This window comes from Pollicipes pollicipes, unplaced genomic scaffold, assembly GCF_011947565.3.
Source record: "Pollicipes pollicipes isolate AB1234 unplaced genomic scaffold, Ppol_2.1 Scaffold_4219;HRSCAF=4965_pilon_pilon_pilon, whole genome shotgun sequence".
Lineage (NCBI taxonomy): Eukaryota > Metazoa > Arthropoda > Thecostraca > Pollicipedomorpha > Pollicipedidae > Pollicipes > Pollicipes pollicipes.
In genome coordinates, this window is record NW_023596448.1 from 3,753,680 (window position 1) to 3,808,968 (window position 55,289).

Genomic DNA, 55,289 nt, shown 5'->3' on the forward strand with positions numbered 1-55,289 from the left:
GCCAGTGTTGACACTAACCGTATTTAACCAGCCTAGAAAACCATCATTAAGCTAGCTCCCTGCCGCCTTTCTTATATGAAAGTTGGGGACCACCTTCATATATGATGCGCTTGCTTGTATGCTGATATTATGCAACGCTCATGGCAGCATTGGCCTAAATTTCAAGCGTCTAGGGCATGCCAGTTACTGACGTAGATAGTTTTTATCGACGGAATGTCCGACCAAAACGTGGTTGAACATGGCATTTGTTCAACGCTGCTCTTTTTAAGAGCCTTCTGACATGTGATTTTCTTATTTCTTTGCTCACCGTTTCAGGGACTTCCGCCCTGGCACACACGTGGCGTTTTGATTTGACCGTGGTCACTCTTTTATACTGGTCTTTCGTTTGAAGTGTTCGTAGCCCATGATCAAGCGGGTTGCATAACTGGGTGGCTTTGTCAGCCCACTTGGACGACACGTCCTCGTGTTTCACATGCAGTGGTACTACTACACCAAACAGTCTTCATAGCCACTGACCTCAATTGGCAGTAGTCCTCACCTTTAAACACATTCACACCAGGCGTTAAATTCGTGTTTTATGCCCGCCTTAGAGAACCGGGTGCTGTGACAACCAGCGATCCAGTGCCAGCGCTCCCACCCAGATCTTGGTTTCGTGGCAAGCCAGCAGCAACGCGAGTTACGAGTGATCGCTGACCCGATAGGAGCGCGGATCTTGTCCAAAGTGGTCCCCGTGAATGCCGCCTTCAATCGCATAGGATATCGGATGGTGGATTTTTACGTCTGTCTGACAATCTATAGTCCATATAATACTGAGTTTTTCGAGGGGTTGCGTGAAATCACATGCATCCACGTGATATGGAAGTTGTAGGATGGTGACGAAGCCATTCCGTGCTGTGATGAACAATTGAATTATCAGCGCACGCTCATCCTGGTACATTTGGAGCAGGTGAGAGTACGATAAATACACGACTAAAGCTTGGCTTTTATGGTACGTTGAATTTGCAATCAGGAAATTAAGGTCCATCAGGGGTGTTAGCCTTCTAAAATGTATTTCATTCACAATTCTACCAATGTAGTCTATACATTCCCTACATTAATATTCTATACATTCTATACATTAATAAGATATATTCTTACACTCCAGGCTACGCAAATCGAATATTAACTATGGAAAATGTTTAATGCAGAATCCAATGCAGAAAAACTGCATCATTGTTTGCGCCTTTAACCATCGTCTAATGCCTTGCTTTTACGTAATACACATACAAGAAGGGATGACATTGAGCAGCTCTCACATGAGACCTATACAACAATACAAGCTGCGTAAGTCTTTTCCGTTCGCGCTAGAAAGGAGTCGCGTGCCCAGCAACATTTGGGCCATGTGCAATCCCATCCATTGAATATTTGTCTTCGGGAGCAAAGTGTTTTCAACAGACTGCGCTTCACTGCTTCATAGGACTAACTGAGAATTTCATTTCGCTTCCGACAGGTATCAGGTCAACTCCCCCCCCAGCGCGGACCATCGCCAGGTCACAGCTGACCTCCCTGCAGCCCATCGGTCCAATCACTGATACCAGAGCCCGGGTCGGCCGGACGCGCGTGACGAAGGCCACGGCGCCGAGCCGCAGGCTACAGACGAGAGCGATATAAGCCGACAGGTGGCCACCACAGACCACACTCTTCGACGCACAACCATGCAGATGGTAAGTACGCTGGCTCGACAGGCGGGCGCTCCTGCAGGGAGCGCTATGGCGAGGACCTTAGCGATGTTCGATGCTATTAGGTCCATACAGTGTGTACATGCACCTTTCTTGTGACTTGCTCCACATAGCTACTGCTTCGTGGAAAATGTGTGGAGTGCGTATTGCGCAGAATGTGCTTTATGTATTGTTTGTAACGCAATCTGAGTGGACTGTTGTCGCTGCAGCTGGTGTGAATTTACATGGAAGTTGAGGCTTATGTTTTTGTATAAGGCGTCAGTGACAGGTTTTAGGCAGTTCGTGAGTTCCTAGGGTTGAAAACACGTGCTTTGAAATGTCAGTTCGCTGTTTGTGTTCGGAAGAGGAAAAGAATACCATTTTTGTCTTGCTCACTCGGCCAATGTTTTCAGTTTGTTGTCAGCAAACTCTTCCTTAATGCATTATCTCACCTTTCCAGTTCGTAGTCGCCCTTTGGTGACCGCTGCTGCGGCCGCTCCGCAGTTCAATGATTTCAACCAGGACTTCAACAACCAACAGTTTGTCAGCAGTGGCCAGCCGGAAGTGCGGATCCTTAGTCAGAAGTCCGATCAAGATCAAGTGGGGAACTACGAGTACAGCTACGAACAGGACAACGGACAGCGGGTGAGAAAGATGTGTGATGATAACATTAGCACACAATTTATTCAACAGTTGAAAATGGACATCTTGCATGGATCAGTGCTACCAGCAACCATGCTTTATCGTGCGTCTTTAACCGCCTATCCTTCTGTGGACCAATTGCAGACGAAGGTATCAGTTTGGGCTCTTCGCAAAAACTGGTAACCAAGCTGCCAACTATAAACTGCCATAGTTACTGCCAAACTAGGATGGCCCCTCTCTGCCATCCTGGTGTTCAAGTGTAAAACACGTCATGAACTGGGCTACGATGATGCTAGACCCGAACATCCTTCGACAATTGCTTCTCGCACCCTAACGCTCGTGGTCCTGCATTTGCAAAATTAAGGATTGTGACCGAATGGTACAATGAAGAGTATCAAGGCATTGACGTGTGGTCACGGTGTCAGCAGAGTTTCCTGTACAGTGTGGTGTAACGCATTGATCGCTTCTTCCAGATGCAAGAGGTGGGACGAGTGCAGCCAGGACCCGAGCCAGAGACCGGCAGTATCTCCATGGAGGGCAGCTACGAGTTTGTCGGCAACGACGGCAACACGTACCAGGTCAGCTACGTGGCCAACGAGAACGGCTTCCAGCCTCAGGGCGCCCACCTGCCGCAGGCTCCAGCTCAGATCCCCGAGTACGAGCAGCTGAGGCGGGACTACCCGCAGCTGTTCTGGGCCGAGAACGGAGGAGCCGGCATCATTCTCAATGACCAGCAGTTCAACCAGCAACAGTTCGACCAGCAGCAGGGGCAACAGTTCTTCTTTAATTGATTTACCTGGCAAGTTCAGCTGAAGACCAGAAGAATGTCAAGCAAGCGTACTGTTGACTTGAACAGAATGTGGCCCGGCGCGCGGCTTGTGGCGATGAAGCAGAAACATCATGCGTGCGTCGCGTTAGCGTGTGCCCAGACGTCATGAGAAGCCGCATTTTAGTCGCGTTCGCTGGTGTAGCAATATGTGATGCGTTGAATCGCATTGGTTACCTGTACATATAGTGTTCCGATCAGTCCAATGGACGTGATGCCCTCACTCAAATGTGATGCGTCTCGTTGAAATACAAGCTATGTCATGCAGGTCTGCATATTGTGCAGCGATGAAATCTGTAAAAACGAGAGTATCTTCCTAGATACGACTCTCACGTCATGCAGTCTCCTGAAAACTCTACACATGCGTTGAAATGCTAACGTCATACGCACGTCCCTTACAGATACATTATGTATATATATATATATATATAATATATATATATATATATATATATATATATATATATATATATATATATATGCCGTATAGAAGGAAATGAAAAAGGCTATGAGTTGAGTTGCTGGACAAGAAAACATGTAAATCTTAAATAGCATTAATTACACAAACCATGCATATATACAGAGGTTGTCATCCACAAATAAAAATGGCCTGAGTGCTCCATAAAGAGCTGAGCTTCACCATATTTGTAGCCAGGGAAAGGAAAGTTAGATCTTAAATGTGCAGCTTGTTGATTGTTATACTTAAGTGGACTTTACCTACCATAAGCTTTGGGGGACTTGTAGTGTACCTCCTTCCTGTCAGTCGATAGGCTTATGCCAACACCAACACAGGAATGGTTCAATAATTTATTTTTACTGATGCCACTGAAAAGGTGGGTGTGGCACATAAACCTTGCCGCATATTGTGAAAACTTCATATTGATACTACATGTTTCCGGTATCCATACTGTACAAAAGGGTTTCCCAAATCATGCATTACTTGGGTGCATCAACACACCATGTAAGCACACCCGATGTTTTCATGGGGCACCAATTCAATCTATCTAGTGGGAATTGTCTTTTGAATCAACCAACCAGCCCACCTGTCCCTTGAAACCCCCCCCCCCCCCCCCCCCTCCCCTTGCGTAAGATTATATTTGACTCAGGTGCTACCGCAACGAAATATTGTCAAATCTTGCCGATTTTTAGTGTCTTTCAAACATAAAATAACGAAATGCCACGGCAATGCTGTCGTCATACTGCGGGCTGACGTTGATATTCCACTGTAGGCGCGAGTTGCAATAACGGAACAACTTCACACGATGAAATTGCAAGAGTATAGGATCTTAGCATCTTCGGTCACATGCCCCATTTACAACCATACACAGTACAAATATCGTTGGACATACACCTGTTAAAATTGACAGATGACAGATGACTGACAATGCCGCATGTCGTAATGGCGCATGTGACGGCAAACCGCGCACCTCTGATAAGAACGAAAGCAAGTACAACGATGATAATGACTTAATTAGTTTTTAGATAGCGATGTCTGCCACGTTCTGATCCTTCTCGACGGCAAAATTATTCAAAGTTATAATAATGAACTGAATTACTTGTTATTCATTTCATACGCAGACCTGATGCGGAACTCAGCTTGATGGTAGAATGACGTCATATCAAGTTTATATATTGAGTTAACACCTTCATTGAACGTTCAGCTTCTTTTACGCTGCGTAGGCAGCGCAGAAAGGACAAGAAGCATCTAAAACTGAACTCAAATGACCATTTAAAGATGGGAGACAATGTAGTGTACCCACAAATCGCCCAGATACTGTCTACCCACACGGCAGTTCCGAAAAGATCCAGGCCTCCAAAACACCTTCTTGTCTTGCAGTCTTGTCATGCGGTGTGATCTCACAGCACCAACATTTTATGAAAAAGGACAATAGAATCTCCAAACGAGAGTGTTTCAGCCTCTTCTCATGATGGGCAAGTTTATTACGACTCCGTTCGGGACCCCTCACGTTATCAACATTAACATCTCCTTTCAAAAGCTGTGTGAACGCAGCCAATACTGGGTTGTAGATATAGCTGAGCTGAGGTTGAAGGTTGTGCACTTTGTGAGATGGTGTTCAACTGACGATAAAGTAATCCGCCCCTCCTGCCTCACCCACCGTTTCATCCTGGCCTCTCGTAACGCCTCGTCTCGCCAGGAGGTCAACAAACGGTCGCCAGCCATGAGTCGGATCAGTGCCGTTCTTCGGGAGCCCCCCGGACCCGTTAAAAAAGCCTTAATCAAGGAACCCTTTGCAAGGTAAGCCTGTATTCTGGAGCTTTCCCAAATAGACGCATCATTGCCCCCTTACTCATCCCTCCCCCTGATCACGCAGCTTTGACAATGGTCATTGCTAGCCAATACCGCTATAGTTAAATGAAACAGAAGTGATAGTGAAGTTATGAAATAGCACTCTAAAAAACGCAGCCGGTAGATATGCAAACACAACGCCATTGTTCTGTTCACACGCATTCGAATTCTGCTTCGTTGAAAGCAAATTTATTCACAGAGATTGCTTCACTGAATATGGATTATTGACATTTTAAACGCCTATCAAAACATAAAAGTGCAGCGTGTTATTCCAAAAACAGAATTAGTTTTGATATCAGTCTTGCAATTTTGCTCAGTCCCGTTCACATAAAGACACAAAGACATGGAGATATCTGGCGAGCAAAGAGCCACAAGGACCCATCAAGGTTGGCCTACATCAGTTCCGCACACATCCTCGAAACAAGTTTACAACCTACCTGCATAAATCTAGCTATAAATGAGATACTTAGACCAATAGATCTTGTCCGAATAGTTTTTAATGTTGCGGGAGAGCAACTTTACACAACTTCGTGTGACGGCCTGTTTTCAATGAATTATCTCTTTTTCACTAAGCGACATCTGCGTCCTTTATAATTCTACTTCTACCTTTTGCCAAATGAAACTGGTTTCCTCTATGTCTCGGTCTAATTTTCATTGTTCCATGAACATCTACCTTTCTATACCTTTCATAATTTGAGCAAGTCTATTAGATCCCCTCTAACTCTAAGATATTTCAGCAAATACTGCTCCTAGTTTCTGAGCCTCTCCTTATCTTCTAGTCGCCAACAACATTTACCATCCCCATTCCTTTTGCTGTACTACTCCCAGTCTTCTGACATATTTTTGGGGCATGGGGACCAAGCCGGTACACAACACTCTGGGTGCGGTCTGACATAACTAAGTGCAATATTTTGAAAACATTGCTACCTTGTAATGGATATTCCTGTCAATACGGTCCGTGCACCTGAGGTGCCTTGCTCCTAGCAGCCCCGCGTTGCGATTCAGACTTCAAAATCCGTAGAAATAACGACCCCTAAGCCGCTTTCTGGTAATTGGTGGTTATGAGAAAAATGACTAACTCCATGGAAGGTGCGATAACTCAAGCATGTATGGAACTTGTTCCTACGTACTAAGACTGTCAGACACAGTAATAACTCGCAGTGAAAACATGATCACGGTCCTTGAGGCCAGCACCCTCCTTTCAGCCCCTGCCCCCTCCCCTCCCCCCCTCCCCCCCCCCCCCCCCCACTGGCCTGTGTTGACACTAACCGTATTTAACCAGCCTAGAAAACCATCAGTAAGCTAGCTCCCCTGCCGCCTTCCTTATATGAAAGTTGGGGACCACCTTCGTATATGATGCGCTTGCTTGTATGCTGATATTATGCAACGCTCATGGCAGCATTGGCATAAATTTCAAAGCGTCTGGGGCATGCCAGTCACTGACGTAGATAGTTTTTATCGACGGAATGTCCGACCAAAACGTGGTTGAACCATGGCATTTGTTCAACGCTGCTCTTTTAAGAGCCTTCTGACATGTGATTTTCTTATTTCTTTGCTCACCGTTTCAGGGACTTTCGCCCTGGCACACACGTGGCGTTTTGATTTGACCGTGGCCACTCTTTATACTGGTCTTTCAGTTTGAAGTGTTCGTAGCCCATGATCAGCGGGTTGCATAACTGGGTGGCTTTGGTCAGCCACTTGGACGACACGTCCTCGTGTTTTCGACATGCAGGTGGTACTACTACAACCAAACAGTCTTCATAGGCCACTGACCTCAATTGGGCAGTAGATCCTCACCTTTAAACACATTCACACCAGACGTTAAATTCGTGGTTTTATGCCCGCCTTAGGGAACCGGGTGCTGTGACAACCAGCGATCCAGTGCCAGCGCTCCCACCCAGATCTTGGTTTCGTGGCAAGCCAGACAGCAACAGCGAGTTACGAGTGATCGCTGACCCGATAGGAGCGCGGATCTTGTCCAAAGTGGTCCCCGTGAATGCCGCCTTCAATCGCATAGGATATCGGATGGTGATTTTTACGTCTGTCTGGCAATCCTATAGTCCATATAATACTGAGTTTTCGAGGGGTTGCGTGAAATCACAGCATGCCACGTGATATGGAAGTTGTAGGATGGTGACGAAGCCATTCCGTGCTGGGATGAACAATTGATTATCAGCGCAACGCTCATGTTGGTACATTTGGAGCAGGTGAGAGTACGATAAATACACGACTAAAGCTTGGCTTTATGGTACGTTGAATTTGCAATCAGGAAATTAAGGTCTATCAGGGGTGTTAGCCTTCTAAAATGTATTTTCAACAATTCTACCAATGTAGTCTATACATTCCCTACATTAATATTCTATACATTCTATACATTAATAAGCTATATTCCTATACACTCCAGGCTACGCAAATCGAATATTAACATGGAAAATGTTTAATGCAGAATCCTAATGCAGAGAAAACTGCATCACTGTTTGCGCCTTTTTACCATCGTCTAATGCCTTGCTTTTACGTAATACACATGTAAGAAGGGGATGGACATTGAGCAGCTCTCACATGAGACCTATACAACAATACAAGCTGCGTAATAGTCTTTTCGTCGCGCTAGAAAGGAGTCGCGTGCCCAGCAACAATTTGGGCCATGTGCAATCCCATCCATTGAATATTTGTCTTCGGGAGCAAAGTGTATTTCAACAGACTGGCGTTCACTGCTTCATAGAACTAACTAGAATTTCATTTCGCTTCCGACAGGTCAGGTCAACTTCCCTCCCCAGTGCGGACCATCGCCAGGTCACAGCTGACCTCCCTGCAGCCCATCGGTCCAATCACTGATACCAGAGCCCGGGTCGGCCGGACGGCGCGTGGATGGAGGCCACGCCGCCGAGCCGCAGGCTACAGACGAGAGCGATATAAGCCGACAGGTGGCCACCGCAGACCAGCACTCCTCGACGCACAACCATGCAGATGGTAAGTACGCTCCTCGCCTCGGACAGGGGGCCCTCTTGGAGGGAGCGCTATGGCGAGGACCTTAGCGATGGTCGGATGCTGTTAGGTCCATGAAGTGTGTACATGCACCATTTTTTGCGACTTGCTCCACATAGCTGCTGCTTCGCGGGAATGTGTGGAGGGCGTACTGCGCAGAATGTGCTATATGTATTGTTGGCAACGCAATATGTGTGGACTGTTTGTCGCCCACAGCTGGTGTGAACTTACATAGAAGTTGACGCTTATGTTTTGTATAGGGCGTCAGTGACAGATTTTAGGCAGTTCGCGAGTTTCCTAGGGTTGAAAACACGTGTTTTGAAATGTCATTTCGCTGTTCGTGTTCGGAAGAAGAAAAAAATATCGTTTTGTCTTGCTCAGCTTGGCCAATGTTTTCAGTTTGCTGTCAGCAAACTTTTGCTTAATGCATTATATCACCTTTCCAGTTCGTATTCGCCCTTCTGGTGGCCGCTGCTGCGGCCGCTCCGCAGTTCAGTGATTTCAACCAGGACTTCAACAGCCAACAGTTTGTCAGCAGTGGCCAGCCGGAAGTGCGGATCCTTAGTCAGAAGTCCGATCAAGATCAAGTGGGGAACTACGAGTACAGCTACGAACAGGACAACGGACAGCGGGTGAGGAGGATATGTGATGACAACATAAGCACACAATGTATTCATTAATTGAAAAAAAGATATATTGCATGGATCAGTGCTACCGGTAAACATACTTTATCTTGCATCTTTAACACCCCGTCCCTCTGTGGACCAATGGCAGACGAAGGTACCAGTTTTGGCTCTTCGCCAAAACTAGTAACCAAACTGCCAACTATAAACTGCCATAGTTACTGCCAAACTAGGATGGCACCTCTCTACCACTCTAGTGTTCAAGTATAAAGCATTTCATGAACTGTGCTACCGGTGACGCTAGACCACAACATCGTCCGACAATTGCTTCTCGCACCCTAACGCTCTTGGTCCTGCATTTGAAAAAAAATCAGGAACGTGGCCGAATGGTACAGTGAAGAGTATCAAGGCATTGACGTGTGGTCACGGAGTCATCAGCAGAGGGTTCCTGTACAGTATGATGTAACGCGTCGGTGGCTTCTTCCAGATGCAAGAGGTGGGGACGAGTGCAGCCAGGACCCGAGCCAGAGACCGGTAGTATCTCCATGGAGGGCAGCTACGAGTTTGTCGGCAACGACGGCAACACCTACCAGGTCAGCTACGTGGCCAACGAGAACGGCTTCCAGCCTCAGGGCGCCCACCTGCCGCAGGCTCCAGCTCAGATCCCCGAGTACGAGCAGCTGAGGCGGGACTACCCGCAGCTGTTCTGGGCCGAGAACGGAGGAGCCGGCGTCATTCTCAACGGCCAGCAGCAGTTCAACCAGCAGCAGTTCGACCAGCAGGGGCAACAGTTCTTCTTTAATTAATTCACCTGGCAAAGTCAACTGAAGACCAGAAGAATGTCAAGCAAGCGTACTGTGGACTTGAAAAGCATGTGGTTCGGAGCGCGGCTTGTGGCGATGAAGCATGAACATCGTGCGTGTGGCGCGTTGGCGTGTGTCCAGACGTCATGAGAAGCCGCATTTTAGTCGCGTTACGCCGGTGTAGCAATATGTGATGCGTTGAATCGCATTGGTTGCCCCGTACAAATAGTGTTCCCATCAGTCCAATGGACGTGATGCCCTCACTCAAATGTGCTATGTCTCGTTGAAATACAAGCTATGTCATGCAGGTCTGCATGTTGTGGAGCGATGAAATCTGTAAAAACGAGAGTAGCTTCCTAGATCCGACTATCACGTCATGCAGTCTCCTGAAAACTCTACACATGCGTTGAAATGCTAACGTCATACGCACGTCCCTTACAGATACTTATATATATATATATATTATATATATATATACATATATATATATATATATATATAATATATATATATTCACGTATAGAAGGAAATGAAAAAAAGGCTATGAATTGAGTTGCTGAACAAGAAAACATGTAAATCTTAAATAGCATTAATTACACAACCATGCATATATACAGAGGTTGTCATCCACAAAATAAAATGGCCTGAGTGCTCCATAAAGAGCTGAGCTTCACCATATTTGTAGCCAGGGAAGGGAAGTTAGATCTAAATGTGCAGCTTGTTGATTGTTATACTTAAGTGGACCTTACCTACCATAAGCTTTGGGGGGACTTGTAGTGTACCTCCTTCCTGTCAGTCGATAGGCCTTATGCCAACACCAAGCACAGGAATGGTTCAATAATTTATTTTTTACTGATGCCACTGAAAAGGTGGGTGTGGCACATAAACCTTGCCGCATATTGTGAAAAACTTCATATTGAGTATACATGTTTCCGGTATCCATACTGTACAAAAGGTTTCCGAAATCATGCATTACTTGGGTGCATCAACACACCATGTAAGCACACCCGATGTTTTCATGGGACACCAATTCAATCTATCTAGTGGGAATTGTCTTTTGAATCAACCAACCAGCCCACCTGTCCCTTGAAACACCCTCCCCCCCCCCCCCCCCTCCCCTTGCGCAAGATTATATTTGACTCAGGTGCTACCGCAACGAAATATTGTCAAATCTTGCCGATTTTTAGTGTCTTTCAAACATAAAATAACGAAATGCCACGGCAATGCTGTCGTTATACTGCGGGCTGACGTTGATATTCCACTGTGAGGTGCGAGTTGCAATAAACGGAACAACTTCACACGATGAGATTGCAAGAGTTTAGGATCTTAGCATCTTCGGTCCACGTGCCCCATTTACAACCATACACAGTACAAATATCGTTGGACATACATCTGCGTAAAATTGACAGATGACAGATGACTGACAATGCCGCATGTCGTAATGGCGCATGTGACGGCAAATCGCGCACCTCTGAAAAGAACGAAAGCAAGTACAACGATGATAATGACTTAATTAGTTTTTTAGATAGCGATTTCTACACCACGTTCTGATCGTTCTCGACGGCAAAATTATTCAAAGTTATAATAATGAACTGAATTACTTGTATTATTCATTTCATACACAGACCTGATGCGGAAACTCAGCTTGATGGTAGAATGACGTCATATCAAGTTTATATGTTGAGTTAACACCTTCATTGAACGTTCAGCTTCTTTACGCTGCGTAGGCAGCGCAGAAAGGACAAGAAGCATCTAAAACTGAACTCAAATGACCATTTAAAGATGGGAGACAATGTAGTGTACCCACAAATCGCCCAGATACTGTCTACCCACACGGCAGTTCCGAAAAAGATCCAGGCCTCCAAAACACCTTCTTGTCTTGTAGTCTTGTCAGATGCGGTGTGATCTCACCGCACACAACATTTTATGAAAAAGGACAATAGAATCTCCAATAACGGGATTGTTTCAGCCTCTTCTCATGATGGGCAAGTTTATTACGACTCCGTTCGGGACCCCTCACGTCATCAACATTAAACACATCTTCCTTTGAAAAAGCTGCTGGTGCTGAACGCAGCCAATACTGGGCAGCAGATATAGCTAAGCTGAGGTTGAAGGTTGTGCACTTTGTGAGATGGTGTTCAACTGACGATAAAATAATCCGCCCCTCCTGCCTCACTCACCTTTTCATCCTGGCCTCTCGTGACGCCTCGTCTCCCCAGGGGGTCAGCAAACGGTCGCCAGCCATGAGTTGGATCAGTGCCGCTCTTCGGGAGCCCCTCCGGACCCGTTAAAAAAGCCTTAATCAAGGAACCCTTTGCAAGGTAAGCCTGTATTCCGGAGCTTTCCTAAATAGACGCATTGTTGCCCCCTCACTCATCCCTCGCCGTGATCACGTAGCTTTGACAATGGTCATTGCTGGCCGATACCGCTATAGTTAAATGAAACAGAAGTAATAGTGAAGTTATGAAATAGCGCTCTAAAAAACGCATCCAGTAGATATATAAACACAACGCCATTGTTGTGTTTACACGCATTCGAATTCTGCTTCGTTGAAAGCAAATTTATTCACAAAGATTGCTTCACTGAATACGGATTAATGACATTTTAACACGCCTAGCGAGGCATAAAAGAGCAGCGTGTTATGCCAAAAACAAAACTAGTTTTGATATCAGTCTTGCAATTTTGCTCAGTCCCATTAAAATAAAGACACAAAGACATGAAAATATCTGACGAACAAAGAGCCATCGAGCCAACAAGGACCCATCGAGGACGGCCTACATTAGGTTCCGCACACATCCTCGAAACTAATTTTACAACCTGACCTGCATAAATCTAGCTATAAATGAGATACTTAGACCGATAGATCTTCCCCAAATGGTTTTTAATGTTGCGAGAGAGGACCTTCATGCGACTTCGTTTAGCGGCCTATTTCAATTTGATTTCCTCTCTTTCACTAAGTGACATCTGCGTTTTTTATAATTCTACCCCTACCTTTTGCCAAATGGAACTGGTTTCCTCTATGTCTCTAATTTCCATTGTTCCATGAAGATCTACGTTTTCTATACCTTTCATAATCTTGAGCAAGTCTAGTGGATCCCCTCTAAATCTAAGATAACTGAGTGAATACAGTTCCTAGGCCCCGAGCCTCTCCTTATATTCTAGTCGCCAGTAATTTAATCATCCCCATTCCTTTTTGCTGTACTTTTCCCAACGTTCTGACATCTTTTTGGGAGTATGGGAACCAAGCCGGTACACAATACTCTAGGTGCGGTCTGACATACCTAAGTGCAATATTTTGACAACATTCCTAGCCTTGTAATGGATATTCCTGCTAATACGCCGGTGCACCTGAGGTGCCTTGCTCCTAGCAGCCCCGCGTTGCGGTTCAGCCTTCAAATCCGTAGAAATAACGACCCCTAAGCCGTTTTCTGGTAGTTGGTCGTTATGAGAAAAATGACTAACTCCATGAAAGGTGTGATGACTCAAGCATGTATGGAACTTGTTTCTACGTACTAAGACTGTCAGACACAGTAATAACTCGCAGTGAAAACATGATCACGGTCCCTTGAGGCCAGCACCCTCCTTTCAGCCCCCTGCCCCCTCCCCTCCCCCCCCCCCACCCACTGGCCAGTGTTGACACTAACCGTATTCAACCAGCCTAGAAAACCATCATTAAGCTAGCTTCCTGCCGCCTTCCTTATATGAAAGTTGGGGACCACCTTCGTATATGATGCCGCTTGCTTGTATGCTGATATTATGCAACGCTCATGGCAGCATTGGCATAATTTCAAGCGTCTAGGGCATGACAGTCACTGACGTAGATAGTTTTTATCGACGGAATGTCCGACCAAAACGTGGTTGAACATGGCATTTGTTCAACGCTGCTCTTTTAAGAGCCTTCTGACATGTGATTTTCTTATTTCTTTGCTCAACCGTTTCAGGGACTTCCGCCCTGGCACACACGTGGCGTTTTGATTTGACCGTGGTCACTCTTTTATACTGGTCTTTCGGTTTGAAGTGTTCGTAGCCATGATCAAGCGGGTTGCATAACTGGGTGGCTTTGTCAGCCACTTGGACGACACGTCCTCGTGTTTCAACATGCAGGTGGTACTACTACACCAAACAGTCTTCATAGGCCACTGACCTCAATTGGGCAGTAGTCCTCACCTTTAAACACATTCACACCAGGCGTTAAATTCGTGGTTTTATGCCCGCCTTAGAGAACCGGGTGCTGTGACAACCAGCGATCCAGTGCCAGCGCTCCCACCCAGATCTTGGTTCGTGGCAAGCCAGCAGCAAACGCGAGTTACGAGTGATCGCTGACCCGATAGGAGCGCGGATCTTGTCCAAAGTGGTCCCCGTGAATGCCGCCTTCAATCGCATAGGATATCGGATGGTGATTTTTACGTCTGTCTGACAATCTATAGTCCATATAATACTGAGTTTTCGAGGGGTTGCGTGAAATCACAGCATGCCACGTGATATGGAAGTTGTAGGATGGTGACGAAGCCATTCCGTGCTGGGATGAACAATTGAATTATCAGCGCAACGCTCATCCTGGTACATTTGGAGCAGGTGAGAGTACGATAAATACACGACTAAAGCTTGGCTTTTATGGTACGTTGAATTTGCAATCAGGAAATTAAGGTCCATCAGGGGTGTTAGCCTTCTAAAATGTATTTTCAACCAATTCTACCAATGTAGTCTATACATTCCCTACATTAATATTCTATACATTCTATACATTAATAAGATATATTCTATACACTCCAGGCTACGCAAATCGAATATTAATATGGAAAATGTTTAAATGCAGAATCCTAATGCAGAGAAAACTGCATCACTGTTTGCGCCTTTTTAACCATCGTCTAATGCCTTGCTTTTACGTAATACACATACAAGAAGGGGATGACATTGAGCAGCTCTCACATGAGACCTATACAACAATACAAGCTGCGTATAGTCTTTTCGGTCGCGCTAGAAAGGAGTCGCGTGCCCAGCAACATTTGGGCCATGTGCAATCCCCATCCATTGACTATTTGTCTTCGGGAGCAAAGTGTATTTCAACAGACTGCGCTTCACTGCTTCATAGGACTAACTAGAATTTCATTTCGCTTCCGACAGGTCAGGTCAACTCCCCTCCCCAGCGCGGACCATCGCCAGGTCACAGCTGACCTCCCTGCAGCCCATCGGTCCAACCACTGATACCAGAGCCCGGGTCGGCCGGACGGCGCGTGGACGAAGGCCACGGCGCCGAGCCGCAGGCTACAGACGAGAGCGATATAAGCCGACAGGTGGCCACCACAGACCAGCACTCTTCGACGCACAACCATGCAGATGGTAAGTACGCTGGCTAATCGGACAGGCGGGCGCTCCTGGAGGGAGCGCTATGGCGAGGACCTTAGCGATGTTCGGATGCTATTAGGTCCATACAGTGTGTACATGCACCTTTCTTGTGACTTGCTCCACATAGCTACTGCTTCGTGGAAAATGTGTGGAGTGCGTATTGCGCAGAATGTGCTTTATGTATTGTTTGTAACGCAATCTGAGTGGACTGTCTGTCGCTGCAGCTGGTGTGAATTTACATGGAAGTTGAGGCTTATGTTTTGTATAAGGCGTTAGTGACAGGTTTTAGGCAGTTCGTGAGTTCCTAGGGTTGAAAAACACGTGCTTTGAAATGTCAGTTCGCTGTTTGTGTTCGGAAGAGGAAAAGAATACCATTTTTGTCTCGCTCAACTCGGCCAATGTTTTCAGTTTGTTGTCAGCAAACTCTTCCTTAATGCATTATCTCACCTTTCCAGTTCGTAGTCGCCCTTTTGGTGACCGCTGCTGCGGCCGCTCCGCAGTTCAATGATTTCAACCAGGACTTCAACAACCAACAGTTTGTCAGCAGTGGCCAGCCGGAAGTGCGGATCCTTAGTCAGAAGTCCGATCAAGATCAAGTCGGCAACTACGAGTACAGCTACGAACAGGACAACGGACAGCGGGTGAGAAAGATGTGTGATGATTACATTAGCACACAATTTATTCAACAGTTGAAAATGGACATCTTGCATGGATCAGTGCTACCAGCAACCATGCTTTATCGTGCGTCTTTAATCGCCTATCCTTCGTGGACCAATTGCAGACGAAGGTATCAGTTTGGGCTCTTCGCCAAAACTGGTAACCAAACTGCCAACTATAAACTGCTGTAGTTACTGCCAAACTAGGATGGCCCCTCTCTGCCATCCTGGTGTTCAAGTGTAAAACACGTCATGAACTGGGCTACGATGATGCTAGACCCGAACATCCTTCGACAATTGCTTCTCGCACCCTAACGCTCGTGGTCCTGCATTTGCAAAATTAAGGATTGTGACCGAATGGTACAATGAAGAGTATCAAGGCATTGACGTGTGGTCACGGTGTCAGCAGAGTTTCCTGTACAGTGTGGTGTAACGCGTTGGTGGCTTCTTGCAGATGCAAGAGGTGGGACGAGTGCAGCCAGGACCCGAGCCAGAGACCGGCAGTATCTCCATGGAGGGCAGCTACGAGTTTGTTGGCGACGATGGCAACACCTACCAGGTCAGCTACGTGGCCAACGAGAACGGCTTCCAGCCTCAGGGCGCCCACCTGCCGCAGGCTCCAGCTCAGATCCCCGAGTACGAGCAGCTGAGGCGGGACTACCCGCAGCTGTTCTGGGCCGAGAAACGGAGGAGCCGGCATCATTCTCAATGACCAGCAGCAGTTCAACCAGCAACAGTTCGACCAGCAGCAGGGGCAACAGTTCTTCTTTAATTGATTTACCTGGCAAGTTCAGCTGAAGACCAGAAGAATGTCAAGCAAGCGTACTGTTGACTTGAACAGAATATGGCCCGGCGCGCGGCTTGTGGCGATGAAGCAGAAACATCATGCGTGCGTCGCGTTAACGTGTGCCCAGACGTCATGAGAAGCCGCATTTTAGTCGCGTTGCGCTGGTGTAGCAATATGTGATGCGTTGAATCGCATTGGTTACCTGTACATATAGTGTTCCGATCAGTCCAATGGACGTGGTGCCCTCACTCAAATGTGATACGTCTCGTTGAAATGCAAGCTATGTCATGCAGGTCTGCATATTGTGCAGCAATGAAATCTGTAAAAACGAGAGTATCTTCCTAGATACGACTCTCACGTCATGCAGTCTCCTGAAAACTCTACACATGCGTTGAAATGCTAACATCATACGCACGTCCCTTACAGATACATTATGTATATTTATATATATATATATATATATATATATATATATATATATATATATATATATATATATATATATGCGCGTATAGAAGGAAATGAAAAAAGGCTATGAGTTGAGTTGCTGGACAAGAAAACATGTAAATCTTAAATAGCATTAATTGCACAAACCATGCATATATACAGAGGTTGTCATCCACAAAATAAAAATGGCCTGAGTGCTCCATAAAGAGCTGAGCTTCACCATATTTGTAGCCAGGGAAAGGAAAGTTAGATCTTAAATGTGCAGCTTGTTGATTGTTATACTTAAGTGGACTTTACCTACCATAAGCTTTGGGGGACTTGTAGTGTACCTCCTTCCTGTCAGTCGATAGGCTTATGCCAACACCAAACACAGGAATGGTTCAATAATTTATTTTTACTGATGCCACTGAAAAGGTGGGTGTGGCACATAAACCTTGCCGCATATTGTGAAAACTTCATATTGATACTACATGTTTCCGGTGTCCATACTGTACAAAAAGGTTTCCCAAATCATGCATTACTTGGGTGCATCAACACACCATGTAAGCACACCCGATGTTTTCATGGGGCACCAATTCAATCTATCTAGTGGGAATTGTCTTTTGAATCAGCCAACCAGCCCACCTGTCCCTTGAAACCCCCCCCCCCCCCCCCCCCACCTCCCCTGCGTAAGATTATATTTGACTCAGGTGCTACCGCAACGAAATATTGTCAAATCTTGCCGATTTTTAGTGTCTTTCAAACATAAAATAACGAAATGCCACGGCAATGCTGTCGTCATACTGCGGAGTGACGTTGATATTCCACTGTAAGGCGCGAGTTGCAATGAACGGAACAACTTCACACGATGAAATTGCAAGAATATAGGATCTTAGCATTTTCGGTCACATGCCCCATTTACAACCATACACAGTACAAATATCGTTGGACATACACCTGTGCAAAATTGACAGATGACAGATGACTGACAATGCCGCATGTCGTAATGGCGCATGTGACGGCAAACCGCGCACCTCTGATAAGAACGAAAGCAAGTATAACGATGATAATGACTTAATTAGTTTTTAGATAGCGATGTCTGCCACGTTCTGATCCTTCTCGACGGCAAAATTATTCAAAGTTATAATAATGAACTGAATTGCTTGCGTTATTCATTTCATACGCAGACCTGATGCGGAAACTCAGCTTGATGGTAGAATGACGTCATATCAAGTTTATATATTGAGTTAGCACCTTCATTGAACGTTCAGCTTCTTTTACGCTGCGTAGGCAGCGCAGAAAGGACAAGAAGCATCTAAAACTGAACTGAAATGACCATTTAAAGATGGGAGACAACGTAGTGTACCCACAAATCGCCCAGATACTGTCTACCCACACGGCAGTTCCGAAAAAGATCCCGGCCTCCAGAACACGTTCTTGTCTTGCAGTCTTGTCATGCGGTGTGATCTCACAGCACTCAACATTTTATGAAAAAGGATAATAGAATCTCCAACAACGAGAGTGTTTCAGCCTCTTCTCATGATGGGCAAGTTTATTACGACTCCGTTCGAGAGCCCTCACGTTATCAACATAAACGCATCTCCCTTTCAAACAGCTACTAGTGTTGAGCGCAGCCAATGCTGGGTTGTAGATATAGCTGAGCTGAGGTTGAAGGCTGTGCACTTTGTGAGATGGTGTTCAACTGACGATAAAGTAATCCGCCCCTCCTGCCTCACCACCGTTTCATCCTGGCCTCTCGTAACGCCTCGTCTCGCCAGGAGGTCAACAAACGGTCGCCAGCCATGAGTCGGATCAGTGCCGTTCTTCGGGAGCCCCTCCGGACCCGTTAAAAAAGCCTTAATCAAGGAACCCTGTGCAAGGTAAGCCTGTATTCTCGAGCTTTCCCAAATAGACACATCATTGCCCCCCTTACTCATCCCTCCCCCTGATCACGCAGCTTTGACAATGGTCATTGCTAGCCATACCGCTATAGTTAAATGAAACAGAAGTGATAGTGAAGTTATGAAATAGCACTCTAAAAAACGCAGCCGGTAGATATGCAAACACAACGCCATTGTTCTGTTCACACGCATTCGAATTCTGCTTCGTTGAAAGCAAATTTATTCACAGAGATTGCTTCACTGAATATGGATTATTGACATTTAAACACGCCTATCAAAACATAAAAGTGCAGCGTGTTATTCCAAAAACAGAATTAGTTTTGATATCAGTCTTGCAATTTTGCTCAGTCCCGTTCACATAAAGACACAAAGACATGGAGATATCTGGCGAGCAAAGAGCCACAAGGACCCATCGAGGATGGCCTACATCAGTTCCGCACACATCCTCGAAACAAAGTTTACAACCTAACCTGCATAAATCTAGCTATAAATGAGATACTTAGACCAATAGATCTTGTCCGAATAGTTTTTAATGTTGCGGGAGAGCAACTTTACACAACTTCGTGTGACGGCCTGTTTCAATGAATTATCTCTTTTTCACTAAGCGACATCTGCGTCTTTATAATTCTACTTCTACCTTTTGCCAAATGAAACTGGTTTCCTCTATGTCTCGGTCTAATTTTCATTGTTCCATGAACATCTACCTTTTCTATACCTTTCATAATTTTAGCAAGTCTATTAGATCCCCTCTAACTCTAAGATATTTCAGCAAATACTGCTCCAAGTTTCTGAGCCACTCCTTATATTCTAGTCGCCAACAACATTTACCATCCCCATTCCTTTTGCTGTACTACTCCCAGTCTTCTGACATATTTTTGGGGGCATGGGGACCAAGCCGGTACACAACACTCTGGGTGCGGTCTGACATAACTAAGTGCAATATTTTGAAAACATTGCTAACCTTGTAATGGATATTCCTGTCAATACGTCCGTGCACCTGAGGTGCCTTGCTCCTAGCAGCCCCCGCGTTGCGATTCAGACTTCAAATCCGTAGAAATAACGACCCCTAAGCCGCTTTCTGGTAATTGGTGGTTATGAGAAAAATGACTAACTCCATGGAAGGTGCGATAACTCAAGCATGTATGGAACTTGTTCCTACGTACTAAGACTGTCAGACACAGTAATAACTCGCAGTGAAAACATGATCACGGTCCCTTGAGGCCAGCACCCTCCTTTCAGCCCCCTGCCCCCTCCCCTCCCCCCCCCCCCCCCCCACTGGCCTGTGTTGACACTAACCGTATTAACCAGCCTAGAAAACCATCAGTAAGCTAGCTCCCTGCCGCCTTCCTTATATGAAAGTTGGGGACCACCTTCGTATATGATGCGCTTGCTTGTATGCTGATATTATGCACCGCTCATGGCAGCATTGGCATAAATTTCAAGCGTCTGGGGCATGCCAGTCACTGACGTAGATAGTTTTTATCGACGGAATGTCCGATCAAAACGTGGTTGAACATGGCATTTGTTCAACGCTGCTCTTTTAAGAGCCTTCTGACATGTGATTTTCTTATTTCTTTGCTCACCGTTTCAGGGACTTTCGCCCTGGCACACACGTGGCGTTTTGATTTGACCGTGGCCACTCTTTTATACTGGTCTTTCAGTTTGAAGTGTTCGTAGCCCATGATCAAGCGGGTTGCATAACTGGGTGGCTTTGTCAGCCACTTGGACGACACGTCCTCGTGTTTCGACATGCAGGTGGTACTACTACACCAAACAGTCTTCATAGGCCACTGACCTCAATTGGGCAGTAGTCCTCACCTTTAAACACATTCACACCAGACGTTAAATTCGTGGTTTTATGCCCGCCTTAGGGAACCGGGTGCTGTGACAACCAGCGATCCAGTGCCAGCGCTCCCACCCAGATCTTGGTTTCGTGGCAAGCCAGCAGCAACAGCGAGTTACGAGTGATCGCTGACCCGATAGGAGCGCGGATCTTGTCCAAAGTGGTCCCCGTGAATGCCGCCTTCAATCGCATAGGATATCGGATGGTGATTTTTACGTCTGTCTGGCAATCCATAGTCCATATAATACTGAGTTTTCGAGGGGTTGCGTGAAATCACAGCATGCCACGTGATATGGAAGTTGTAGGATGGTGACGAAGCCATTCCGTGCTGGGATGAACAATTGAATTATCAGCGCAACGCTCATGTTGGTACATTTGGAGCAGGTGAGAGTACGATAAATACACGACTAAAGCTTGGCTTTATGGTACGTTGAATTTGCAATCAGGAAATTAAGGTCTATCAGGGGTGTTAGCCTTCTAAAATGTATTTTCAACAATTCTACCAATGTAGTCTATACATTCCCTACATTAATATTCTATACATTCTATACATTAATAAGCTATATTCTATACACTCCAGGCTACGCAAATCGAATATTAACATGGAAAATGTTTAATGCAGAATCCTAATGCAGAGAAACTGCATCACTGTTTGCGCCTTTTACCATCGTCTAATGCCTTGCTTTTACGTAATACACATGTAAGAAGGGGATGACATTGAGCAGCTCTCACATGAGACCTATACAACAATACAAGCTGCGTAATAGTCTTTTCGTCGCGCTAGAAAGGAGTCGCGTGCCCAGCAACAATTTGGGCCATGTGCAATCCCATCCATTGAATATTTGTCTTCGGGAGCAAAGTGTATTTCAACAGTACTGCGTTTCACTGCTTCATAGAACTAACTAGAATTTCATTTCGCTTCCGACAGGTCAGGTCAACTCCCCTCCCCAGCGCGGACCATCGCCAGGTCACAGCTGACCTCCCTGCAGCCCATCGGTCCAACCACTGATACCAGAGCCCGGGTCGACCGGACGGCGCGTGGATGAAGGCCACGGCGCCGAGCCGCAGGCTACAGACGAGAGCGATATAAGCCGACAGGTGACCACCGCAGACCAGCACTCCTCGACGCACAACCATGCAGATGGTAAGTACGCTCTCGCCTCGGACAGGGGGCCCTCTTGGAGGGAGCGCTATGGCGAGGACCTTAGCGATGGTCGGATGCTGTTAGGTCCATGAAGTGTGTACATGCACCATTTTTTGCGACTTGCTCCACATAGCTGCTGCTTCGCGGGGAATGTGTGGAGGGCGTACTGCGCAGAATGTGCTATATGTATTGTTGGCAACGCAATATGTGTGGACTGTTTGTCGCCCACAGCTGGTGTGAACTTACATAGAAGTTGACGCTTATGTTTTGTATAGGGCGTCAGTGACAGATTTTAGGCAGTTCGCGAGTTCCTAGGGTTGAAAACACGTGTTTTGAAATGTCATTTCGCTGTTCGTGTTCGGAAGAAGAAAAGAATATCGTTTTGTCTTGCTCAGCTTGGCCAATGTTTTCAGTTTGCTGTCAGCAAACTTTTGCTTAATGCATTATATCACCTTTCCAGTTCGTATTCGCCCTTCTGGTGGCCGCTGCTGCGGCCGCTCCGCAGTTCAGTGATTTCAACCAGGACTTCAACAGCCAACAATTTGTCAGCAGTGGCCAGCCGGAAGTGCGGATCCTTAGTCAGAAGTCCGATCAAGATCAAGTCGGCAACTACGAATACAGCTACGAACAGGACAACGGACAGCGGGTGAGGAGGATGTGTGATGACAACATAAGCACACAATGTATTCATTAATTGAAAAAAGATATATTGCATGGATCAGTGCTACCGGTAAACATACTTTATCTTGCATCTTTAACACCCCGTCCCTCTGTGGACCAATGGCAGACGAAGGTACCAGTTTTGGCTCTTCGCCAAAACTAGTAACCAAACTGCCAACTATAAACTGCCATAGTTACTGCCAAACTAGGATGGCACCTCTCTACCACTCTAGTGTTCAAGTATAAAGCATTTCATGAACTGTGCTACGGTGACGCTAAACCACAACATCGTCCGACAATTGCTTCTCGCACCCTAACGCTCTTGGTCCTGCATTTGAAAAAAATCAGGAACGTGGCCGAATGGTACAATGAAGAGTATCAAGGCATTGACGTGTGGTCACGGAGTCATCAGCAGAGGTTCCTGTACAGTATGATGTAACGCGTTGGTGGCTTCTTCCAGATGCAAGAGGTGGGACGAGTGCAGCCAGGACCCGAGCCAGAGACCGGTAGTATCTCCATGGAGGGCAGCTACGAGTTTGTCGGCAACGACGGCAACACCTACCAGGTCAGCTACGTGGCCAACGAGAACGGCTTCCAGCCTCAGGGCGCCCACCTGCCGCAGCCTCCAGCTCAGATCCCCGAGTACGAGCAGCTGAGGCGGGACTACCCGCAGCTGTTCTGGGCCGAGAACGGAGGAGCCGGCAGTCATTCTCAACGGCCAGCAGCAGTTCAACCAGCAGCAGTTCGACCAGCAGGGGCAACAGTTCTTCTTTAATTAATTCACCTGGCAAAGTCAACTGAAGACCAGAAGAATGTCAAGCAAGCGTACTGTGGACTTGAAAAGCATGTGGTTCGGAGCGCGGCTTGTGGCGATGAAGCATGAACATCGTGCGTGTGGCGCGTTGGCGTGTGTCCAGACGTCATGAGAAGCCGCATTTTAGTCGCGTTACGCCGGTGTAGCAATATGTGATGCGTTGAATCGCATTGGTTGCCCGTACAAATAGTGTTCCCATCAGTCCAATGGACGTGATGCCCTCACTCAAATGTGCTATGTCTCGTTGAAATACAAGCTATGTCATGCAGGTCTGCATGTTGTGGAGCGATGAAATCTGTAAAAACGAGAGTAGCTTCCTAGATCCGACTCTCACGTCATGCAGTCTCCTGAAAACTCTACACATGCGTTGAATGCTAACGTCATACGCACGTCCCTTACAGATACATTATATATATATATATATATATATATATATATATATATATATATATATATTCACGTATAGAAGGAAATGAAAAAAGGCTATGAATTGAGTTGCTGAACAAGAAAACATGTAAATCTTAAATAGCATTAATTACACAAACCATGCATATATACAGAGGTTGTCATCCACAAAATAAAAATGGCCTGAGTGCTCCATAAAGAGCTGAGCTTCACCATATTTGTAGCCAGGGAAAGGGAAGTTAGATCTTAAATGTGCAGCTTGTTGATTGTTATACTTAAGTGGACTTTACCTACCATAAGCTTGGGGGACTTGTAGTGTACCTCCTTCCTGTCAGTCGATAGGCTTATGCCAACACCAAGCACAGGAATGGTTCAATAATTTATTTTTACTGATGCCACTGAAAAGGTGGGTGTGGCACATAATCCTTGCCGCATATTGTGAAAACTTCATATTGATGCTACATGTTTCCGGTATCCATGCTGTACAAAAAGGTTTCCCCAAATCATGCATTACTTGGGTGCATCAACACACCATGTAAGCACACCCGATGTTTTCATGGGACACCAATTCAATCTATCTAGTGGGAATTGTCTTTTGAATCACCAACCAGCCCACCTGTCCCTTGAAACACCCCCCCCCCCCCCTCCCCTTGCGCAAGATTATGTTTGACTCAGGTGCTACCGCAACGAAATATTGTCAAATCTTGCCGATTTTTAGTGTCTTTCAAACATAAAATAACGAAATGCCACGGCAATGCTGTCGTTATACTGCGGGCTGACGTTGATATTCCACTGTGAGGTGCGAGTTGCAATAAACGGAACAACTTCACACGATGAGATTGCAAGAGTTTAGGATCTTAGCATCTTCGGTCACGTGCCCCATTTACAACCATACACAGTACAAATATCGTTGGACATACACCTGTGTAAAATTGACAGATGACAGATGACTGACAATGCCGCATGTCGTAATGGCGCATGTGATGGCAAATCGCGCACCTCTGATAAGAACGAAAGCAAGTACAACGATGATAATGACTTAATTAGCTTTTAGATAGCGATGTCTGCCACGTTCTGATCGTTCTCGACGGCAAAATTATTCAAAGTTATAATAATGAACTGAATTACTTGTATTATTCATTTCATACACAGACCTGATGCGGAAACTCAGCTTGATGGTAGAATGACGTCATATCAAGTTTATATGTTGAGTTAACACCTTCATAGAACGTTCAGCTTCTTTTACGCTGCGTAGGCAGTGCAGAAAGGACAAGAAGCATCTAAAACTGAACTCAAATGATCATTTAAAGATGGGAGACAATGTAGTGTACCCACAAATCGCCCAGATACTGTCTACCCACACGGCAGTTCCGAAAAAGATCCAGGCCTCCAAAGCACCTTCTTGTCTTGTAGTCTTGTCATGCGGTGTGATCTCACCGCACACAACATTTTATGAAAAAGGACAATAGAATCTCCAATAACGAGATTGTTTCAGCCTCTTCTCATGATGGGCAAGTTTATTACGACTCCGTTCGGGACCCCTCACGTCATCAACATTAACACATCTTCCTCTGAAAAAGCTGCTGGTGCTGAACGCAGCCAATACTGGACAGTAGATATAGCTAAGCTGAGGTTGAAGGTTGTGCACTTTGTGAGATGGTGTTCAACTGACGATGAAGTAATCCGCCCCTCTTGCCTCACCCACTGTTTCATCCTGGCCTCTCGTAGCGCCTCGTCTACCCAGGGGGTCAGCAAACGATCGCCAGCCATGAGTCGGATCAGTGCCGCTCTTCGGGAGCCCCTCCGGACCCGTTAAAAAAGCCTTAATCAGGGAACCCTTTGCAAGGTAAGCCTGCATTCCGGAGCTTTCCCAAATAGACGCATTGTTGCCCCCTCACTCATCCCTCGCCGTGATCACGTAGCTTTGACAATGGTCACTGCTGGCCGATACCGCTATAGTTAAATGAAACAAAAGTAATAGTGAAGTTATGAAATAGCGCTCTAAAAAACGCATCCAGTAGATATATAAACACAACGCCATTGTTGTGTTTACACGCATTCGAATTCTGCTTCGTTGAAAGCAAATTTATTCACAAAGATTGCTTTACTGAATACGGATTAATGACATTTTAACACGCCTAGCGAGGCATAAAAGAGCAGCGTGTTATGCCAAAAACAAAACTAGTTTTGATATCAGTCTTGCAATTTTGCTCAGTCCCATTAAAATAAAGACACAAAGACATGAAAATATCTGACGAACAAAGAGCCATCGAGCCAACAAGGACCCATCGAGGACGGCCTACATCAGGTTCCGCACACATCCTCGAAACTAATTTTACAACCTGACCTGCATAAATCTAGCTATAAATGAGATACTTAGACCGATAGATCTTCCCCAAATGGTTTTTAATGTTGCGAGAGAGGACCTTCATGCGACTTCGTTTAGCGGCCTATTTCAATTTGATTTCCTCTCTTTCACTAAGTGACATCTGCGTTTTTTATAATTCTACCCCTACCTTTTGCCAAATGGAACTGGTTTCCTCTATGTCTCTAATTTCCATTGTTCCATGAAGATCTACGTTTTCTATACCTTTCATAATCTTGAGCAAGTCTAGTGGATCCCCTCTAAATCTAAGATAACTGAGTGAATACAGTTCCTAGGCCCCGAGCCTCTCCTTATATTCTAGTCGCCAGTAATTTAATCATCCCCATTCCTTTTTGCTGTACTTTTCCCAACGTTCTGACATCTTTTTGGGAGTATGGGAACCAAGCCGGTACACAATACTCTAGGTGCGGTCTGACATACCTAAGTGCAATATTTTGACAACATTCCTAGCCTTGTAATGGATATTCCTGCTAATACGCCGGTGCACCTGAGGTGCCTTGCTCCTAGCAGCCCCGCGTTGCGGTTCAGACTTCAAATCCGTAGAAATAGCGACCCCTAAGCCGTTTTCTGGTAGTTGGTCGTTATGAGAAAAATGACTAACTTCATGAAAGGTGTGATAACTCAAGCATGGATGAAACTTGTTTCTACGTACTAAAACTGTACGACACAGCAATAACTCTCAGTGAAAACATGCGCACGGTCCCTTGAAGCCAGCACCCTCCTTTCAGCCCCCTGCCTCCCCCTCCCCCCCCCCCCCCCACACACACACACACTGGCCAGGTGTTGGCACTAACGGTATCTAACCAGCCTGGAGAACTATCTGCTTGCAGCCTTCCTGATCTGAAATTTGTGGACCACCTTCGTATATGATGCGCTAGCTTGGATACTGATATTATGCAACGTTCATAGCAGCATTGGCCTAAATTCAAGCGTCTAGGGTTATGCCAGTCGCTGGTGTAGATAGTGTTTATCGACGGAATGTCCGACCAAAACGTGGTTGAACATGGCATTTGTTCAACGCTGCTCTCTTTAGAGCCTTCTGATATGTGGATTTTCTTATTTCTTTGCTCACCGTTCCAGGGACTTGCGTTCTGGCACACACGTGGCGTTTTGATTCGACCGTGGTCACTCTTTTATACTGGTCTTTCGGTTTTAAGTGTTCGCAGTCCATGATCAAGCGGATTGCATAACTGGGTGGCTTTATCAGCCACTTGGACTACACGTCCTCGTGTTTCCACGTGCAGGTGGTACTATTACACCAAACAGTCTTCATAGCCCACTGACCTCAATTGCCCAATAGTCCTCACCTTTAAACACATTCACACCAGACGTTAAATTCGTGGTTTTATGCCCGTCTTAGGGAACCGGGCGATGTGACAACCAGTGATCCAGTGCCAGCACTCCCGTCCAGATCTTGGTTTCTTGGCAGCCAGCAGCAGCAGCGAGTTACGAGTGATCTCTGACCCGATAGGAGCGTGGATCTTGACCGAAGTGGTCCTCGTGAATACCGCCTTCAATCGCATAGGATATCTGATGATGTTTTTTTCAAGCCTGTCTGGCAATATATAGTCCATATAATCCTGAGATTGCGAAGGATGGCGTGAAATCACAGCATACCACGTGATATGGAAGTTGTAGGTTGGTGACGAAGCCATTCCGTGCTGGGATGAACAGTTGAATTATAAGCGCAACACTCATATTGGTACATTTGAGGCTGGTTTAAATACACGACTAAAGCATGGCTTCAATGGCACGTTCACTTTGCAATAAGGAAATTAAGGTCTATCGGGGGTGTTAGCCTCCTAAAAAGTATTCGTAACCATTCTAGAAATATATTCTACGCATTGCATATATAAATACTCTATGCATTCTATACATTAATAAGATATATTCTATACATTCCAGGCTACGCAAGTCGAATATGAACTTAGAAAGTGTTTAATGCACAATCCTAATGCATAGAAAGCCGCATCATTGTTTGCGCCTTTTTACCATCGTCTAACGCTTTACTTTTACGTAATACACATGCAAGAAGAGAATACATTGAACAGCTCTCACATGAGACCTATACAACAATACAAACTGGGTGATAGCTTTTTCATCGCGCTAGAAAGGAGCTGCATGCCCATCAACAATTGGAGCCATGTGCAAGCCCATCCATTCAACATTTGTCTTCGGGAGCAAAGTGCTTTTCAACAGTCTGCGTTTCACTGCTTCATAGGACTAACTGCCATTTCATTTCGCTTCCGACAGGTCAGGTCAACTCCCCTCCCCAGTGCGGACCATCGCCAGGTCACAGCTGACCTCCCTGCAGCCCATCGGTCCAACCACTGATACCAGAGCCCGGGTCGGCCGGCCGGCGCGTGGACGAAGGCCACGGCGCCGAGCCGCAGGCTACAGACGAGAGCGATATAAGCCGACAGGTGGCCACCGCAGACCAGCACTCCTCGACGCACAACCATGCAGATGGTAAGTACGCTCGCGCCTCGGACAGGCGGGCGCTCTTGGAGGGAGCGCTATGGCGAGGACCTTAGCGATGGTCGGATGCTATTAGGTTCATGCAGTGTGTACATGCACCTTTCTTGCCACTTGCTCCACATAGCTGCTGCTTCGCGGGGAACGTGTGGAGTGCGTATTGCGCAGAATGTGCTTTGTGTTTTGTTTGTAGCGCAATCTGAGTGTACTGTTTGCCGCCGCAGCTGGTGTGAACTTACGCAGAAGTTGAGGCTTATGTTTCGTATAGAGCATCAGTGGCAGATTTTGGGCAATTCGCGAGAAATGTCAATTCGCTGCTTGCGTTCGAAAGAGGAGAGAGAACAACACTTTTGTATTGGTCAACTCGGCGAATGTGTTCAGTTTGTTTTCGGCAGATTTTTGCCTGATGCATTATTATCTCACCTTTCCAGTTCGTATTCGCACTTTTGGTGGCTGCTGCTGCGGCCGCTCCGCAGTTCAGTGATTTCAACCAGGACTTCAACGGCCAACAGTTTGTCAGCAGTGGCCAGCCGGAAGTGCGGATCCTTAGTCAGAAGTCCGATCAAGATCAAGTGGGGAACTACGAGTACAGCTACGAACAGGACAACGGACAGCGGGTGAGAAAGATGTGTGATGATAACATTAGCACACAATTTATTCAACAGTTGAAAATGGACATCTTGCATGGATCAGTGCTACCAGCAACCATGCTTTATCGTGCGTCTTTAACCGCCTATCCTTCTGTGGACCAATTGCAGACGAAGGTATCAGTTTGGGCTCTTCGCAAAAACTGGTAACCAAGCTGCCAACTATAAACTGCCATAGTTACTGCCAAACTAGGATGGCCCCTCTCTGCCATCCTGGTGTTCAAGTGTAAAACACGTCATGAACTGGGCTACGATGATGCTAGACCCGAACATCCTTCGACAATTGCTTCTCGCACCCTAACGCTCGTGGTCCTGCATTTGCAAAATTAAGGATTGTGACCGAATGGTACAATGAAGAGTATCAAGGCATTGACGTGTGGTCACGGTGTCAGCAGAGTTTCCTGTACAGTGTGGTGTAACGCGTTGGTGGCTTCTTGCAGATGCAAGAGGTGGGACGAGTGCAGCCAGGACCCGAGCCAGAGACCGGCAGTATCTCCATGGAGGGCAGCTACGAGTTTGTTGGCGACGATGGCAACACCTACCAGGTCAGCTACGTGGCCAACGAGAACGGCTTCCAGCCTCAGGGCGCCCACCTGCCGCAGGCTCCAGCTCAGATCCCCGAGTACGAGCAGCTGAGGCGGGACTACCCGCAGCTGTTCTGGGCCGAGAACGGAGGAGCCGGCATTATTGTCACGACCAGCAGCAGTTCAACCAGCAAGCAGTTCGACCAGCAGCAGGGTCAACAGTCTTCTTTAATTGATTTACCTGGCAAATTCAACAGAAGACCAGAAGAATGTCAAGCAAGCGTACTGTTGACCTGAACGCATGTGGACCGGCGCGCGGCTTGTGGCGATGAAGCATGAACATCGTGCGTGTGTCGCGCTAGTGTACGCCCAGACGTCATGAGAAGCCGCATTTTAGTCGCGTTACGCTGGTGTAGCAATATGTGATGCGTTGAAATCGCATTGGTTACCCGTACAAATAGTGTTCCCATCAGTCCAATGGACGCGGTGCCCCCACTAAAATTTGCTGTGTTTCGTTGAAATACAAGCTGTGCTATACAGGTCTACGTATTGTGCAGCGATGAAATCTGTGAAAACGAAAGTAGCCTCTTTGATACGACTCTCACGTCATGCAGTCTTATTACAGCACTACGCATACGTTGAAACGCTAACGTCATATGTAAGTGCCTTACGGGTGCATGATACATGCATATACATATATATATATATAATATATATATATATATATATATATATATATATAGAAGGAAATAAAAAGGTTTTAAGCTGAATTGCTGAACAACAAACCATATAAATCTTGAATAGCCTTAATTACACAAACCATGCATATATACGGAGGTTGTCTCCAACAAAATATAAATGGCCTGAGCTGTCCTCTTCACCATAATTGCAGCCAGAAAAATAAAAGCCAGATCTTAAAGGTGCAGCCTGTTGATTGTTTTGTTTAAGTGCACTCTACCTACCATAGCTTTGAGGGAATTATAGTGCACCTCCTTCCTGTCAGTCAACAGGCCTATACCAACACCAAACACAGAAATGGTTCAATAATTTATTTTTAATGATGCCACTGAAAAGCGAGTGTGGCACACCAATCTAGCCGCATATTGTCAAAACTTCATATTGGTATTACATGTTTTCGGTATCCATATTGTACAAACAGGTTTCCCAATGATGTATTACTTGCGTGCATCAACACACCATGTAAACACACCCGATGCCTTCATGGGGCACCAGTTCAATATGTTTAGTGGACACTGTCTCTTGAAGCAACCAACCGGCACACCTGTCTCTTGAAGCACCCCCCCCCCCCCCCTCCCCCAGCCACGCATAATATTAAATTTGGCTCAGGTGCTACCGCAACGAAATGTTGTCAAATCTTGCCGATTTTCATTGTTTTTCAAACATAAAACAACGAAATACCACAGCCATGCTCTCGCCACATTGCGTGCTGACGTTGATATTCCATTATGAGGTGCGAGTTGCAATGAACGGAAGAACTTCACACGATGAAAGAGCGAGAGTTCAAGATCTTAGCATGTTCATTCCCATGCCCCATTCACAACCATGCACAGTGCAAATATCGTTGGACATGCACCTGTGTAAAATGGGGTATGCTTTATCCACATGCATGCGCCAAGGAACGTAGCCAGCTTCTATTCATATTTCTCATATTCACACCACTCAACCAATGAATGCTGCATTCAACTTAACCTACACCTGTCAGTTCGTCACAATCCGTCCGGTTAATCCACCGAGACACCAACCCAGATGATTGACAATGCCGCATGACGTAATGGCGCATGTAACGGCAAACCGCGCACCTCTGATAAAATTGAAAGCAAGTACAACGATGACAATGACTTCATTAGTTTTTAGATTGCGACATCTGCCACGTTCTGATCCTTCTCGATGAGAAATTATTCAAAGTTATAATAATGAACTGAATTACTTGTATAATTCAGTTAATAAACAGAGCTCATGAGGAAACTCAGCTTGACGGTAGAATGACGTCATATGAAGTTTATGTGGTGAGTTAACGCCTCCATTGAACGTTCAAATTCTTTTACGCTGCGTAGGCAGCGCAGTAAGGACAAGAACCATGTAAAACTTAAGTCAAATAGTCATTTAAAGATGGGAGACAATGTAGTGTGCTCACAATTCGCCTACATACTGTCTACCCACACGGCAGTTTCGAAAAAGGTCTAGGTCACCAGAACACCTTTTGTCTTGCAGTCTTGTCATGCGGCGCGATCTCACTGCACTTAACATTTTGTGAAAAATGGTAAAAGAACTTCGAACAACGAGAGTGTTTCAGTCTCTTCTCATGATGGGAAGTTTATTACGACTCCGTTCGGGACCCCTCACGTTATCAACATTAACACATCTTCCTTTCAAACGGCTACTAGTGTTGAGCGCAGCCAATGCTGGGTAGTAGATACAGCTAAGCTGAGGTTGAAGGCTGTGCACTTTGTGAGATGGTGTTCAACTGACGATAAGGTGATCCGCCCCCTCTTTCCTCACTCACCGTTTCATCCTGGCATCTCGTGACGCCTCGCATCCCCAGGGGTCAGCAAACGGTCGCCAGCCATGAGTCGGATCAGTGCCGCTCTTCCGGAGCCCCCCCGGAGCGGTTAAAAAGGCCTCAAACATGGAACCCTCTGCAAGGTAAGCCTGTATTCCAGAGCTTTCCCCAATAGACGCATTTTTGCCCCCTCACTCGTCCCCTCGCCCGGATCACGTAGCTTTGACAATGGTCATGGTTGACCGATACCGCAATATTAAATGAAACAGAAGTGATAGTGAAGCTATGAAATAGCACTCTAAAAACGCATCCAGTACATACATAAACACAACGTCATTGTTCTGTTTGCACGCATTGGACTGCTTCGTTGAAAGCGAATGTATTCAAAGACATTGCTTCACTGCATATGGATTATCAACATCTTAACACACCTAGCGAGGCATGAAAGAGTGTCGTGTTATTCCAAAAACAGAATTCGTTTTGATATGAGTCTTGCAATTTTGCTCAGTCCCATTAACATAAAAACATAAAGACATAAAGATATCTGGCGAACAAAGAGCCACAATGACCCATCGAGGTTGGCCTACATCAGGCTCCACACACATCCTCGACACTAATTTTACAACATGACCTGCATAAATTTAGCGATAAATGAGATATTTAGACCGATACATCTTGCCCAACTGGCTTTTAATGCTGCGAGAGAGGAACTTCATGTGACTTTGTTTGACGGCCTATTCAATGGATTACCTCTTTTTCACAAAGCGACATCTGCGTCTTTATAATTCTACTCCTACCTTTTGCAAAATGGAACTGGTTTTCTCCGTGTCTCTAATTTCCATTGTTCCATGAAGATCTGCCTTCTTTATACCTTTCACAATCTTGAGCAAGTCTAGTAGATCCTCTCTAAATCTAAGATAATTGAGTGAATACAGTTCATGGGTTCTGAGCCTCTCCTTGTATTCCAGTCCCCAATAACATTTATCATCCCCATTCCTTTTTGCTGTACTATTCCCAGTCTGCTGACACCTTTTTGGGAGCATGGGCACCAATCCGGTATACAATACTCTAGGTGTGGCCTGACATAGGCTAAGTGCAACATTTTGACAACATTCCTAACCCTGTATTGGATGATCCTGCTAATACATCCGTGCATCTGAGGTGCCTTGTTCCCAGCAGCTCCGCGTTTGGATTTCAGACTTTAAATCCATAGAAATAACGACCCCCTCTAAGTCGTTTTCTGGTAATTGGTGGTTATAAGAAAAATGACTAACTACACGAAAGGTGAAATAACTCAAGCATGGATGGAGCTTGTTTCTACGTACTAAAACTGTAAGACACAGCAATAACTCTCAGTGAAAACATGCGCACGGTCCCTTGAAGCCAGCACCCTTCTTTCGGCCCTCTGCCCCCTCCCCTCCCCCCCCCCCCCCCCCCCCATTGGCCAGTGTTGACATTAACCGTACTTAACCAGCCTGGAGAGCCACCATTAAGCTAGCTCATAGCAGCCTTTCTCATCTGAAATTTGGGAACCGCATTCGTATATGGTGCGCTGGCTTGTATACTGATATTCGGCAACGTTCATAGCAGCATTGACCCAAATTTCAAGCGTCTAGGGCATGCCAGTCACTGGCGTAGACTGTTTTTATCGACGGAATGTCCGACCAAAACGTGGTTAAACATAGCATTTGTTTAACACGGCTCTCTTTAAAGCCTTCTGACATGTGGTTTTCATATTTCTTTGCTCGCCTTTCCAGGGACTTGCGTTCTGGCAAACGCGTGGCGATTTTGATTGGCCGTGGTCACTCTTTTATACTAGTCTTTTGGTTTTGAGCGTTCGTAGCCCATGATCAAGCGGATTGCATAACTGGGTGGCTTTGTCAGCCACTTGGACGACACGTCCTCGTGTTTCGACGTGCAGGTGGTACTATTATACCAAACAGCCTTCATAGGCCACTGACCTGAATTGGCCAATAGTCCTCACCTTTAAACACATTCATACCAGACGTTTAATTCGTGGTTTTATGCCCGCCTTAGGGAACCGGGTGATGTGACAACCAGCGATACAGTGCCAGCGATCCCGTCCAGATCTTGATTTCTTGGCAAGCCAGCAGCAACAGCGAGTTACGAGTGATCGCTGACCTGATAGGAGCGCGGATCTTGACCGAGGTGGTCCTCGTGAATGCCGCCTTCAATCGCATAGGATATCGTATGGTGTTTTTTCATGTCTGTCTGGCAATAGACAGTCCATAAAATCCTGAGATTGCGAAGGGTGGCGTGAAATCACAGCATTCCACGTGATGTGGGAAGTTGTAGGTTAGTGACGAAGCCATTGCGTGCTGGTATGAACAACTGCATTCTAAGCGCAAGGCTCATGTTGGTGCATTTGGAGCAGGTGAGAGCACACTAAATATACGACTAAAGCATGGCTTCAATGGCGCGTTCAATTTCCAATAAGGAAATTAAGGTCTATCAGAGGTGTTATCCTCCTAAATATATATTTTTAACCACTCCAGGAATGTATTCCACACATTCCGTATATCAATACCCTATACATTCTATGCATTAATAAGATATATTTTATACATTCCGGGCTACGCAAATCGAATATTAACTTGGAAAATGTTTAATCCACAAGCCTAACGCAGAGAAAACCGCATCATTGTTTATGCCTCCTTTCCATCGTCCAACGCCTTACTTCTACGTAATACACATGAAAGAAGGGGAAGACATTGAGCAGCTCTCACATGAGACCTATACAACAATACAAACTGCGTGATAGTTTTTCCGTCGCGCTAGAAAATAGTTTTGGCGCCATGTGCAAGCCCATCCATTCAATATTTGTCTTCGGGAGCGAAGTGCTTTTCAAGAGTCTAGGCTTCACTGCTTCATAGGCCTAACTGCCATTTCATTTCGTTTCCGACAGATCAGGTCAACTTCCCTCCCCAGCGCGGACCATCGCCAGGTCACAGCTGACCTCCCTGCAGCCCATCGGTCCAATCACTGATACCAGAGCCCGGGTCGGCCGGACGGCGCGTTGACGAAGGCCACGGCGCCGAGCCGCAGGCTACAGACGAGAGCGATATAAGCCGACAGGTGGCCACCGCAGACCAGCACTCCTCGACGCACAACCATGCAGATGGTAAGTACGCTCGCGCCTCGGACAGGCGGGCGCTCTTGGAGGGAGCGCTATGGCGAGGACCTTAGCGATGGTCGGATGCTATTAGGTTCATGCAGTGTGTACATGCACCTTTCTTGCCACTTGCTCCACATAGCTGCTGCTTCGCGGGGAACGTGTGGAGTGCGTATTGCGCAGAATGTGCTTTGTGTTTTGTTTGTAGCGCAATCTGAGTGTACTGTTTGCCGCCGCAGCTGGTGTGAACTTACGCAGAAGTTGAGGCTTATGTTTCGTATAGAGCATCAGTGGCAGATTTTGGGCAATTCGCGAGAAATGTCAATTCGCTGCTTGCGTTCGAAAGAGGAGAGAGAACAACACTTTTGTATTGGTCAACTCGGCGAATGTGTTCAGTTTGTTTTCGGCAGATTTTTGCCTGATGCATTATTATCTCACCTTTCCAGTTCGTATTCGCACTTTTGGTGGCTGCTGCTGCGGCCGCTCCGCAGTTCAGTGATTTCAACCAGGACTTCAACGGCCAACAGTTTGTCAGCAGTGGCCAGCCGGAAGTGCGGATCCTTAGTCAGAAGTCCGATCAAGATCAAGTGGGGAACTACGAGTACAGCTACGAGCAGGACAACGGACAGCGGGTGAGGAAGATGTGTGATGATAACATAAGCGCACAATGTATTCAACAATTGGAAAAAAGGTATTTCGCATGGGTCAGTGCTGCCGGTAACCATGTTTTATCGTGCATCTCCAACACCTATTCTTCTGTGGACCAATGGCAGACGAAAGTACCAGTTTGGGCTCTTCGCCAAAACTGGTAACCAAACTGGCAAGCGCACCTCTCTGCCATGCTAGTGTTCAAGTGTAAAGCACTTCATGAACTGGGCTACGATGACGCTAGACACCCAACATCTTCCGAGAATCGCTTCTCGTACCCTGGCACTCGTGGTCCTGCATTTGAAAATAATCGGGAATGTGACCGAATGGTACAATGAAGAGTATCAAGGCATTGACGTGTGGTCACGGTGTCAGCAGAGCTTCCTGTACAGTGTGGTGTAACGTGTTGGTCGCTTCTTCCAGATGCAAGAGGTGGGGCGAGTGCAGCCAGGACCCGAGCCAGAGACCGGCAGTATCTCCATGGAGGGCAGCTACGAGTTTGTCGGCAACGACGGCAACACCTACCAGGTCAGCTACGTGGCCAACGAGAACGGCTTCCAGCCTCAGGGCGCCCACCTGCCGCAGGCTCCAGCTCAGATCCCCGAGTACGAGCAGCTGAGGCGGGACTACCCGCAGCTGTTCTGGGCCGAGAACGGAGGAGCCGGCATAATTGTCAACGACCAGCAGCAGTTCAACCAGCAACAGTTCGACCAGCAGCAGGGGCAACAGCTCTTCTTTAATTAATTCACCTGGCAAAGTCAACTGAAGACCAGAAGAATGTCAAGCAAGCGTACTGTCGACTTGAAAGGCATGTGGCCCGGTGCGCGGCTTGTGGCGATGAAGCATGAACATCATGCGTGTGTCGCGTTAGCGTGTGTCCAGACGTCATGAGAAGCCGCATTTTAGTCGCGTTACGCTGGTGTAGCAATATGTGATGCGTTCATCCGCATTGGTGACCCGTACAAATAGTGTTCCCATCAGTCCAATGGACGCGGTGCCCTCACTAAAATGTGCTATGTCTCGTTGAAATACAAGCTATGCCATGCAGGTCTACATATTGTGCAGCGATGAAATCTTAAAAACAAGGACAGCCTCCTTGATACGCTCGTATGTCATACAGTCTCCCCAATGCTCTACATATACGTTAAAAAGCGAACGTCACATGCACGTCCCTTATGGGGGCGTGATATATGTGTGAGAAAATCAGAAAAGCTTTTGCGTTGACGTGCTGGCCAGAAACCATGTGAACCTTAAATAGCATTAATTACACAAGCCTTGCGTATATATAGAGGTTGTCTCCCACAAAATATATATGGCCTGAGCTGTCCTCTTCACCATATTTGCAGCCAGAAAAATGGAAGCCAGATCTTAAATGTGCAGCTTGTTCATTGTTATAATCAAGCGTACTGTGCCTGCCATAAGCTTTGAAGGAGTTGAAGTGTACGTCCTTCTTGTCAGTCAATAGGCCTATTTTAACACCAAAACCAGGAATGGTTCAATGATTTCTTTTTATCGGTACCATTATTGTACCAAATGAGGCAGGTCCTGTGCCCAATATATGGCCCTGCTTTACCTAGCATGCTGGAAGATACTTTGACCACATGGCACAAGCCCACAACGTTTTTTAGTTTGCGCACAAAACTACTTTGGGATTCAGCATTCTCACTTCACTCATCACAGAACTTTGCCACGGCATTTTCAACTGTGCACGGTGGAAAACATACAATATATGTTAGGACCAAGCTCAGCGGTAATGTGAGGTGCATTCTCGAGGAAGAACGAAGTCAGCTGTTTGTGATGTGCAGCAGGCGATGCAGTTTGTTGTGCACCACTTATGCCTCGGGTTTTGTGAACAGCTGGTTTCACGGGTCGGCAGACAAAACTGGAAAGTGTTGCTCAATAGGCGAGCGAGTGACATTCCTTACGGAGGTTTGGAGAGCTGTCCGAGGTCTTGTGGGCGTCAGGCGAGTTTTGCAGGGGATTTCGCGTTGGTTGATGTGCGGAGAAGGCGGGTTGTAAATAGAAGGCCCGGGGCAAAAGAATTTCGGATTTTTCTCGGAATGGAAACGAATGACGGCAGCTGCCAACACAGTTAACGAAGCGTTACGTCAGCGGTGTGATAAGACTGCTCGTCTTCTTTGTGGTCTTGTTCCGCGGGGTCTGTGGCTAAAAATCAAGATGGCGACGAAGCCGGACAAGACGGTGAAGAGTGAGGTAATGGCGACGACCGGAAGTCAAGGTAGCTGGAGTGGGTTTGCTGGAGTAGCACCGACCACCTGCACGGACACAGACGACGCGTAGGAGTTTCTCAGGAAGTTTCGTCGGGTTTCGCGCGCTAATAGCTGGAGTGAAGAGAGACAGCTCGATTGTCTTCCGGCCCCGCTACAAGATGGGACAAGCTGGGTGGCTGATGAATTAGAAAATAACCAACCAAAAGACATGAAGGAGGCAGCCGAAACCATCCGGAATCTCCTCTGCTCGAAAGAGAAGAGAAAGGTGGTGCTGTACCGGTTCTATGAGGAGAAGCCGAAGGTGGCTGATCATCCTCGTCTGTTTGTGCTCAACCTACAGCAGCTTCTGCGTGGCGGCATGCCAGAATTGTCTAATCGTCACCTGAAAAAGCAGCCAATGAAGACGGACAAGTTGACAGACACCCAGCAATCAGAACTGTACTTCTACACCGGACTGCCTGGCTCGCGGCTATACAACGGCGTGCTCCTGTGGAACTCGAGGGGACATCAGAGAGCGCACGTGACCCTGCCGACAAGTGTTAGACAAAGAGCGCTGCATCTGGATCGTGACGTCCAGATGTCAGGACATGGAGGTGTGAGGCAAGCACTGCACCGTTTGACAGCCGGTTTCCTCTGGGACAACGTACAGCGCGAGGTGAGGCGGTACTATGGAAGCTGCGCTTCTTGTCTGAGGACGAAACCGAAGTATGCCGGCTGCAAGGAGGGAAGAGGAGCCGTACCGGTAGAGGGCGAGCCGTTCCTATACTGGTCAACGGCCATCTAAGAATTATTGGAAAGCGAACGTGGTCACAAGTACGTTTTGGTCATAACTGGCCAATTCAGCAAATGGGTGGAAACATTCGCATTGAAGAGACACAGACTGCAGAAGAGGTGGCGTGATGCGTCGTTCAAGTCATCTGCCTGTTTGGCGTCATGGAGACTGCTGACCGATCAGCGACGGAACTTCGAGAGTGTCCTCATCGAAGGAGTCTGCCAGCTGCTGGGCGGGAAGAAGTAGAGAACGGTAATCTACCATCCATGCAGCAACGGGCAAGTGGAGCGAATCAACAGGTCGTTGCTGGAACTTCTGACTCACTACGTGACTGAGAACCAACGCGACTGGGACCTGTGGCTGCCGGTGGTGACATCTGCTTACAACTCTGGTTGCCACAGTGCGACAGGATTCTCACCGGGAGAACTGGTCTACGGGAGACCAATGCGAACTGTTCTGGAAGACGAATTCGACGTGGACAGCATCAAGAACCAGTCTCATCGTTAGCTCTTCGTGAAGCTGAGACATCATCTGAAAAACGCGCATCAGAAGGAGTTGGACCTGATTCAGCGAGGGCAGTCTTTGCACCGAGGCAAGACCGGCAAACTTTCAGCCAGGCGACACAGCGTGGTGTCGTAACTTCACAGCAGGACAAGGTGTGACCGCAAAACTGAAGCCAAAGTTCGAGGGACCCTATCTCGTACTGGAGGCCCGACTGTCGCATTACTTGCTGATTAAGGGGCGGGGACAACGGCTCGTACATGGCGGACATCTGAAAAAGGGAGAGAAGCCCAGATCTGAGAGAGAAATGGCCGTTGTGCAGATTGAAACTGGAACTGACTACATCGACGCTGGACTGAACTGTGCTGGAGGGAACGGAGCGGATGACCTGACCGGAAAGACAGAGGTGCCGACAACGACGACCTTCGACGACGGCCAAAGAGAAGCTGGGACCGAGGCTATTCAACTGGATGGACTCGTTTGTATCCAGGACCCAGTGCCGGAGAGTGGGGAACAGCTGGAACGAGAAGCGGAGGACGCAGAGCTCAGCCAGACGGAGCAGCTGGAAGCGGTCGCGGTGACGGCCGGAGACGTGGCGGTCGACGACACGACATCAGCGCCTAGCGACGCGCTGAAGAAGGCGGATGGTCGAAGGAAGCCGATGGACGACCTGGGCGGAGTGGTACGAGACCTGCAAGCGGCGACGCCGAAGCCGGCGGCACGGAAGTCGCCCTGTCCGGTGGTGCCCTCTGCAGCTGACGATGAATCGTCGGTGGCGCCACCTGGAACGGAGTTCACGGAAGAGGCGATACCGGTGGCGACCGGATCAGCGCGGACGAGACACGGCTGTGAGGTGCGACGACCGAGGCGGTACCTCGACTGGTCAGGGACCTTTGCGTAATAAGAGTTTTGGAGTGCAGGGCTATTTTGTTCAACGCGGGGATTGTGCTGATTTCTGGAAGCTTGATGGTTATGCTTTTTGTGATGTGCCGTGACATTGTGAACTCAGAAGTCAGGGTTACAGTACTTTTCCAAGTGAGGTTATTTTCGCACCCTACGTCTAGTTTAAGGTGAGGGTGATGTTGAGGCCAAGCTTAGCAGTATGGTGAGGTGCATTCTCGACGAAGAACGAAGTCAGCTGTTTGCGATGTGCAGTAGGTGATGTAGTTTGTTGAGCACCACTTATGCCTTGGGTTTTGTGAACAGCTGGTTTCACGGGTCGGCAGACGAAACGGGAAAGTGTTGCCCAATAGGCGAGCGCGTGACATTCCGCACGAAGGCTTGAAGAGCTGTCAGAGGTGATGTGGGCGTCCGGCGAGTTTTGCGGGGGGGGGGGGGAGGATTCGCGTTGGTTGGTGTACGGAGAAGGCGGGTTGTGAATAGAAGGCCCGGGGCAGAAGAATTTCGGAGTTTTTTTCTCGAAATGGAAGCGCATGACGGCAGCTACCAACAAAGTTAATCAACGAAGCGTTACATATACATTAGAAGCGATGTGAGTCGAAACAGCTCTAGGTATCTGATATCAGCTTTTCCACTCAACCATGGAATGTCGCATTCACCTTAACCGACACTTACCAGTTCGTCACAATCCCTTAGGCTAGTACCCGCCGGAACATCAGCCCAGATGATTGACGGTACGCATTGCCATAATAGCGCATTTGACGGGAAACCGCGCAACATTGTTAGAAATTAAATGAAGTGCATCGATGCAAATAACTTGATCAGTTTTTAAGTCACTCCAACCGCCACACTCTGATTGTTATCAATTACAGCAGTTAAAGTTATATCAGTAAATTGTATTACCTATGTCACTCATTCAGTGCACAGATCTGATACGTAAACTCAGCTTACTGGTGGTAACATGACGTCATGTGGTGTTCATGTGGTGTTTTAACGCCTTCAGTGAGCGTTCAATTTTGTTTTTTTACCCTGCGGAGGCAGCGCAGTAAGGACAAGAAGCATATTAAACTTAACTGAAATGACCATTTAAAAATGGGATACAATGTAGTGTGTCCACAAACCGCCCACATACTCTCTACCCACACGGCAGTGCTAAAAAAGGTCTAGGTCGCTAAAACATATTTTTTCAGTCTCGTCATGCGCGAAAGTTTATCACAATCAACATTTTGTGAAAAAGTGTAATAGCACTTTGAACACTGAGAGTGTTTAAGTCTGTTCTCATGATACGCAAGTCGATATGAGTCCCCCACGCTTGTGAGCGAGTGGACGCTTTTTTGGCCCCCGTTCGGCACCCCTCGCGATATCAGCTGTAACACATCTTTCTTAAAACAGCTACTTGTGTTGAGCGTAGCCAGTGCTGTGTAGTAGGTATAGCTGTGCTGTGGTTAAAAGGCTGTGCGCTTTGTGAGATGGTGTCCAACTGACGATAAGGTAATCCGCCCCTCTTTCTTCACTCACCGTTTCATCCCGACCTCTCGTGACGCCTCGTCTCTCCAGGGGCCACCTTCCGTCGTCAGCACTGCATCAGATCAGCACCGCCCTTCGGAAGCCCCGCCGAAGCGGCTACAAAGGCCTCGAAGCAGGAACCCTTTGCGAGGGAAGGCTCCATACCGGGGCTTTCCCAGATGGGTGCATGATTGCCTCCTTACTGTTCTCTCGCCGTAATCCCATAATCTTGACAACGGTCGTTGCTGGCCGAAAGCGCCATAAGTTAAATGAAACAGAAGTGATGGTGAGGTTATGAAATATCACCTTAAAAGACGCATCCAGTAGACACATGCCTTACGCCATTGTTCTGTTCATGCAAGCTTTACTACGCGGTAAAAATAGGACGACCCTACCCGGCCAACATTCTTCTGCTCCAGCCATGAACACGACTCCTGCTGCAGTGGAAACCAAATTTGATCACAGCGATTGTTTCGCTGAATATGGATTGCTGACAGTTGAGTACACCTGGCGAATTAGAATAGAGAAGCGCATGATCCAAAAAACATTTTGGTTTTGATATCAGCCTTACAATGTTGCGCAATTACAATGCTGCTAGTTAGAAAAATAGTTAATTCCATGCACAGTGAAGTAGCTCAAGCATCAGTGCAACTTTTTTGTACCTAGTGCAACTGTAAGGCCCAGTAATTACTTCCAGTGGAAAGATGGGCATGATACCTTTAAGCCAGCACTCTTCTTTCAGCACCCCTCCCCCCTTCCTCCCCCACTGACCAGCATTGATACTAACCGTCCTAACCAGCCTGCTGAACCATCAATAAGTTAGTTTGATGCAGCCTTCATTATCTGGAATTCGGGGACCACCTCCGTATATGATGCACTGGCTTGTATATTCATATTATGCAACGTTCATAGCAGCATTGGCCTAAAGTCCAAGCGTCTAAGGCATGCCAGTCACTGAGGCTGATTGTCTTTATCGACGGAATGCCCAACCAAAACGTGGTTCAACATGATATTCGTTTAACGCTCCCTTCCAGAGCCTTCTGACATAGGATTTTGTATTTTCCTTGCTCGCCGTTCTAGGAACCTTGCGTTCTGGCACGTATGTGGTGCATGGATGTGATCTTAGTCACTATTTTACATTGGGCTTTCAGGTTTGAGCGTTCGTTAACAATGGCCAAGCGGATTCAATAACTGGGGGGCTTTATCAGTCCTTTCGACTACACGTCCTCGTGTGCGCACGTGCAGGTAGTGCTTTTACACCAAACAGTCTTCATAGGCCTATGACCCCAATTGGCCAATAGTCCTCACCTTTAAACTCATTCACACCAGGCGTTAAATTCTTGGTTTTATGCCCGCCTTAGGGAACCGAGTGTTCTCACGGCCAGCGATTCAGTGCTGGCGCTCCTGCCCAGATCTTGGTTTCGTAGCAAGCCAGCAGCAACAGCGAGTTACAAATGATCACTGACCTTATAGGAGCACGGATCTTGACCAAAGTGGCCTTCGGAAATGCCGCCTTCAATGGCATAGGATGTCGGACGGTGTTTCTTATGTCTGTCTGCCACAGTCCATACAGTCCTGAGATTGCGAAGGGTAGTGTGATATCACAGCATGCCATGTGATATGCAAGATCGGATCGGCATCGGTTGGTGACTAAGCCATTTCGTGCTGGGATGAACAACTGTCTTCTAAGCGCAGGGCCTATATCAATATATTTCGAGTGGGTGAAGTCACACTGTAAATACATAGCTAAAACACGGCTTCCATGGCACGTGCAATTTGCAATAACGAAAGCAAGGTCTATCAGGTGTGTTATCTTCCTAACATACAATCCTTTACGTCTTCTTACTATCCTCTAACACCTTACAATTACGTTAGACACATATAAGAAGGGGAAAACAAATTAAGCAGCTCTCACATGCTTGTGACCCACACAACAAAAGCAAAACTGTACGGCGGTTTGTTCACCGCGCTAGACAGGAACTGCATGCCCATCAACAATTGGAGTCATGAGCAAGTCCATCCATTCAATGTATGCCTTTGGGAGCAGTGTTCTTCAACATTCTGCGCTTTACCGCTTCGTAGAACTATATCCCATTTCCTTTTCCTATCGGTAGGTCAGGAATAACACAAGACAATGGAACAGGTTCATTTTCAACATCGGACTTTGTCTATCACAGAACATAACATTCAGAGATTCAGTAAATATAAGGTCGATGACGAACGCATTCGGTATCGTATAACAGAAAAACCGCAGCGGCGATTCTCCCTACTTCTATCGCCGCTTTAGCGGCTAGGGCATAGATATCGCGACACTTGGGATGCCAGTGTTCTGCTTTCTGCGAACGCGATTTTTTCACGTTAAAAACACCAGATAAATCTCACGAGACAAACCATTGTCGTTTCGTGCGTTGCCTTATCTCCATCATTAATGTCATGCGGCAACAAACATTAAGCTACTAATCTGACGACATAACTAATTGGTACAACATGCTATAGACAAATGCAGACAACGAGCATAATGATATCAACGGAGGTTAAATATATCCGTAAGCACAACTATATCCACCGGTGGTTGTTTCACTGTCGGAGCTGTTTGCGTCAGTAAAAAAAAAAACATGTTATTTAACATCTCGCGCCAGTTGGTCAGCGAGTTGTGGTCATTAGTGGAGGATAGCTGGATCTCGTGACACGACACTGGCGGGACAGGCGCTGGTCAAAGCACCCGCCCAGGATAGATAACATTTCAGACGCGTACGCCATATGCCAGGTTACAAGGCCAGGTTGCAGATCACGCTACGGGTGCAGACCAACAAGTTAAGATGCAGGCTGCTGCGTCAGGTTGCGCGTGTAGATGTGATGATTGCAGGTTAATGAGATCGGTTGTCATAGGACCAGGTTAAAGGTTACTGGGTCACGATGTAGGTCACTGCGTCGGATTATGTACCAATAGATCATATTGCAGGACATGAGCACAGGTTGCAGGATTTCGATGCAGGGTGCAAGTGACGGGGGCAAGTTCGAATGTCACGGCGGCAAGTTGCACGTCACGAGGGACGGGTTGCATGTCATGGGGGCATGTTGCAGGTCACGTGGGCAGGTTGCAGGTCACGGGGGCAGGTTGCAGATCAAAGGGGAAGGTTGCAGGTCAAGGCGAAGGTTGCAAGTCACCGGGGCAGGTTGCAGGTCGCAGAGGCAGGCTGCAGGTCACGGAAAATGTTGCAGGTTACCGGGCAGGTCGCAGGCAAGCGGGCATGTTCCAGGTGACGGAGGCAGGTTACATGTAAAGTGAGCAGGTCACAGGTCACGGGGCCAGTGGCCGGACGCGGGGACAGTTTGCAGGTCATGGGGGAGGTTGAAGGTCACGAGGCAGACTGCAGATGAAGGACATCTGGAGCCCAGGAGGTGGCAAAGGCTACAGTAGTTCGTGAACAGCTTGAACTCTGGCACTGCCGTAAAAGGCCAGATCCAGCGTAAGGTCACAAACGGAAGGCAATTCCAGCTGCACACACCGCAGGGACGGGGAGATTACGCGGTCAGCTCAACAGTGGCCAAGTAGGCTTTGCTATCAGGCAGCTCGAGCTCCCGACGTCAGTGATAAGAAGCCACGGGGCCTGGCCAGTTGTGGAGGAATGAAGGACAGATGAAACTTCGCTCATTGTTGCAGGCCACACAGTCAGCGGTGGGCGACAGCGGGAATTCCGGAAAAACGTGTGCTGGGGCGGGTCAAGGTTAGCAAGCCAGTTGATAGCAGACAGCTCGAGCACACACACACTCGCACAGAGATCACACAGGACTCTCTCCGCGCAGTGGCGGGCCCAGGCCCGCTGTACAACGGCGCTATTCACCCGGTCTCAATGGGGCAGGTCAGGAGCCTGTTAGCGGCATCACTGTAAGCAGCCAGCTCGAGTTCCATACGCCAGTAATAGCAGGCCACTGGACAAAGCCAATAGTAGAGCGCTGGAGGGTAAGTAGAACTGCAGTCTTTGCTGCAACAGGACGGGCAGTGCAGTCAAGCGACTGGTGGAGGGTAGCTAGGACTCTGGTTACCAATGCGACAAGACAGGTCACGTCGTTCAGTCACTTGTGGACATCTGGAGCTTCGACATCACGGCTGCTGTTCTGAGATCTTTGCCATTGCAGAATGAGCCTCCTGGTCAGGACAACACTGGGAGGCAGGAGGGGCCCAGACACCCAGGTACAGGTCACATGATCAGATGATTAGTGGAAGGGAGCTGGAACTCTGAACGACATGGTACCAGGGTTGAGTCACCACCAGAGAACAACTGGCTGGAGCTCGTACCACCACAGTGAAAGACAAGCCAGGGGATCAGGTCATCTTGGGGCAGCAGTTGGAAGTCATACATTGCTGTGCCACAAGTTTCAGGGTAAATAAGATACCTATAGAACATTCCAAGCAGTCATATTCAAGGGAGAGGGGTACTCAGAGCATGCGCTCCTTCATCAAAATAGGATGGGGCCTTCTCACTATCCAGCAAAGCATTTCGCTTACATCAAATAGAGCCCCTGATGCCTAAAGGGGCCTCCTTGTCCAGGACAGGATGTTTGCGATTCAAGAAGGGGCCTCCAAATCTACTCCAGTGGTCTTGTTATAGCACAACACAGCATCTTGTTTCGAGAGCCAGGCATCCTGATTTGGAAAACATGGCATCCCATATGATACAGGAAAGGGATCTTTCATTCAAAAAAATGGGTCTCCTGAGCATAGAGGGTGCATCCCAACCCAGAAAGAGCCTCCTTGTGTGTAACAGAACCTCAGGAGTCAGCAAACATCCTCCTGAAAACAACATTGCACCTTCTGATGTAAAGCATGGGCTACTATACTCACAAAGGTGGCCTCATGATCCAGAAAATGGCTTTCTAGGTGTAGTAAAGGGTATTTTGAACCTCCTCTCTTTCTCTAGTGCCCTGGCTTGCCCTTGTAACATACTGTCACTATGGTCCAGATACCATTGTGGCAGGATGTCACAGTCAGGTCAATGACGGGAGGTAGCTGGAGCTCCTGACACTCCAGTGTCAGTATAAGTAGAACGTATGAACTCTTCTGGGGGACAGCTCAAGCTTTGTACCCAACAAAACAGGCCGAGTTATGGAGTCGTGTACTTATGGGCATGTACTCAGGACCGTCTGCCGCATAGCACTGCACCATGTATGGTCATTGGTAGATGACAGCCAAAACTCAAGGCACAGTGACATAACAGGTTGCAGGGTCCTGATACCATTGGCAGGTGGTGGCAGTCATAAACCACATCAGAAGGCCAGGCTACCATTGGTGGATGTTGATGCCCATAACCCACACCACAAAGTCAGGCTGCCAGTGGTGAAGGGTGATACTCATGAACCTCATCACAAGACAGACAGCATGGTAAGATTATAAGTGGAGGTCCCACCAACAAGACATCCCACATAACAGTGGTCAGACATTCCAAGGGCTAGATCCCAGGGCAGGGGTTGCATTTGAGTTATGTGCATCATAGTAACAAGACAGGTAACATATCATTAACCGGCCAAAAAAGCGGGAACTTTGGAAACCTCTGGACGTACGCAGGTCTGGCTCCTTTAACCCTGGAAAACAAAGCAACGTCATACGGCACCAGGCAACAGCCAATTAAATGGAATGTTCCACATTTGTATGGCGTTTTGAACTGAAATAACCATCTCTAGGACATTTTGATTCAGTTCACGGATCTGCCCTTTTTAAGACCAAAGACGCTCTGGTTCCCGAGATACATGCCCGAAAAGTGCGAAAAGGCTTATTTACAGCCAACTTCAAAATCGCCTCCTGATTAATGACGCCATAGAAACGTCAATAAACGCCCTTGATATTACAGGCTGTTTTTTGTTTTTGGTCAAAACAGCATGGCCGCTGATACATTTGCAAAGGCGATGATGTTGCACATGTGGTACAGTTCGCGGTAGATGGTCGGCTGTCAGTAAGATTTTACTGCTGAATGCATGTCGCGAGCCCAAGCGTGAGCAAGTTCGGGTTGTGCGACACTCGTCGTGAACGGGTCAGTTTTCCTTATTTCTAGGGCACAGGCCAATGCTATAAAAAAAGAACGTCACTGTCTGCAAAAAATACGGTACCCAAAACATGGGTACTGTCCCAAAATTATGAAATGAAGGCGCAATGGCAAACCTGTCTTTTCTCCTGCTGGCGTTTTTTTCTTCTTCTACCAACGCATCTCTTACAGACAGCTCGGTTTGCATCTTGAGTACCTGAGCACAGAACCTTGCACGGGTTTATGGGTTAGCAAAGCATTATGAAATTAGGGAAATATTACAGTTATTATATATATATATATATATATATATATATATATTTATCTAAGTATTTCACATATATGGTACGGTAAATTTCAATCTTGAACACAAAATTGTGCTGTACAGGAAGAAGCTCTTTAGCTGCATTACCATGAACCCCTGTTGGGACTTTGTTTCGAAGGAGGTCACGGTGAAGTCCGGTGTTGTGACTGAAGATCCGCGCGGAAATTTGAGAAAACCTGCAACTTGATAGTCCCGCGAGCTGTGCAAATGCGAGATTTCACTTATTTGACAAAAGGGTGTGAATCGGGGGCTCGAAATCTCGAAATGCGTGTGATCACTGGTGGTGTGTGCCAGCGGCCTGTATTGGTATTGATGTGATAGGGAGTGTACGTGCGAGGTTTGTTCTTCTGAGAGAGAACATTGTTTTGGTATTCTTTATTGTACTGATTCCCAATTAAATGTGATATATTGATGCCTGATATATGGATGCCCATTGATAATGATACCTGCCTCTACCTTTACGTTTGTGTTTGAACATGACAAAGGAATGCTGGCAAATTGAGGAAACACTGGCACTTTTATTGCAGGGGTGCACAAAGGCAAGTACTGGTACTGGTATTTTATTATGATCTTGCCAACATTGTAAACCCATTGAGGTATTACGCATGTAATTAATCCATTGAATACCATTATATCAGCAATTCATTTTGGAAGTAGGGGCTGGTGTGCGCAGCTCATAAATGGACATACCCAGTATAGGCTCACATTATATGGCTTTGCAAAATTGTCTTTCCCTAAATGGTTCTGAAACTATAGCTTTATTTTCACTGATGCACATTGAACTGTCTTCACAAATCTTGTATGCAGGCAAGCATTTCTCCTGAGTAATCAATGTCATAGTCACTGCAACTTGCGAGGGATGCTGGGTGCTGAGAAAAGTGGAAAAGTATTGCTGCTGGTGTCGTGGACAGCACTTAGTATATGTTTATGTTAAGCATATGTTTATCAAGAGCGTGGTGTGCACTGGCAGCTTCATCACTTCCTTGCATTTTGCTCATCCAACCATAGCTACATGCACTTGTCATGTCTCCAGCCTTGTGCAAGGTCAGCATGTTTGCAGCGTCATTTCACCACATGTAGAATGTTCCTGTTATTTTTTAGTAAAGCAGCCTGATGGTTGCACCATGTTGCATGACCATGGAAGTGAAAGATGTGTTTGCATGTTTCTCACCTGCGTTTTCTGGATTCACGAAGCAAGCTGAGCAAGTGATGCCACTTATTGGTTGTCTGCTTTGCTGAAAGTGATTTGTATATCATATCATTTATTTTTGGTCAGTCATATGTCAGATGGGAAGTCAATACAAGAGTACATGCTTGACCCATCTTTTCATGCTGAAATGTATTATGAAAGCGGCATGGATTGCAGTCGAAAAACCATATTGTTGCTCATTATGTCATGCCACAGAACAGCACCGGGGTAGTGCCACAATGAAGCTATTGGCCGGTGCCATTACACAATGTACCACATTGGTCGAGAACCCTTTGTCAAGCGTTTAAGAATGCAGCCAATAATCGATGAATGACTGGTTAACATTTATGTAACAATGCCAAAGCACCGTCTACGGCAAGAATGTCGTTGCACCACAATGGTTATATTGGGGTTAACTAATAATAGCACGAGCAATCCTAGGCAAAACAAAAATTATTGGTAGCCCAACCTTACCATCTCTACCATAGCAATAGCAATGCTTTGACAATCGATGCGTGGCAACGTTGCAATGTTATTAATTTCCGCATGACACCACATTTCCAGTTACAATCAAGACAATGTTACAGATTTACTAATTTTGGCACGACACCCCATTTCCAGTTACAAACAATAAGGACAGTGACTACTCTACACATCACATGATATCAATGCCAGAAGTATTGACAAAATCACCAACAGCAAAGCAGCAACAGCGGCAGCACAGTATATCGTGCTTTGATGTTGATTATCTGCCATAAAAGCTGCGATCGCTACGTTGCGCATGTCAAACAGTCTACAAAAGCTTTTCTTACGGTCAGCACCAATACAAAAAATCCACAAATAGCCCACCAATCCCTTCCCATCCCCCCCCCCCCCCTGGCACCGCCCCGCGACGAGAATGGCCGGTTGGCGTCAGCTTTCGTGTGCTTCGAGGTATTCTTTAGGTCCGGCTGCCAGATGCTGCCAGGTTTTGCTGTTGTCACAAACCCATTTCATGACGCCATAAAACCATGACGTAATGGGGCCCATTTTTATAAACCTTGAAATTTTACTACTTAGCGTCGTGTTCGAGCTTTGAAAGCTTACCAATAGTTGCAAGGAAGCATTTCTTTTCATATCTGATGCCGAACTCAATATCTTCAAATGTGGAACATTTCCTATAAGATATAGGGCTAGCCTGTCAGAGAACACAGAATGTGAGCTTAATATAGCTGGGGGTTCCCCACAATCAGATATATCCAGGAACATCTTACCCAGAACGACCGCAGTAACACCAGCGATAACAACCCACAGATTACGCCGAACCGAGTGAATGCGACCCTCAACCAACGAGTAACGTTAAAACGCGGTAAATCTTGTCCTGGTGACCTTGACGTTGTAAGGGCTGTAGCTTCTCTAACACAGCGTACCGGTCCAATATTTTGCATTAATCTTAATTCGGAGGTCTATATCTATCAGTATGCAGAGTTTGGAAAGAAATTGAAGTGGTCTCCCATTTTTATTGATATTTTTCAGCTTGGTCTATCTCCGGTAATAGGGCGTACTGGTCCAAGAGTTTATTCTCATTATGCTCATAAAAATACGATACATGCATTCAGAAATTTTCAGTCCAATCTAAAGAGTCTACTAAATACCGAAAATGAAACTTAGTCAAGGATGAAGAAAATGTGATCCAGGCCTCATATATAGCATACCTTAGCAGCCTTGGCATTTGAAAGGCTATAGACAACTGACAAGCGGTGACGTAGATCAATTTAGCAAGAACAGTAAACGTGCACATCGGCCGAACGTCTAATATATAAGCAAAGATCAGTCCAATACAGGAGATACGGCTCAAAGGTGAAATGGCGACAGACGCGCATTTTACTAAATGTGAGCAATTTGGTAATTGTGATACGGTAGACAACGTTTGGCTACCGCATCGAACAAAGGTGATCTAGCACACGTCTTTTGCATTTGATTATATATATATATATATATATATATATATATATATAATATGTGTGTGTGTGTGTGTGTGTGTGCGTGCGTGCGTGCGTGCGTGCGTGCGTGTGTGCGTGCGTGTGTGCGTGCGTGCGTGTGTGGTGTGTGGTGTTGGGGTGCTGTGTGTGGTGTGTGTGTGTGTGTGTGTGTGTGTGTGTGTGTGTTGTGTGTGTGTGTGTGTGTTGTGTGTGTGTGTGTGTGTGTGTGGTGTGTGTGTGTGTGTGTGTGTGTGTGTGTGTGTGTGTGTGTGTGTGTGTGTGTGTGTGTGTGTGTGTGTGTGTAATACTTCTGTATCTGTATTCATTTCTATATTTTAGCGATGGGCGATGTACAGCTGCGATTCTGGAATGCCAGACGGCTCTGGCTTGTTGTACGGCTTGTAGCCGTAAACGCTACGCACCCATCGGCATACCCTGGCCGCTAACGCCACGAACCGATCGGCATACCCCGGCCGCTAACGGCATGCACCCATCGGTATACCTTGGCCTGCTAACCATCAAGGTTTGATTCAAAGCGTGTGCCTCTGTTGCGTGTGGCATGCGGCACGAAAGCGGCCGTGAAGACAGATCATCTGCACGGCCAGTGGCATCTGCTGAGACAGCTGCGGCGGCAGGAGCCTCATATGGACAGTCGTGCGCGAAACGGTCCATCGTGTGCCACCGCCTGGAGTGAGCCCTGCACCGTCCCAGGCAGTTCAGAGCCCGGGTCACGTGACCTGGGGGTCTCGCACAGGGGAGGTGTCTCGACGAACCGCGCGCGGAGAGGCCGAGCAATACGGCACGTTTGGAAGAATCGACCACAACAGCGTCTTTCCAGGTACCGTCAGCATCATTGTAGTGATGTTGGTGTATGCGACGGAAAAGAATCTCAATAGCAGATGTTTTAGAATATGATCTCAATAATGGTTGCCTATAGGACCGTCACATGTTTTCTGGTTGCGCTGACCAACGATAACGCATGCGTTGCCTATACATTTTTTGACATTGTACGGCAATCTCGCTTGTCACGTCATATGTCGTGAATATGATAAGGCCCGTAATTGAGCATGTGCAGGAGCACTGCTTTTAGTAATAACTCAAGGAAAGTCTTAATGCGAGAAATACATTTATACACGCGGTTTTCGTGCCATTTGTTTCCGGGCTTAAAACGCGATAAATTTCAGTCGATGGCTACATTTTTCTACTTGATTTACCAATTTCATAGCTTGTGTGGCTGTTATTCAGTGATCTCCACCATCATCCAAAAGATGTGCTCTTCCCTCTGGTTCGATTCCGTCGTCTGCTATCGCAACACACATGTTTGACCGGGCTTTATACTCGTTGCCGTATGGCAAGCCCAATGCGATGGTACGTTTCTCGAGGCACGCGTTTCAACGTCCCAGTGTCCTTCGTCACGCGGTCACGGCAGGGGGAGCGCCTGGTGACCGTGTCTGACAGGTGGCGCTGGCTCGATGCCGCCGAGGCCGGCTGCAGCTGCGCCGTATAGATGGCGCGTCAGGCTCTGGTCTCGCGAGGTGTGTAGGTCACGTGTCAGCGGTCGTTTGGATTCTACCTGTGATCTAGAGCGTATGATATGTGATCTAGAGAGCCTGATCTGCAATCTAGAGAGCCTGATCTTGAGGGTTGTAGGACAGGGGGCTTGCGAATTCTCAAGGAATGTGCGTTCTGCCTGTGGATTTAGCGAAGAGCTGTTTTATGTGGCATGTGTTTATTAAGTCTCCATGATACATGAACGTTTAAAAGCTCATCATCCACTCACCATTATGACTTTGCTCAACCAACGAAACATTCACATCATTTCCATCATAATTTGCGTAATACGCTTCGCAATCATGTAGACAAATCGGGCAATTAGAAGAGTGTGGGATATGGCAGAAATAGGAGGGATGCAGTCGCATGTGCTTTAACCGTTGCTGCGCCAATGGAATGCACTGATTTGCGGTATTAAACGATCTGAATTTATTTCCCTCTTGGGGATTTGGCACCAATTTGCCACCCAGCACCTCTGTCTGCATGTTACTTTAGTTCTCCTGTTCTATCCAGAAGGTAAGTCTCTACCAATAAAATCTCTCTTTGCATGTTTGTTCATGTTTACATTCTGAGGAGTGCCGAAGCTCATTCACGAAAGCACTTCTTCATGCCGAAAAGGTCTCTTACTGCAGCGTCTCTTCCAGACACCAAACTAGAACAGCAGATATCTGTAGGAACACCTATCCCGCGGCGGTACGGTGCATGACCATACAGCATGCGTCAAAACTTTTTCATTGATCCGCGTCTCGATATCCACAAAAAATTATTGCAGGTAGTTCGACGTTGACAATCGGCATCATTTTTCCCACGAAGGATTTCGGTCAGAATCGCAGTCAAGTTATAGGGATGGACCACAGATGACAGTGCAGTCACCTCTATAGAGATTATACCCACCACTAGTGACCTCCAATCAACTCGAAGGGATTGGCCAAGGATGTCACGCTAGTTTCTTGACCACTGCCGCATCATTCATGCAGTCGAATGACCATGCCTGATGTCGCAGGTTGGCTGATAATGATGCTCAGTTCGTCATCATCAATGCATACATCTGTGAATCATTATTCTCGCGGCCAATGCGATGCACGGCAAGGGGCTAGTCAGTCTCCAACCCCAGTCAATGTTTCGCATCCACTCAACACTAAAACACGGCTCTTAATTCCTTAAGAGTTTCGGCTGCTTGAAAGCAAGCAAACGCTAGAAAGTAGATGCAAGGTTATGATCATCCGCCTCTTGACGAATGGCGCCCATCGAATTAGGGGTCACATGTTTTGTGAACCATGAACAGATGGTCACTTGCGTTTTTGGCCGTAAGTACTTTACTAATTTGGTACAGCTCACGTCAGACCTGTTGGTCAGAACGCCCAGTTCTTGCCAAGTTTCTTGTACATGTTTTAAGTTCGTCCAAGAGTCCCTGAGGTGCAGTTCATGCCGCTGAAGTTTCGTCTCGCAGTGGCCCATCCGCGTCTGTCAGGCCGTCATTGGTGGCAACAATCCACTCACTGACGCCACGGCCTCACCAAAGATCCTTTCACGTCATGTCACCGCTCGCCTTTCATCGACGAGCGGGAAATCGGATGTGGCGATAATCGGGCTTGGTCCGTCTTCTTGCGCCTCGCTGGACGGGTATTTACGTGCGACTGCCGCCATCTGGACAGGCCTCATAGGTCACAGGTAACACGGAGGTAGCGACCTCGTTCGTATCTCGCCTCTTCCACATGGGGCGGCTTGTAATGAGGACTGCTGTCCGCAGGACTGTCACCTGGCAAACTGTCGAATGTAGAACCGTCACCTGGCAAACTGTTACCCATAGGACCGTCACCCGGCAAGCTGTTGCCCATAGGACCTCCACCCGGTGAATTTGCCCGTATGGCCGTCACCTGGCAAACTGTTGTCCGTAGGATCGTCACCTGGCAAACTGTTGCCCACAGGACCGTCACCCGGCAAGCTGTTGCGCGTAGGACCATCACCTGAAAATTTGTTGCCCGTAGGGACCATCACCTGCCAAACTGTTGCGCGTAGGACCGTCACCTGGAAATTTGTTCCCCACAGGACTGTCACCTGGTAAATTGTTGCCCGTACGACCATCATCTGCCAAACTGTTGCCCGTAGGACCATCACCTGCCAAACAGTTGC

At 47.0% G+C, this 55,289-nt stretch overlaps 1 protein-coding gene across 2 annotated transcripts; it reads left to right on the top strand.

The window, feature by feature from the left end:
* The first annotated feature begins 15,205 nt into the window (after nucleotides 1–15,205).
* LOC119095915 (cuticle protein CP14.6-like) lies at nucleotides 15,206–37,113 on the top strand. Of its 2 annotated transcripts, none has more exons than XM_037218768.1 (3): nucleotides 15,206–15,224; nucleotides 15,686–15,871; nucleotides 36,624–37,113. In XM_037218768.1, exons 1-3 carry the CDS (start codon nucleotides 15,216–15,218, stop codon nucleotides 36,942–36,944), a joined length of 516 nt encoding a protein of 171 aa, XP_037074663.1. In that variant the 5' UTR covers nucleotides 15,206–15,215; the 3' UTR covers nucleotides 36,945–37,113. The 2 variants fall into 2 exon arrangements, with proteins under 2 accessions (XP_037074663.1, XP_037074662.1); XM_037218767.1 differs by lacking the exons at nucleotides 15,206–15,224; nucleotides 15,686–15,871 and adding exons at nucleotides 35,547–35,561; nucleotides 35,999–36,184.
* The last annotated feature ends 18,176 nt before the right edge of the window (nucleotides 37,114–55,289 follow it).

Excerpts from the sequence above, each read along its gene's own strand:
- LOC119095915 (XM_037218768.1), top strand. Across the intron at positions 15,872-36,623 it reads AACAGGACAACGGACAGCGG|ATGCAAGAGGTGGGGCGAGT; the intron begins GTGAGAAAGATG and ends CGCTTCTTCCAG.